Here is a 71,614-nt window from a genome sequence, read left to right on the forward strand (position 1 = left end):
GCATAGAGAAAATTATATTTCTTTGATATGTTGTAATTGCACATGGTATTGAGATTGATGGGGAGAAGGTTAAGGCCATCTGGGATTGGCCACCATCTAAATTTATGATTGAGGTTAGAAGCTTTCATGGCTTGGCTAACTTTTATAGACTTTTTGTTAAGGACTTTAGCATGCTAGTCATGCCATTAATTGAAATTATGAAAAGAGTTTGTTGGTTTTAAATGAGATAGTGAATAGGAAAATGCTTTTAAATTGTTAAAAATAAGATTATGCTTTGCACCTATTTTAGCTTTACCTAACTTTACAAAGGTTTTTGAGATTAGGTGTGATGCATCAAGTATATGTATTGGAGCCCTTTTAAAGCAGGATAAAAGTCTTATTGCATATTTTAGCGAAAAGATCAATAAAGCAACCTTAAACTACCTTACATATGACAAAAAGCTTTATGTATTAGTGAGGAAGTTGGAGACGTAGAAACACTGCCTTTGATATAAGGAATTCATCATTTACTCTAATCATCAGTCTTTGAAACACTTAAAGGAATAAGGTAAGTTGAAAAGGTGACATGCCAAATAGATGGAGTTTATTGAGACCTTTCTGTATGTGATTAAATACAGGTAAGGTAAAAAAAGAAATTATGGTTGATGTGTTGTTGTGAATGTATGTTCTTTTTATCTACTTTGAATGTTAGGATGCTAGGATTTGAATATGTAAATGAATTGTATATGAATTATGGTGATTTTGCTAATGTTTTTAATGCATGTGAGAATTCAACTATTAGTAAATTTTATAGACTTGATAGATATTTGTTATAAAAAAAAATCATTTATGTGTGCCATTGAGTTCTATGCATGAATTACTTGTATGTGAATCATATAAAGGTGGTTTAATAGGGCATTTTGGTGTTGCTAAGACTTGAGATGTGTTGCATGAATATTTTTATTAGCCTAAATTGAAAAAAATATGTGTAACGCATATAATCAATGCATTACAGGTAGATAGTACGACTTCATGGGTCCATAGAGTATAGTTTCGGATAAAGATGTTAAGTTTTTAATTACTTTTGAAAGGTATTATGGGGAAAATTAGGAATTAAATTGTTGTTTTCTACTATATATCATCCCTAAACAGTTGGACAAACTGAAATAGCTAATAGGACCTTAACCACACTTTTTTGTACTATCATACAAAAAAACTTAAAAAGTTAAAAAGATTGTTTGTTATTCATTGAATTTGCTTATAATCATAGAGTGGATTCTATTACTGAGTTTTTACCATTTAATATTGTTTATGGTTTTAACCATTTAACTCCCAACAATTTGATTCCTTTGCATGTTGATGAAAATGTCAGTTTGGATGGTAATCGTAAAGTATAGGTGTTAAAATCACTTTATGAGAGTGTACGATAGCAAATAGAGAAGAGAAATCATGTTTATGCATCTAAAATATGCAAACAAGTTGTTTGTCGACCTAGTAATTTGGTTTGGTTGTATATGTGCAAAGAGATATTTTCGACCCATGATAAATCAAAGTTACAACCATGAAGAGATGGACCATTTCAGATCATTGAGATGATCAACAACAATGCTTACAAAGCTACTTTAAATGTTTTTTTTATTCTTACTTTGTTTGATATATGTGATGATTTGAGGTCGAATCCTTTCAAAAAGAGAAAGGATGATGAAGATCAGCCTAACACCAACGTCAATTACCCACTTGAGGTGCCAATTGAGTCAATCACATGATCTAAGGAAAAGAAGCTAAATGAACTTGTTTAACATGTTTGGGCCAAGATAAACATAAAAAAGCTAAAGGCGTATAAGGAGCAGCCTTTGATTCAATTACTTCAAGTTCAAGAGAGGCCTAATCTATGTGCAATATGGACCTATCATGTTCGGCCACACGACAACCTTGTGTAGGCGTGTTTTCAAATGTTGTAAGGACATAGTCAAGTAATTATTCTCCTACAATAACAATGAAGTTCGATTAGCAATTATCTTTAATTGAGGAGAGTTTTTAGCATTTAAAGAAAGAAGTTTCCTAGTCTACAAAGGAAACAAAGTGGCAGTCAAATCTGATTCCTATACTAGAGAGGATTATTTAATGATAATATTTGATTCTCCTAGTCTAGGAAGGAAAGTTAAGGGGCGGCTACAAAGAAAGGAAATTGTCTTTATTATTGTCCAAGTAAAACAAGGAAACCTAGCACTACAAAGAAAAGGAAGAGGCGACAAGAGTTATTACAAATTTGATCCTCCTAGTATAATTGGGATTCCTAGAGTTGACAACTATTCCTAGAGCTACAATGAAGGTCTTTTCGACCAAAGAAACTACTAAGGCTAGGAAACTAATCTTTTTTATGTTATTTTCTTTGGTACATACAACAACAACTATATCTCTTTATTTTTATTTCAATGTTTACGGGCTTATTACTTTATAATTGTGTTAAATTGTAAAGTGGGTTCAAGCCAGCTCCACTTGTCTTGGGTACACTATAGTTTTAGCTTAGATTAACTCATATAAAACTAAGTTGTAACGTAAGGATCAATTTATGTTTGCTTTGAATAATACCTTGATTTTGTCGCATCTTTGTGTGCTTGTATGGGTGAGAATACTCTCTTTCCTTGGTTTTCTAAATGACTAATTTGAATTATCAAATAACAATTATCTTCGTAATGTTTTTCTTATACTTTTTGTTCGTGAATTGGAATTTTTTGGGTGGAGGTTCATTCCAATAATGTTAGTGTTTTGATTTAAATAATGATCGTATCACACTCTTATCAAATTTGATTTTTTAGCTTTTCAGAACTTATTTTTCTTACATGTGAATTACATGACTACGTAATCATTTGGGTTCACATCCAAATTGATTATAAAGATTCAATCTTAATCTAGGTATTTTTCTTCTTCTTTTGTAATATAAAATTCCAACATTGATTCAATGATAAACACAAGAAGAGAAAAAAAAAGTAAATTTTAATTTGTCCCACTAAATTTTATCATGATTTTAATTATCTCCTTTCATTTCATTCCATAATAGATATGGAATAATTGTAAATTGATTATAAAAATTATTAAAAAAAACTAGTTGAAATCACAAAAATAATAGAAACAAATCAACTTAAAATCGTTTTTAGTAAAACAAATATAATAAAACTTGATATGGTTAATTTCTTCAAACTCTACTAACTTCAATTTTCATTTACTAACAATATCGTCATCTCTTTTTCTTTGCCAATACTATAAGTTAAATGAAAATCTACATTCAAACGAATCTAAATCTCACCATTGATTTATGAGTAAATTATAAATTAACAGTTCCTCTAGTTTTTAAAATAATTAATTAATCCCTTGATTAATGTTCATCATGCTTAATATAATATATATTTTTTAAAAATATATATTCTTGCCTTATCAATCTTTTCATATTACATGTTTATTTTTTTTCTTTTTCCTATTTCTTAAAATAAGAATAAATAAATTGACAAAGACTAAATTAACAGTTCCTCTAGTTTTTAAAATAATTAATTAATTCCTTGATCAATGTTCATCATGCTTAATATAATATATTTTTAAAAATATATATTCTTGTCTTATCAATCTTTTCATATTACATGTTTATTTTTTTTCTGTTTTCTATTTCTTAAAATAAGAATAAATAAATTGACAAAGACTATGAAATTGGAGAAAAAGATCAAATTATAAATAGATTTAAAAATATAGGGATTAATTAACTATTTTTAAAAGTAGAGGGGCTGTTTCGTTTATTTTGTGAAACTAGAGGGACTAATTTATAATTTACTCTTAATTTATTTGCCAAAACCTGCACTACTCTCATCGATCCCCTTCTTCCTTATCACCATATCCCTTGCTTGAAGACATTGACAAATAGTACATTCAGTGTGATTATAGAATTCAAATCTTCTCAAAAACTCACACTTCACATGACGTTAAACTTGAAATATTTTTCATAAAAATTAATTCCAACAAAAAAATTTACATCATTTTTTTAAATATTTAAATATTCTAACAAAAAAAATTGAAAGTTAGTAAAACAGTATTTTTTTTCTTTTACAAAAATTGAGAGTAGAATGAGGTAAATAAAATGTTAGAGAAAAACAGATTGAGCACATGATCTCTTTACTGCCGGGGATAATTTTGAAAGTTGAGAGATTAACAATATTTGGTAGCTTTCAAGTAATACATTACAAAAATAAAACCCAATCTTTCGTTTAATTCGAAGAGTTCGGATTTCTAGGTTATTAAATCTAAATCAAAGGAGTCGGTCTAATTAGACACCTAATAAGTAAGTTATGCCTGTTTGGAATTGTGATTACAATTGCTTTTTAAAGTGTTATTCACTTAGAAATACATCAAAATAATTTTTTTTATTTTTTAAAAATTATTTTTGATATTAGAGCATTAAAATGATCTGAAAACAATAAAAAAAATATTAAATTAAAACAAAGAAGAAAATAAAAAATTTCAAATTATTTTAAAAATACTTTTAAAACATAAAAACAAACAGGATAAAATTCAATAACTCTATAACTTAAAAAAAGTTTAATAACATTGGTTAAAGTCTATATAATTGCACAACAACACAAAACAGAGTTCAAAACGTAAAATTTAGAACTCGTTTCGCATCATGATGTTTTTAGCCTATTTGGAGCTTTTGGGATTCTTGCACCAAAAGCCAATAAAAATAGTTTTGGCAGTATTCTAAAAGATGTTTCAAAGTTTAAAGTCAAAAAGTATCGAATAAAGTTCTTGAATTTTGTTTATATTATAACATGAAAGCATTTTAAAATCATATATTATCAATTTTATCCTTGTACATTACCTTATTTCAGATCTGGGCATGAGAAATTGTTCTGATTAGCTTATTAAGAATTTTTTAAGGAATCAAAAAATCATTCAAATATTTAGTTGATGTTTAATTTGTAAAAATAAAAAAAATCGGTTTTGTTGCTTGAAAATAAGGGACCTAATTTGACATTCAGGCTAAAATAAAGGGGATTTTTTCACTACTCAATTTGGACCTTTTTTTTACGTTTTTCCTTTACAATTGTTTCAATTTCCATTTCAGTCTTTTTTTTTTAGAATTTTTATTTTAATCTAAAATTTTATTTTGTTTATTTTTTAGTTCTCAGATCCGAAAAAAAAAATAAGGGTTGTTAGAAAACAGAAAGATTATGATTGATCAAATTTCAGTAACAAAACAAGTTGTTCTTAGTGCCAACATATTTAATTTGACGAGAAAAGTTTTATAAAGATTTTTTTTACCATTATCTTTCTATAAAATGTAAATTTAGGCGGATAAAGAATTGTTTTTTCCAACTTGATTTGTGTTTTTGGAACAATTTAGGAGTGTTTTAAGTTGAAAGATTGATTTAAAAAAAAAGATTATAAGGGTGTTTATTTGGTGTTTGTAAGTAAATATAGGTTAAAATTAGTTTTTTTAGCCCAAAAAAAAAAACCAACCTAAATTTTAACTATCTTTCTGGCAATTAAAAATTAGGTATTTATATCACATGTTGTTTGATAAAACAATTTTAAGAAAAAAAGAAGGATGGTCATCCGTCCTTATTAAAAAACAAAATAAAAGAAAAAGCTAAACAAGTAGGCCCACAGTGGCCTTTCATTTCATGGGTCACACAATACCCCTTACAGACATGAGCACTTGGCTTTTTATGGAATTAAAAATTTTTTCTTCTTTAATTTAAATTAAATAAAATAAGTTAATTAAAAATATATTTTGAATATTATTTTATTAAATACTTTCAATTTTTTACATATTTCTTGAATAATATTAATAAGATTTTTTTATAATATTATTAAGCTTTTTTTTTTTTTTATAATGTTGAATTATATTTAACCGAATTGATCTTAAACGTCATCATTTTAATATTGAAAAAAAGTTAAGCGGAGTTGTTTTTTTCCTTCAATTTCAATTTAAATTCATTCAAATAAATTAGTTAAAAATATGTTTTAGATATTTATTAAATATCATTTGATTATTACTTAGTTTTCAAATTAATTACGTTATGCCATTCTTTTATAATTTTGGCAAATAGAACGATTATTTTGTTCTTATCTTTGGTTTAATTTGATTGCTTTCTTGTGAATTTCTAATTTTAGTGCTATATAATTAAATAAAATATGAATTAGATTTTTTTTTATTAAACTTGAACAAATTTATGACTTGGATCATAAGTTTCGTAAATTAACTAGGATGATTTATTTCAATCCAAAACATGATTAAAATAAAGTGAAACAATGTTGTCTTGAAATATTTCCTTTCCCTTTTTAAATCAAACCAAGTCTTGAAGTATTTTAATTAAAATTTATTTAAATTAATTAATTAAAAATATATTGGGGGTATTATTTAATAAAGTATAATTCAATTTTTATTTTTTTAGTAAGATTATGATATATTTTTCTAATATTAACAAACTTTTTTTTTTGTATAATCCTTCATGATATTTTTTATTTTTTATTTCATTTAGTTGCTTTTTTTTATGTGTTTATTTTTATTATTATATAATTAAATAAAAAATTTGATTCCAAAAAATAAATTTACTAAACCTGACTGGGTTCATGTTCTGTATATCATTTTTGTCAGGTTAACCTAGATCAATAAAAAATACCATCATCTCAAAATTTAAAAAATAATGGCTTTAAATATTCTTTTAAAATCAAATTAGGTTTTGAACGGGATGACCGAGTAGCAGTTGTACCCGCTAGGTCAAGCATGTCACATCAAACTAACTTTGATATAATTTAATTTAAAATGTAGATCGTGCAATGGGTCACATCATATGACCAAGTTAAATTAATAAAAATAAGGGAAACTCTGCTAGCAAATCATTTTATTTTCAATTGAATTTTAATTCTTATCTTTTCTAAAAAAAATAATTAAATAAAAAAAACCAAATAATAAAGAGCGAGGCGAGACCATGTTGTTTTATCTATTTTATCTTTTTAGTTTCGTGATTTACCCTTTAATTATCATTATTAATTTTTTCAGCATTTATTAACACATATAATTATTGATTAATTTTATTAATTAACGAACACATTAAGTTCTAAATTCGCTATTGATTTTTTTAAAACTTTTTTATGTTAAAATTAACTTCCAATCCTGCTCAGCATGTATTATAACAGATACAGTAAAAAGAAGAAGAAGAAGAATGAACAAGAAAAGCAACAACAATCCTTGGCGCTAGCGCGTACACATAACGTGGAAGAGGCCATCAATTTCCTGTTTGAAATAAAAAAATATTATGGATGAGCTGAACCGTTTCAGAAAAAGCTTTACTGGATTCGACAAGTAATTACTGGAACTGAGTAGAAAAAATAATAATAAAAAAAACTTTAGCCAGTTAAGCTAGCCGTATAAGAGTATTAATTTGAGGATAGGAAAATGGCTTCAAGTCATGGTTATTTCACTCATAATTCGCTGTGGAAAAGAGAATAAAATAAAATTAACCATAGAAGTGAAAAACCAAAAGGTAACATGGGCTTTGAGGAGGGATATTTGAGTGGAAATTAAATTAAATTAAATTAAATAGCAGAAAAGGTCTAAGCCACTAAGCTGATCATCAAGCCACTTAAATGGAAACTGAAAATACCGTTGGATACCATAGATTCAAACTGCTTGTAAGTTAGTTGGATGTTCACATATTCCACTCCCAACAATATCCAACAGTCAACTCCTACCAGCCTTCTTTTCGCTCTCTATAAGATCACCTCCTCGAGAGTTCATTTTGTTTTTATATCCTTAAATCAACGAGGCCCACTTTCCTCTCTCTCTCTAAAAGCCTTGTAGCTGCCTAGCTCCGTGAGACTCATCAAATGAAGAACAACCTCTTTCAGACTGGCCATGGGCGTCGACATGTCTAATCCACCCAATTCTCATATCAAGGACTTCTTTGCCTCTCCTGCTCTTTCTCTTAGTCTTGTAAGCTCTCTTTAACCACCACTCCTCGTTTTATAATCTTTCTCTTAATTTCTTCTCGTGTTAATTGGAGACACGCACATCTTTTTGTTTCTTTTTACATAGCTTGGTTTTCCTTTTCTTTTTTCTGAGGTTTTCCGGCTACCGTCTTCAAATCCCACCAATATTTTTACCCCATCGATTTTGTTGTGCATAAATTTTATTTTCTTTTATGAAGGGGGAGTATTTTCTATTTTGATCGCTCGATGTGGATATATATTAATCTCATGAATCACACGTACATAAAAATGCATGCATGATGTGCATCTAGCTAAGGTCTAAACCCTTGTGACGCACTCTAATGTTTTTATTTATTGTTGAAGGCTGGAATATTCCGCGGCGCAAATGTGAGTCATTCTGCAGCAGCGGGTAGCGTGGAGGTGGAGGAGGGGGATGAAGGGAGTGGAGGAGGAAGAAGAGAAGAAACCGTGGAAATTAGTAGTGAGACCTCAGGGCCTATGAGATCAAGATCAGATGATGATCTTGAAGGTGAAGGAGAGCATGATGAGGATGATGGTGATGGTGATGGTGATGATGATGACAAAAACAAGAAGAAAAAAAGAAAGAAATACCATAGACATACCGCTGAGCAAATCAGAGAAATGGAAGCGTATGTATTTTTCATCTCTCTCATTTACTCCTAGCCTAGACTAGATTAATTTATTTTTGTTTATTAATACATATATGTATCTATATCAATATCCTCATATTGTGAATTTATTTATTTACAACTCCTTTTATACCGTACTATATATATATATATATATAGTACGGTATATATATATTAAGAATACTCTATATGTAGGTTCAATCTTTTGTTAGCTTGGTAGGTAGATACGGGGCTAAAGATATATGTGCATGGTTTGCCAATTAAGGCAACGACTCCTTTACTAATTAAAATAACTTGAATTGCATATCCAACAAATTAAAATTATTAGGTGTATAACTAGTTGTATTTTTCTCTTTCATTTATGAGAAATACTAGTTGTATATCCAATAAATACGAGTTCGCTTTTAAAATCATTTATGGATCTTATCTTATATGATGAGAAAATTAAAGAGCCGAATAATTTCTCTATTCAACACATCTATCAAGAAAAATGTCAGCACGCAGACTCTTTTTGAGTTCATGAATCATTTAATTTTACGTCCGTGAAAAAAAAAGACTGTAAAGCTAAAAGATTACTCAGAAATTCGGTGGGAAAGTTTATTTTCCTTGTTTTACATGTTCAACGATGCTTGTCATCGTCAAAAAAAAACAAAAATACACAAAAAGAATTCCTTAATGTTCAGTTCTTAACAATTGTGAATGTATCTAAGAGTACGTGATAATTATGTCAATGTATAATTAATGTTCAGGCTATTTAAAGAGTCTCCTCATCCAGATGAGAAGCAGAGGCAGCAATTAAGCAAGCAACTAGGCCTTGCTCCTAGGCAAGTCAAGTTTTGGTTCCAAAATCGTCGTACTCAAATCAAGGTACGTGTGTAGGTACTACGTAGAAGTGAGATCGAAAGTCACTTAATGCGGTTAGTTGGTTATCTTGTTGATCTAATAACCATGGCAGTGGTTATGTACAGGCCATACAAGAGCGCCATGAAAATTCTCTGCTGAAAACTGAAATGGATAAACTCCGAGAAGAAAACAAGACCATGAGGGAGACCATCAACAAAGCTTGCTGTCCAAATTGTGGCACCGCTACCACCAGTAGAGGCACTGCCTTAACAACCGAGGAACAGCAATTACGTATCGAAAATGCAAAACTCAAAGCCGAGGTAATTAGCTAGGAAAATCTTATGTAATATATGCAGCACGTAAAAATTAATTATTATAGAAAATTAAACAGCGATCGTCAATTAATATTTATTAATTATTAATATCATACTTAGCTAGAAGAAATTAATTTGATGCATAATCATTCATGCAGGTAGAAAAACTTCGAGTGGTTATAGGAAAATATAGTCCAGGGGCAACAGCCTCATGTTCAGCTGAAAATGATCAAGAGAATAGAAGTTCACTGGATTTTTACACTGGAATTTTCGGACTTGACAAGACAAGAATCACGGAGATCGCTAATCAAGCAATGGAAGAGCTCAAGAAAATGGCTACTGCGGGCGAGCCACTTTGGATTCGAAGTGTTGAGACAGGTCGTGAAATTCTTAATTACGATGAGTACACGAAAGAGTTTGGTTCTGAAAATTCAAGCAATAATGGAAGGCCGAAGAGATCCATTGAGGCTTCAAGAGAGACCAGGGTTGTGTTTGTGGATCTCCCAAGGCTAGTTCAAAGTTTTATGGATGTGGTGAGATATTATAATTATATATATTAGCAATATTCCACACACACACACACACACACACACACATAGTTAATGTTGATAATTAATTATAGATTAATTGGACTCCTTTCACTAATGTAATCATTTTTTTCCCCTTTAATCAGAATCGGTGGAAGGAAATGTTTCCATGCTTGATTTCAAAGGCGGCCACTGTTGATGTTATCTGCAATGGTGAAGGTGCAAATAGAAATGGGGCAGTGCAATTGGTGAGTGCCAGCTCCAATTACCAAGATCTCGTATTAAACTAGCTAATACTTATACTTGAATAAAACTACAGTTTTCTGCATGGGAAATCAGCATCAATTTCAGTGAATACAAAATCCATATATAGTAAAAAAAGTTATAATTTAAAAAAAAAATGAAAAGCAAGGTTGAAAGATGGAGGTGGCCATTTCCCTTCAATTTGGAGCGGGGGAGGAACTTTCCTTGTATATTTATATAGCCCAGCTGTCAGAAAATGAGGCATCTTATTTTACGTGGGACCTTGTGTTTAATGGAGATCTACTCTTCCTCGTATGGTTCAGCTGAAGGTCAAAATCTTTGACTTCACTCTTACTTACAGTTAGAGGTGATGACTTGATAATCGAGAAAATTTCCTAGGTGAAACCAAGACTCGAACACCCAGAAAAAATTAATGCCTAAGACACCTGTTTATTTATTAATTTTGATGAATGAAAAAATCCAAGCATAAAAAACAACTAATTAAGCAGGTTGCTCAGGCCTGTTGTAACATTTAATTACTGAGGATATTACCTTATGAGGAAGCTACGTGGAATATTTTTTTGGTTATATTCAATTCTATTGTGTTAGCTTCTGTGAAATTATAGAATTAGATTTCGTTAACCAGATATAAAACTGTGCCATGCAGATGTTTGCTGAGGTCCAGATGCTTACACCCATGGTGCCTACCAGAGAAGTTTATTTTGTCAGATATTGCAAGCAGCTTAACGCAGAACAATGGGCCATTGTTGATGTTTCTATTGACAAAGTTGAAGACAATATTGATGCTTCACTCGTTAAATGCAGAAAACGCCCCTCTGGTTGCATCATTGAGGATAAATCAAATGGCCATTGTAAGGTACATGCTTTGTATAGACCAAGAATTAAAATTTAATAGAGACAAGCATACATAACAATGCTGTATCGTCTTCTTTTCTTTTTTAACAATTTAACATACAAGTTTGTAACAATCTTGTCAGGTGATCTGGGTAGAACACCTGGAATGCCAGAAAAGCGCAGTTCATACCATGTTCCGGACAGTCGTTCATAGTGGCCTAGCCTTTGGAGCAAGGCATTGGATTGCAACATTGCAACTCCAATGTGAACGGCTTGTTTTCTTCATGGCAACCAACGTTCCCACTAAGGATTCAACTGGTAAGCCAAACTATGTTTCGATATTTTCCAGTGGAATTGTTCGCTATCTTTATAAATAACAATGTTTATGAAAAAACAAACGCAAAAATCTAGGTGTTGCTACACTAGCTGGAAGGAAAAGCATTCTGAAACTGGCACAAAGAATGACATGGAGCTTTTGTCGAGCAATCGGAGCATCAAGCTATCACACATGGAGCAAGGTATCAAGCAAAACAGGAGAAGATATAAGGATTTCGTCTAGGAAAAACTTAAATGAACCTGGTGAACCTGTTGGATTGATCTTGTGTGCAGTTTCTTCTGTATGGTTGCCTGTCCCTCCGCATATTCTGTTTGATTTCTTAAGAGACGAAGCTCGTAGAAATGAGGTACAGCAAAAAATGACATTACTCAGTTAAGATCCTATTAAGATGGGATATTGCTGCTTTGAATTGCGAATTAACAACAAACGAGTACAAGTTTTATCAGGCAACTTGTCTGACATTTTTTTTTTTTTTTTGCATAAAATGTAGTGGGATATCATGTCAAATGGAGGACCTGTACAAGCCACTGCAAACTTAGCCAAAGGACAAGATAGAGGCAATGCAGTAACTATTCTAGTAAGTTGTCTCCATCTCAAATAACAGGAGACCTTACCATTAATCTCATGTGCATTTCTCTATTCATGGTTCTAACAGGCCCTTTTCAATTGCAGAAGATGAAATCTAAAGAAAACAATATGTGGGTACTCCAAGATAGCTGCACGAATGCTTATGAATCCATGGTAATTTATGCTCCAGTGGACACTAATGGAATGCAATCTGTGATTAATGGATGTGATTCAAGCAACCTAGCAATATTACCTTCAGGATTCTCAATTCTTCCTGATGGACACGAATCAAGACCATTAGTGATCACTTCTAGGCAAGAGGAGAAGAGCACCGAAGGGGGATCGTTGCTAACAATAGCATTCCAAATCCTAACGAATACCTCTCCCACAGCCAAACTAACCATGGAATCTGTGGAATCTGTTAACGCACTTATATCATGCACATTGAAAAACATCAAGACAAGCTTGCAATGTGAAGATAGTTGATTACATTAGCTTATAAGTTAGATATACACAAATTAACTGTAAGACTCAGGTTTCAGCTTTCCCCCCTTGTCCAAATTTTATATCTTAAGTAGAGGGAAATTCTTACATCAGTTTGTATGTTATTTGTTTGTGGTTAGAACTTTTAAGTTAAGGGCTTGCAGTTTGGGTAAATCTCATTTATGGCACTTTGTAGAATGAGAAGGGAATGTGATTTATATTTTTTTATAAACTATATGAAATTTTAAGAGTGAAAGTATCATGTATAGATTTAACACTTGCTGATGTATTTTGCAGTTGCTTTCAAACGCTATTTCATTAAATTATTCTATCTTGAGAGCGATTCAAGCAATCGGAGAGCTTCAATTCAGAATGGTTACGTTAGAACTCAAGCTGCTTGTATGGAAGAGGTAGCTCTAGTGAAAAACTAGATCGATCATTTAAAGACATTCTTGCATACCAATATATTTAAAGACGAGCCATTTACGTATGATTCCATAATTTAGGAAACATAGGATAGCAAACATGGATATCACTTCAGCTACTTAATGCTCTGGTATTAACCCATCGTTCAGTACAGCAGCTTACTTCTATAGATGAAATTACTCCTGGGTCATTTCCATTTCTATACAAATCCCAACTTCTTCATCGTGGATCAAACCCCAAATTTACATCACTATGAGCATAGTCATGAATCACCTTCTTCATCTCCCTATCGCATCAAGATCACACATCAAATTTCACAAGATTTAGAATGAAACCCGCAACAAGTCCATGGCCACAAAATTATTCTCTTGCTCATGTGTACCATTCTTGCCATTCCCATTCAGTACTGAATTTTGGTGTTGTTTCGTCCAACTTCCAAGTAATTTGGGTTGAGTCGTTGTTGTTGTTGTCCAACTCTCAATGTCAACACTCTCATCAAACCTCCATTTATATTAAACCCATTTACTTGCAATCAGATTCGTCGCCAAAGCCAAGGCAACATCCAAAATTTTAACACAAGGAATGACCAATCAACAAAAGTCCGTAAGAGAAATCATACGAACCTTATATTGCAAGCATTTTGTTGATCATTGATTCAGATGCTTCTGGATCAATCACGTTACTTTTTTAGATGTACGGCCCTAGATATATTGTTATGAAATTTAATCATATCTAAATATATAACTCTAAGTTCATGAGATTTTATTGAATTCAAATACAAACTACTTCTATGTTGATACTCATGTGGATCCTAAACTAATTTATGATTTTTAATTAATTATTATATTGAAGACATATGCACTTTAAATAAAATAAAGTTTTTTTTTCTTCATGCGTATTCAAACTCATGTGATCGATTTTTTTTTCTTAGTCAAACATGACTCATGGTTGCCTAGTCAACTATGTCTTTAATACTCTAGTTTGGTAAGAATTATCCCAACATGGTAAATTCGAATGTACTTGATTGATTCTAACTCTTTTTCCTTGCAATATTGTGAATAATCATTGTTCTTCTATGATTGACACATGAATGTTTATTTTTAGTGTCATGACGTGCGTGACGTCGAATAACGGGTCTGCCTCCTAGATTGAATGAGGTTTTAGGTTTAATCGTAAAATTATAATTTAAGGGAGTCACCACCTAGTATCATGGTCATTAGAAAACCTATGATATACAAGAGTCTGGGTAAGGGAAGTAGTTGCAAGCAGAAGAAGCATCACCCCTAGTGCACCTCACTTATGGTAAGTTACATTGTTGATTGATTGTTATTCTAAATTGTGTTTCTATTTGTTGGTCTCATCTAAGATTCAAGGCAGATCTCCCTTCGTGAGGAAGCCTCTACCTTAACGGGTTAAATTCTAACCGTTATAGAGTCTAAATCTTAGCATCACCTTTATTTTTTGTTTTGTATCTTTAATACCTGAGAATATACTTTGCATTATAATTTTATATCCTCAAATAATAAAGTCTACAACTAATTTCTAATATTTATTGCTATTAATTTATTTAATTTAATACTAGAAGTATGCATTATGTTGTAAAATTCATATCCCGAATATTAATTAAACAAATTAATTTTTATGGTATTTTGGAAATTTTGACCAAATTCTAATGAAAAATCATAAACTGGTTACAATATTCATTTTTGTATTTTTCAGACATGATAAAAATGTATTTTTTTGTTAGAAAATATGCATGAAAAACCTTTAAAATTTGACCATATACATGAAAACAAAACATATTTTTTTATTTTTGAAATGAGGAATTTTTTTTTTGAATTTTTGAAAGTTTTTGAAATTTCAGAAAAAATCATCTATTTTTAACTTTAGGTCTGTATCTTACAATATATGTCTACAACCTGATATTAGATAAAATTATTGGAAAAACACGCAAGGGACCCAAAAATAACTTTAAAATAGTCTCTGAATTTTTTTAGAATTTTTTTGAACTATTTTAGAGGCTATTTGGCTAAACACTAAAATAAGAACAAATTATAAAGCTAAAGGGGAAAGCAATAAGGCATATTCGCTCTTTGCCTAAAATCAAAGGCATTGAAAATTCCTGAAGGCAGTGTTTAACATTTTTCCTTAAAAAAAATGGGTCGTGCCAAACATGTTCTAAGGTTTGGGTTGGGCTTATTGGGCCCAAACCCACGCATGTGGGTTGGGCTCAGGCCTAGCCCAACTTAATTTTTTTGGGTCGGGAGATGTCTTAACGAGTTTTATATATATATAAACCCACCTAGCCATAATGGGCGGGGCTGGGAAAGAGGCCCAGCCTCCAACCCAAAACTTCTTTTCAGGCAAAGAAAAGAAGGCAAATTACAGTTGTTATATCATATAAAGTTTATGTGAGAGGGTAAGAAAAGAAAAGGTTTGCCTGTGCTAGGAAGGTATTGGTTGATGGTAGTTCAATCGAGAGGTGGTAGCTATTGTTGGAGTCACTGATGGTCCACGATGGAGCTGATAGTGGCACTAGTGACGGTAAAGAAGTTGTAATGGAGGTGCACGGTGGAAGCTGCTAGGAAGGAAGAAAAACAATGGTGGATATTGATTGTTGGTTTTTTTGTTGTTGTTATTTTCTACTGTAAAAGGGTGGCTCATGATGATTTTTGTCTTTTGGGAGAATTAGTGTGGGTTGTTAAGCAAGAGGGGTGGTTACTTTCCTCTCTCTCTCTTTCTATCTCTATCTCTATCTCTCTCTCTCTCTTCTGGTTTATTTTTATTTCTCTCTCTATATTTTCTCCTCTTTTTTTCTGCCTGAAATTCACCCATATTTATAAGGTATGATAAAGAGACATAGGGTCTTTCTTGGACATGAATCCTAGCCATTGATGTACATGGAAATGATCTCATCCATTGGCCATAAGCCAACAACCTAGTACTGTCAAACATAATAGCGAGTCAAGGTTGGCCGGGTCAGGGGTTTTGAACTGGCATTGCAGTGGCTACAAGGCAGCAAACCAGTGGGGAAAAAGTTGGGGTTATAGTATGATATTAGGGCTACTAGAGAGTGTGTTTATTGTCTCATTTAAGGTATGGGTGATGCATTAAATGTCTCGAAAAAGAGCATCTCACTCAACTTTTATGGTTCAAAGGAAGACAATAAACAAAGCCAAAAGACATGTTATCTAGCGCTATTTTTTTAGACCTATCGTTTGAAACAAAAACTCATTATTTTGGTCAAAACATAACTAAAACATATAGTTTCATTTAAATGAAACTAAGCCGTTTTAATGTGTTTGATTTAAATTAGGTTATAAATCTTATCTTTTAATTTTAGCCCTCGATTTTTCATTTCATTCAATTAGGTCTTTAATTGAATTTTGATTTAAAGAATCAATTCAATTTCACCCCTATAAAGTTTCAAAAACACCCCTAATTTAAATGCATTTTCAACTTTGTCCTTGGTTTTGAATATTTTTAATTTTGTCCTTAATTGACCTTCAAAGTTCTAATTTCATCAATTTCACCCCTGTTTTCAACTGAACTGGGTTCCCTAATTCACACACCTTTTACAAAAGGTCATTATTATTGAATTTTTTCAATTTCACCCCTAATTGAATTTCAAACTTTGATTTGCTTGCAATTTTGTCCTTGATTTCACCCAATTGAGTTAGGAAAAATTAAACTTGGTCCTCTAAAATTCTAATATTCTTAATGAAGCCAAATTAAGCTTTCAAACTTAATTTTCACCAATTAAGTCCCTAATATATTAATCTAATCTATTAAAAGTCTAATTAAGTCCTTGTATTTAATTAATTCTTTTAATTTGACCGAAATTAATTCTTAAACTTAATTAAACCTTTAATTGGATCCATGATTAAATCAAATTAAATCCAAATTATTTTCTATACGTAGGGACTTAATATTTTGCTAGTTTTTCTTCAATAACAAGATAAGTAAGTTCACATACAATTTGATCATTTCAAAAAATATACCTATATTTCATATCACAATTACCAACAACACCACTCCTGCGTAAATCTTTCTTAAGTTAGAATTTCATGGTTAACTTGTTTTGATCATCAATGAACTAACAAAGACAAAAATCTATTTGAAAACTAGAGCCTTTGAAATATAAATGGAAACGAAAGCTAGATCAAGAATCTTAGGATTAGCTTTAGCAAGAAATTTTTCCTTGGCTTTTCTACTATTGTAACGAGCAATCTTTGCCTTTTTATATTTCTAACAATTTCATCATGTTATCTGTATTTTATAATTTCTTTTAGTGAAATCCATTTTATCTTAGTGTATTAATTCATAGACAAACAATGCTCTTGATTTACTTTTACAATGTGTGAACAAGTTGCTCATTTAGCTTAAACAATTGGTCATACTAAACTAACAACTCAATTCCTTATTAAAATGGCCTAATTCAAATTAGTACATGATATTTAATACTAAATGAAGAATAATTTTAAGTTGATCTTATATTTTCCTAAAAAATAATGTTCATCTTCGATTTGGTTGATTGTATTTTAAATAACTTAAATTCATGTTGTAATTAGAGAAACACAAAATCAAAATTATGAATGAAATGAAGCCTAAACATCATACTCTAAGCACAAATTGTACTTGCCTGGAGTAGTATCATTCTTATAATCTATAGACTAATCCTTTGATTCTTTTAAGGGTACCAACTTCTAAATACCTCACATTGGGATCATGCTTTTCCAAATATCAATCATTGATTAATTGATATTGCATTTTCCCATCTTTATTTACTAGGTTATATGAACTTTTTTTTAAGAAATTTGGCAACTACGTATGAACCCTCCCAATTTAGGAACTATTTGCCAAATTTTAGATTTTTTTGACCAATTAAAAGTATGGCCTTCCATAATAGATCAACTAATGAGAACTTTTTATTCAAACATGTTATATATTTTTTTAATTTTTTTTATATGCTAATAAATGATCTAGTACATGAAGTCTTACATCATCCAAGTTTTTTAACTCTACTAACATGGTTGACTAGTAATCTAAACTATTCATGTCATACTATGCAGGCCTTTTAAGTGATTTCAACTTGAGCTTGATTCATAGGTAACATGACATCATAACGATATGTTAGAGTGAATGATGAGGTTCTTAAAAAGATAGTGAAGTTTTTATGCCCATAACACTTATGATAAAGCATCAAGCCAAATTTTAGGATTTCCTTGGTCGATTTTTGAATGTTGATAATTAAGTCTTATTGATTGATCTTGTTTGCTCATTGACTTAAGCATAATAAGGATTAATATGGGCTATATTGAATCCATACTCTTGTGTGAATTGCTTCATATCCCTTCTAGTAAATATGACTCTTGGTTAATGAAGATGGTATCTAAGAGTCCAAACCTTTAGATGATCTATTCTTTAAACAACTTTAATCATTATCTCATGATCAATCAATCAATAAGAAATATATAATAAGGTGTAGAATGGACTATCTTGAATCCATACTCCTGTGCAAGTTGCTTCATATCTTTCCTAGTAAATATTTCAAAATTCTATAATAAATATTCATTAGAGAGAGAATATGATAAAGTGAATAGTACAAGTAGGTGATTGTTTAGTGAATAGTTAACAACTAAAAGTTTTTCAATATGCATTTAAACTTTTTTTAAAAAAATATTAGTAGAAACATTTCTCATACTTTACTCATCCACTGACTTTTAAAGCTAATGAATTTATAAGAACTTCAAAGTGGATTGGGCTTTTTGCAATTGTGTTTAGGCTGGTATATGATGAGTTTGAATGTAGGATTTTATCTTTGGTCTTGGTTATCCCTAAAAAAACAAGTTCTGTATCAAAATAAAAGATCATTTGATGCTTAAGTTAGTAAATATGAAAGGAAAAAATAATTACAAAAAGAGATAATATGAGGAGTAGGAGAAAAATGTGTAGAAAGAGTAACAAGTGCAATATGTGTCGTGAATGTCTTGGCTTGGTTTTTTTATTTTTTACTTAGTGACCAAAGTATTTATAGATTTTAGTCATGTTAGCTTACCTCATGAAAAAAGCTATAATGATAGAGAATAATTACTTTCTTGGATATTTGAGTATTTTGTTGTTATACAATGCTTTTCATTAGTGGAAAGGTTAGCCTTAAAAGTGAGACAGGTCAAGTTATAACCATTACTTAGAAAGTAGGCACCCTAAGAGATAAAGGATAACTATTGGCGTTAAATGGTGGTTTTGCAGACAAGGAGTATGAGCATAAAACTCAGACCAAGTATGCTTAAAACAACCATTATAGGTGAGGAGAGCAGGCCATATTGACAAAGAAAATAAGTTCATGGAAATACTCATTGAATGAGTGGGGAAACAATTGTTGCATTGTGGTGTGTGTTAGTGACTTGAGAATAAAAAACAACATATTGAGGTGTGTGCCTAAAAAGAATATTAGATAGCCCGTGTGGAGAGTCAGTACGGGTGAGGAAAAGGAAAAGAGATAAAGAGAAAATGAGAGAGAGGGAAAAGCTAGTTTCTTGGTCTAGCCCCAAGTAGTAGGGATTTTCCAATCAAATAGGTCTTTTCCGCTTGCGCATAGCCCAAATAGTTGGGGCTCTTTTTCTTTATACACCATTATTTGCCCCTCATGTTTTTTAAACAATTATGTTTGAAGATTTAATTAGCATAAGAAAAAGGAAAAAAAATATACATGTCATGTTACATTTTCTTAGCATTTGTTAACATGCGTGTATCAAAGTTCTTGTAATATTTGTTAGCATTTCTGTAAAAGATATAAAAGTTTGACCAGTTTTGTGTTAAATCAAGGAATCCTATAAAGGCATGATGTTAATTTGCACACTTCAATTGTAACAAACTACTAGATGCGAACATTCGCTACATCGCGGGTCCGCATTAATATTTTTTATAAAAAACAATATATAGGTGTCATAAACATGTTTTTTTATATATAAAAAAATCTTAACGACTCGAGTTATAGTTTCAAGTGGTCAAATAAGCTAGTTTATTTTAATCAAAATGAAAAAGACAGCGATAGTAGACCGATAATAAATAAATAAATTAGCAACCATGATAACTAGGGAAAAAACCTTTTCCAATAACAGAAAAATGATGTTGTTCATTTTCTAATCAATTAAATAAGAAAGGATGAAATTGGGTAAAAAAAGGATTAAAAAAACTAGCGCGAGTAAACCCGAATTAGCATGATAAACATATAATCTGGGCAATAAGAGGCAAGCCAGTCCAAGTTAACCCACCAAACACGTGTCCCAGATCATGAGGTTGAGATAACTTGATAGAAAGAAAATATAAGAAAACCACAAAACTTATTTTAAAAAAAATAATGTTAAACAATGAAATCGAAAAAGAAAATAAGCCAAAAAATTATGTCAACCCCGTGAACTTTTCAAACTCGTGACTCAGGTTTTTAGACTAGAAGCATCATACCTAGAAAAATCACAAAGCCTAGTCCTTAACAAATCAAACGCTAAAGGATAAAATTAAAGAAAACAAAAAGCAAACACACAAAAGGATCCAAAAAAAATTGGAATTAAAAAAATTAGGATAAAAATCAAAATAAAAAATAAATTAGATGACAACTATAAGTTTCTGATTGGAGGGTGAAATTAAAAGAACAATAACTTTAACAGAATGACAAAAATAATCAAAAGAATGAGGACTAAATTGAAAAACATGACATACCATAAATTTGGATTGAATGATGAAATTGAAAACCAATAAAAACTTTACAAAATGGCCAAGAAAAACAATAGAAATAAAAAAAAATAATGATCAAATTGAGAAAAAATAATAATGACAATTTGGGATTGAAGGATAAAATTGAAAACAAATAAAACTTTTACAAAAGAGCCAATAATATAAATTAAAAATCAAAAGAATAAGGCAACAAAAAGGACCAAGTTGGAATTTTCAGGGGAGGAGAAAGATAAAAAAAAAAAAAAAACCCTACCGACAACAAACTGCTCCACCACCACCGACACAAGCTACACCAACTAGAAAAGAACGCGATGGCGCTTCCAACTACAATATGGAAGGATATTTTTGGTTGTCGGGAGGTGCTACACGAAGTGCGTGTGCGTCGAACGCTCCAAGTCTCCAACATCTTTTCTATTTAAATAATAATAAATTATTCTTAAAAAACCAAATTACCCTCGATGAACTTAGTAATAACAAAAAAAGAGTGAAAAGATCAAAAGGCCCAGACACGCATGGTTTAATATTTTTGATTGAAAGGGTAAACTTGTTATTTTATTGTATTTAGAAAAAAAAGAAGTAAAGCCTCTAGGTTTCAACTTTAAATTTTTTTTATTTGAAGTGTAATTAAGTAATTTTATTATGCTTAAAAAATTAAAAAAAAAACCCTTTACTCCCGAATTTTTTTTTAATAATTAATAAGCCATATAAAAAAACCAAAATACCTCCTTTACAAAAGTGTTTGATTTTCTTTTAAATTGCAAAATGATAATTATAGTGATAGAAAAAGATGTTTAATGAACAAGTGAATTTATCTCACTAATACTTGTGCCGTAAAGAACAAAAGAATCCAGCTTGGCAGACTATGAGTGTAGGAGGACCAATAGTAATAGAGCTTGCAGTGCCTGCCAATTTAAGTGGAGTATAGTGATCGTAAAATGGATAGGCCTATCCAGCTTCAATCCACTTGGCATGCACAAATGACTCTCCAGATCTCTTAAGATAATACCGATTCTGCCACGTTTCCTGGTTAAGATTCATGCAAAAAGTTCAAAAACCCAACTCTCTTGCAACCTGAAACAGGGAAACCAGTTAGTCGGGAACCAAAATCAAGGCTATGGCATCACTAGCAACCTTTGCTGCAGTGCAACCGGCCACCATCAAAGGCCTTGGTGGTAGCTCCCTCAGTGGAACCAAGCTCCATGTTAAACCATCTCGCCAGGGCTTAAGACCCAAAAGCTTGAGGTACCAAAACTTTCTGGACTAGCTATGAAAAGCCTATATATTCCATTTTATTGTTCTTTTTTCAGCTTTATGGCATAGACTTCGGCAGGCTTCTGAACCATTGCTCTGTTTTCTTAAAAAATAAATAAAAACAGGAGTGGTGCTGTGGTGGCCAAGTATGGTGACAAGAGTGTCTACTTTGATTTGGAGGATTTGGGCAACACTACTGGGCAATGGGACTTGTATGGATCTGATGCACCTTCACCATACAACCCTCTCCAGGTTTGACACCATTTTCTGTCAATTCCAATGGTGAAAAGGCCTTATAAGTAATTCTATCTTCGCTTATTTTGCCCCAAGCTCTCAAATTTTTAATCTATTAGCAGTTCTTTTTTACGTTCTGTTGCACCACTTAATTAAACTAGGGAATGCAAAATGGTCAAAGCAAGGAAATTAAGGGGAAATTAGCTTAAACACCCTATTGTTTGAGCGTGAGGATACTTTTCGCCCTGATTTTTCATAAAATTGCTCTTTGACCACGCTCAAAAGATCTTGCAAGGAATGTAAGTATTTTCACGCTCAAATATATAAGGTGTTTAACGTAATTTATCTGGAAATTATAGTTATTGATTAGTACAAAATAAGTAGAATGGATTATTAGCCTTAAAGAATCAGTAGAATCCGGATTTATGGTTCGGATCTTATGCCATTAGTGCAAAATTATAGTAATTGATTACTCATATACAATTATGAGTATTGTAATGGTCAAAGAGGCAACACACTCAATCTATGTCAAAGAGTAATTTGATATACCAAGTGGAAAGAAGAATCAGCAGGGTACAGATGTTTTGGTGGTTTGTCATGTAAGGGCATGATTATTTAGATAATCAAGGCTTATTGCTCAGTGCCAGATTTTTACAGCAATTGTTTGTGTTGAACGAGTTACCACATTTTTTTTCCCAGAACCAGTGGTGTTAATGTAATCATTAGCCTTAAAGAATCAGTAGAATCCGGTCAACTTGATAGAAATAATCCATTATCATTCACTAGATCCTCAATGCTTGTGGCTTACCTTGCACTCCGCAAGCACCTAGCACATTCACTACTTACAGAAGAAGACAGCTAGAAGTTTATGTTTTCAAATTAAGCCAAGGTTCATAGGTATGTTCCATGGCTATTTTGCATTGTTTTCCATACTTATTTATTGACCATGTGTTGTGCTTTTCTATGGAACTGCAGAGCAAATTCTTTGAGACATTTGCAGCTCCATTCACCAAGAGAGGATTGTTGCTCAAGTTCTTGATATTGGGAGGCGGCTCCACCCTCGCTTATTTTAGTGCTACAGCTTCTGGTGACATTCTACCAATCAAGAAGGGTCCACAACTTCCACCGAAGCTTGGGCCTCGTGGCAAACTCTAAATTAGTTTAGCATCCTGATCTGTCATCCCTTTGTCTGTATGTTTTCATGCTTTCTTTTGACTTTAAAGGTTGGCGAGTTTGTCTAAATCCTACTTAAGATCCTGGGTTATTAATGCATACATATTTGATTCCTCTGTCATTTCGGGGCATTCCATAAGATTTTAATTTTGTTTCCTTTATTAGCATACCATGATATATGCTCGTTATACATGTAGCATGTTAAATTGCTTGCTTCCAGGCATAATTATCGAGGTTCACTCAAGCTTATTGACTCTCAAACACAAATATAATCAGTGGAGAGAACAGTTTAGAGCATGTGGGCAAAATGTCTAGAAAGGAACGGAATGAGAGTAAATCATAGTCACACACATAATTATCGGGTCTGCTCTACTCTGAAGACAATTACCAAGAACGCATTTGGGCGACTAGGAACTACAAATCCATTTCTTGTACAGAATGACAGAACAAAATGTTTGAAATCTCTTGGTTTTTCACTCATGTTCATTCTTCCTATTTACCAAAGGAACGAATGGAATGGAAATATGTCGGAAATTCACAAACCAAAAGGACCCCTTTAATAAAGGGTCTGAAAATACACATTTTAGTGTTGGGCTTTCTCACTCTTTCTTTCTTTCTTTCTCTTCTCTGTTTCTTTTTTCTGTACGTGTTCATTTTTCTCCCTCTATAATGCTATCAATGGCGTGCTGTTGGGCTTCGTGAAGCTCCTAGATTATCAAGATAGGAAGGTTTCCGGTTGGTCGATATGTTAGCAAGTTTCTGTGTACACTTATCGTCATCTTTGAGTAGTTCATCTGATCCAAATGGATCCTTCTTTGCTGTAGTGTCATTTTGTTCCTGACTCCAACCCATAAAATCAGACAGTGTCATTGAAGCGTTTGTATCTTCTGAGTTCTTCTCCATCCCTTCTTTGGGAGAAACCAGTACTTGTGGTGCCTCTTTTAACGTGTTACTCGTGTGTCCTGCGTGAGATGGATTTCGAGCAACATGATCAGCATAGAGCACATCTTCAATTCGAGACATGACTGTCGAGGCCAAGGTTTCTAGAATTCTTGAATAGCTTTCCAAGATAGCGTGCCCTACATCCTTTCAGGACAAGAAAATAACGTTAGCCTTTCGGTTTTATAAACATGACTAGAATGGCAAAATAAGCAGTATGAAGGTACGCATAAGGCTGGTGGTTTTTCTTTACGATGCTTGTTGATTAAGGCGATCATTCAGCTCCAAGTGTAATATGAAATAAAACCCAGATGAAAGGGAACCTATTTTTACCTCATTATATTGAATTTTGCTAACATCTAGTGAAGATTGAGGAAGTCCAGGGAAGCGTTGTTTTAGAAGGAGTAAGATAGTTTCTGCTCTCTCTTCAAAGAGTTCTCTCTTCTCCAAACTGACAGCAGATCCCCAAGCAGATTTACCATCTTTCTGATTCATTTTCCTTCTCCAAATTACTATGGAGGCCTCTATTCTGTTCTTGAGGTCTAGGATTTTATGTTCTGATGACAAGTCCATAGTGGACAGAAATTGATCAGGATCGAAGTACTCAAGTGTAATACTCCTATACGCCGAGTCTCCGAGGCTAGCCCTCCCATTCTGCCAAAGCACCGGAAAGAAATGCGATTAGGGAGTTAGCAAGGCATTTAAAACTCGTATGCAGTATTCTAATAGGAACTGTTGCATTTTCTTCTTACCTTGGGAAGGGATTCAATGTAGTTTTCAGGAATCTCCATTTCTGAAAGAATTTGAGCATTTATAGCCATGGCTGCTTTGAGAACTTGGTTCACAGAGTCCTTTTGGTAATGAAGAAATTTTTTAGCCCTTTCTGATAAACCATCTGGAGGGACTTTGACAGTAGGTAGCCACCATTTATCATCTTTTCTCTTGGTGCCTCCTTTTTCTGACTCAGGGGAATCTCTTGAAACATAATAGAACTCATTTTGGTCTTTGAAGTTATCTAGGGAGTCCTGAATATTGCAAAACCATTTTCGAGGGATGCATTAAATTTGTTGAATCCACATTTAACAATGGTCATATCTAACGCTCAAATAAATTAAGAGAAACAAAAGTCTTATTTTCTTACAAGAAGCATTGCGTCAAGCTTGCGCAAAGCTGGGATGTTCATATGAAGATCATTTCGTTGTCGTGTCACCATTATCTATTCAATCAATAAATGCAAAATTCTTAGCTTGTATTTGAAGAAATGCATTAGAGAGAGACCGTTACCTCCATATTTGATCCATCCTTGGATTTTTGCTGGGAAGGAACAAGTTCGACAACGTGATCGGTTACAGATAAGAGCCAATCAATTTCTCTTATCCACCTTGCTTTTCTTTCTGGTGACATGGGCTCTAGACGTCGTTGTTCGCCAAACACAGAAGCTGCATATAGGATGGAATAAAATGAGAGAAACCTACTAACGAATTAAGAAAGACAAAATCATGGATGGCCAGTTTTTATACAAGAAAAATCTGGAATATTAACCATCTGAATCCAATAGACATATAAGTACCACCATGTTTGTTGGGGAATCTGCAGGAATTCAATGGAGTTGTTTTCCTGCTGGGGTTGGAGACCATGAAAATTAGAAAATTGCAGAGGAAAAATTTAAAAGGTCAACCTACCAGCAAGGTTTGTAATTGCATTTGACAATGCCAGAGCTGAAGAGACACCCTTTCCTCCACCAGACATATCCTCCCCAAGGAGCAATTTAGCGAACCTTTCCTTCATCTGTTCCATTTCTGAATCAAACCTCAGGAGATCATAGCAAAAATCATATTAATTGCCAAAATCGAATAGATGCAAACAAGCACTATCTTTTCATGATTTTCCTTTCACCAAAAAAGAAAAGAAGAGATATTGGATGACATACATTATTAATCAATAAAATGAGATATTTGGACATGAACTTCTTTTATTAAAAAAAAAAAAAAATCTGACTTGCCTGGATTTTTATTATCTTTTCCTGCAGCACCGGCTTCATCCTTGCCTGACCTTGATCTAGGACCCTTTTCATTAACAGGTCTTGGAGGCTGATGGCCTCTAGATGTTATTCTATCATCCATTGAAGAGTATTCTGCCAAACTAGAACTATCATCCGCGCTCAAGCTCTTAACATGCCGACCGCCTGCATTCTCATTCATCCCTTTGAAATGATACAATCTAGACCTATAATTTTCTTGTTCTTGTTCAAGAGCACGAACCATCTTTAATGTTCGTAGGAAATAAAATTACGAAAAGAAAAGAGAAGGTTCTACGCAATGAACAAACATAAGAGATGTTTCACACCTTGTCCGTGGTCGGAGACAAGGGGGGAGATAAGACCAGCCACCAAATGACCCAACAGATTGGTGTTCTTCGAAGAATTTACTATGTTTTGATTGGTGGTAGTTTCTGTTCTGTGCCATGTAGTATGTGTTGGTGGAACGTGGGGTGCATGTTTGGATGGATGAATGAGGTGTCTGTCGTGAGAGCAATGAGCTCAAAAACAAGGCAAAAATCAGTTGATTATGTTCGTTTGTTTGCTTAAGAATTCAAGAATTGGATGGTTGTTTTTTCATTTTGATTGTGTAACGTCAAATCTTGCAAAGATTCCGGAAAGACAGGCATTCATATATTGTCAATCAACATTCTCTCTTCCTTCTCCCGATTCATTTTTTTTTATTTTATAAAAAAAAAAAAAAAAACCATGATCAACGGACTTTTGATCGAGTTTTAACTTCGTTTGTTCCAAATTGAATGAGTGAATCTTTAATTGATTCTCCAACTTTTTTAAAACAATAGAAAAAAGAAAATTCAGCCTGGTCTAGGCCTAGGTTATCTAGGTCAGGGGAATGAATTTACTTGATAGAGATTTCGGCGCCTAAATACTTTTCCATACTAGCTTTGAATCTCTATTTCAACACACCCACTGTCGTGTTCGTCCACCTCATTGCAGCAGCAGCAGCTCATCTACCAGTTGCCCAACCTCGGAATCATGTCCAGTTTTGACCTGGCCAAGTGTAAAAGAGAGTGGTTTTAAGAAATATTAAGTTAATTTATTTTATTATTTATTAATAGTATAATAGTTTTTTCAGTTTGTTTTTTTTAGTTTATGTATAGTTTCTTCTATTGAGGTTAAGTTAATAATTTTTGAGTAATTTATTATGGTATGTAGTATCAATGAAACCATAACCTTCTTTTCTTATTTTCTTTGGATTATTTATACAATATCATTTTTTTTTTAGTGATAGTATAATTTCTTTAGTTTTTGCAATTTGATATTTTGTTTTTTCTTTTTTGTGTTCTATTTTTTCTTTGTTTGTTGATTATAGCTACTGAAAGAGACAATTCACTTCAGTTTGTGAATATGAGGTTGGATGAAAAGAATTATTTGTATTGGAGTTATATGACGAGAAAATTTTTTAAAGGTAAAAAGATATGAAGATATGTTAGTGGAACACTCGTGAAACCTAAAAATATTGATGAGGGTTATGTTGCTTTGATAGATGCTTTGGAAGCAAACAATACAAAGATTATTACTTGGATTAACAATTCTACTAAGCATTCCATACGCACGCAGCTGGTAAAGTATGAGACAGCAAAAGAGGTTTGGGATTATCTGCAAAGGTTATTCACTCAATCAAATTTTGCAAAGCAGTATCAATTGGAGAACGATATATGAGCTCTTCACCAGAAGAATATGAGTATTCAAGAATTTTATTCTATTATGACAGATCTTTGGGATCAATTGACTCTTATGAAATTAGCAGAATTAAAGGTATGTGGTGCCTATATTAATCATAGAGAGCAGTAAAAATTAGTACAGTTTTTAATGGCACTTCACAATTATTTTAAAAGACTTAAAGGTTTAATTTTGCATCGTTCTCCCCTTCCTTTCGTTGACTCAGTTGTCAATGTGTTATTGGCAAAATAAATATGTCTTTAGTCTTATTCTGATAAGAAAATTCTCTCTGGCTCTAATACTTTTGTGCTAGCAGTACCTTCTAAGTCAATCCTCAGTAATCAGAATAAGCCTTACATAAGGGTTACCTTCGATGAGTGCAGTTTCTGTAAATAGAAATGTCATTGAAAGACTCACTACCTAAGTTGAGACAGCAAAATCAAGCCCGGAAACTTGGTAGTCAATCACAAACTAATGCTCATAAACCACCTCATAATTACAAACCACCACACCATAATACTACAGCAGCAGTCTCATCAGGTCCTTTCACCAGTCCTAGTACTCTCCTTACAACCACAAGTTATATTTGCTTCTTCTTTTGTTAGTCAGTTACCTCATAGTTCTTCAAGTATGTCATATTTTGAATGAGTCTTGGATTCTAGTGCTTCACATCATGTCTCTAGATTGTTTATCTTTTGCTTATGTGTTCCTTTTGTTTTCTATTCATGTCATGATTGTTGATGGCATTTTTATGCTCTTAGTAGGTGTTGATTCTGTTATCACACTTCATTTATCTCTCCCTAATATCTATCTTATTCTGAACCTCACATTGAATCTCGCTTTTGTTGGTCAGATATGTGATTCTGGTGATTATTGAGTCATCTTTTCCTCTCTTTTTTTGTTGTGTGCGGGATCTACAGTCTCAGAAGCTGATTGGGACAAGTCATAGGAAGAAGGGACTATATTTTGGATGAGTTACAAGTGTCAGCTGCTGTTAGTGTTGATTTGTCTTCTTTTCATTTAAGTAATTCTTCTTCTAGTTTTTATTTATGACATTCTCGTCAAGATTATGTTTCGTCTTCTCATTTGAGATTTTTTGCATTCGTATGAGCCTTATAAAATTTTAAAACTTGTGATATTTCTGATTATAGTGGATGTAAACTGGTAAAATTTTTTGCTTTACCTTTTAATCAAAGTATTTATGTTTCTTCTTCTTCATTTAATTTGATTCATTCTGATGTGTGGAGACCTTCTCCTATTGCCACAAAAGAAGGGTCTCAATATTATATTTTTTTATTGATGATCATACTCATTATTGTTGGGTTTATTTAATGAAATATCATTTTGAATTCTTTGAGATATATACAACCTTTCGAGCTCTTGTCAAAACATAATATTTTGTTATTATCAAATGTTTTAGGTGTGATTTGGGTGGGGAATACAACTCTAATAAATTTTATAAGTTGCTTGTTTTAGATGGAACTATTCACCAAACCTTGTGTACAGATACTCCTAAGCAAAATAGTGTTGCTGAAAGAAAACATAGGCACATTGTTGAAACTGTTTGTTCTCTCTTATTGTCTGCATTAGTTCCTAGTGTTTTTTGGGGTGAAGCTGTTTTAGTACTGTAGGTTTGATTAATGCAATTTTATCTTCTCATATTTTAGGTTTATCTCCGTTTGAAAAGTTGTATGAGTCTGCCCCTGATTATTCTTTGTTTAGAGTTTTTGGTTGTACTTGTTTCATTATTTTTCCTCATGTAGAACATAGAAAGTTATTCTCTTGATCTGTTATTTGTGCATTTCTTGATTATTGTGAAGGTAAAAAGAAGTATCATTGTTTTGATCCAATAACCCAAAAACTTTATGTGTCTCGTTATGTTGTCTTTCTCGAGCTATACCTTTCTTTTTCATTCCATCCACTACTCATAGCTTGATTAGATCTGATCTTATATTTGTATAAATCCTTTTTTCTAAGAATTTTAATAGTTTATTATCTCAGGTTTTTACTACCTCAAATACCCCTCTTCATGTTCGACCAATTCATACTGACCATTCTACAGGTACTAACACTTTACTCTTCAGCATACCTAAAGCTCCATTCTCCTCTACAGTCCCTCCAGCTCTGTCTGAGATTATAGATCTACCTCTACGTCAATCCATATGCATTTGTAAGTCCACAAAGTTACTAAATTTTGTTTATTCTTGTTATTCTTTATTATTTACTTCCCTTTTAGCTTCTATTCATTGTCTCTCTAAGCCCTCTTCCTATAAAGAGACAATTTTTTATCCTCTTTGGCAGCAAGTTATGGATAAGGAACTTTATACTTTACATAAAACAGATACTTGGGATTTGGTTCCTTTATAATGGATCTATTGAGCGATACAAAACTAGATTCTAAAGGATACTCTCAATAATATGGTATGGATTATGAGGAGACATTTGCTCTTGTTGCAAAAATGACTACTATTTGTACTTTTATTACAGTAGCTTCAATTTGTCAGTGATATACTCTTAACTTGATGTTAAAAATGCCTTCTTGAATGGGTATGTTTGCAAGCTCAAGAAAGTGTTATATGGTCTCAAACAAGCACTCCGTGCTTGGTTTGAAAAATTCTCTATTGTGATCTTTTCCCTTGGTTTTGTTTCTAATAGTCATGATTCTGCTCTTTTTGTTAAGTGCACTGATGCATGTCATATCATTATGTCTTTATATGTTGATGACATGATTATTACTGGTGATGATATTGATGGTATTTCAGTTTTAAAGACAGAGTTAGCTAAACAGTTTAAAATGAAGAATTTAGGTTCTCTACGATACTTCTTGAGTATTGAGATAGCCTACTCACCTAAAAATTATCTTCTTTCTTAGTCAAAATATGTTACAAATATTTTTGAGTGGGTTAGACTTACTGATAATAAGACTGTAGATACTCTCATTGAGTTTAATACAATGTATTCTTCTTCTAATGATTTACTTTTGCCAGATCCTACTTTATATCATACTATTGTTGAGAGCTTAGTATATCTCATTATTACCCATCCATACATTGCATGTGTTGTTCATATTGTTAGTCAGTTTGTTGTTTTTCCTACTTCAGTTCATTGGGGAGTTCTTTGTATTTTGCAATATCTTCGGGGCACAATCTTTCAGAGTCTTTTAATTCCATCCACCTCTTCCTTGAAGCTATATGCATACTTTGATACTGATCATGACAGTGATCCCACAGATCGTAAGTCTGTTACTAGTTTCTGCATCTTTTTGGGTGATTCTTTTATTTCTTGGAAGAATAAAAAATAATCTATTGTTTCTCAATCCTCAACCAAAGCAGAGTATCATGTTATGACATCTTTTACCAAAAAGATTGTTTGGTTACGTTGGTTACTTTCAAATATGAGAGTTTTTTTTTTTCATTTGAATCCTATGTATTGTGACAACCAGAGTTCTATTTAGATTGCTCACAACTTAATTTTTCATGAACAAACTAAACACATTGAGATCGATTGTCATCTTACTCGTCATCGTCTTAAAAATGGTACCATTACTTCTTTGCCTTTTGTTTTTTCTTATTTGCAAATTGCATATTTCTTTACTAAGTTGTATTTTATTTCCTGTTTTTTTTTCTACTTAGAAAACTCTCGATACTTGTAGCTACCACATCATGAGTTTGAGGGGAGATGTTAAGAAATATAAGGTTATATAATCTCTTTATATTTATATTAAGTTAATCTTTGTTGAGTAATTTATTATTTTATACAGTATCACTGAAACCCTAGTCTCCTCTCTTTATTTTCTTTGGATTATTTAACAACCCCTGATGTTTTAACCGATGATGTTCCTGATTTGGCTATTGGGTTGATGTTAGTTGTCTTGAGAAAGCTTTTGTGATCATTAATGGTAAAAGTCATTTTGAAGAGTTAAATTATTAGTATAGTATTTTTAATAGTGTAAATATGATCTAAAGTTAAATACAAGCATAACTGTTTTCTAGTTTTTCTCAAAAACACGTAGGAATAACTTTTGGCCAAGAAAAAAGCTATTTTCATTTTAACACTTCTCCTACACTGAGCAAAATAAAAAACAAAAAAAGCTATTTTGATAATTATTTGATTTTTGCATTTCATTTACCTCCTTTAAGGGTGGTCCATAGAAAAAGGGTGACTACAAGTTGACCACTAAGGTTAGTTTTTTTCATGTTATTATTTTGCTCTTGTTTTTCGTTTTCATTTTATTTAGCAAACATAAAAACAAATAGATAGCAGAAATTTTTCATTTTGATTGTGTAACGTCAAATCTTGCAAAGATTCCAGAAAGACAGGCATTCATATAATGTCAGTCAACATTCTCTCTTCCTTCTCCCAATTCATTTTTTTTTATTTTATAAAAAAAAACATGATCAACGGACTTTTGATCGAATTTTAACTTCGTTTGTTCCAAATTGAATGAGTGAATCTTTAATTGATTCTCCATCTTTTTTAAAACAATATAAAAAAGAAAATTCAGCCTGGTCTAGGCCTAGGTTATCTAGGTCATGAGAAGGAATTTACTTGATAGAGATTTCGGCGCCTAAAAACTTTTCTATACTAGCTTTGAATCTCTATTTCAGCACCCACTGTCGTGTTCGTCCACCTCATTGCAGCAGCAGCTGCTCATCTACCAGTTGCCCAACCTCGAACATGTCCAGTTTCGGTGCAAGTGTAGAAGAGAGAGTGCTTTTAAGAAATATAAAGTGGTTTTATTTTATTATTTATTAATAGTAAAATAGTTTTATTAATTTGTTTTTGTTTTAGCTTATATATATTCTTTTGTTTTATTTAGGTTAAGTTATATTTTTTGAGTAATTTATTATAGTATACAGTATCAATGAAACCTAACCTTCTTTTTTTATTTTCTTTGGATTATTTAACATGATATTAGAGTATGGTTACATGGAACGAGACTTAATCATATTTTATTTGGAGTGATCGTATAATTCCTTCAGTTTCTGCAATTTAATATTTTATTTTCCCTTCTTTTGTGTTTTGTTTTTTCTTTTGTTGTTGATTATGGCTACTAAAAGAAACGATTCACTTCAATCTGTGACTGTGAAGTTGGATGAAAAGAATTATTCGTAGTAGAGTTATATAATGAAAAAAAAAATATGGGTAAAAAGATGTAAAGATATGTTAGTGGAACACCTGTGAAACCTAAGAATATTGATGAGGGTTATGCTGATAGATGCTTTGGAAGCAAACGATACAAAGATTATTACTTGGATTAACAATTCTACTAAGCATTTGATAGGTACGCAGTTGGTAAAGTATGAGATAGCAAAGGAGGTTTGAAATTATCTGCAAAGGTTATTCACTCAATCAAATTTTGTAAAATAGTATCAATTGGAGAACGATATATAAGCTCTTCACTAGAAAAATATGAGTATTCAAGAATTTTATTCTATTATAACAGATCTTTGGAATCAATTGACTCTTACAAAATTAGCAAAATTAAAGGTACATGGTGCTTATATTAATCATAATGAGCAGCAAAAAATGGTATAGTTTTTAATGGCACTTCACAATGATTTTAAAGGACTTCAAGGTTTAATTTTGCATTGCTCTCCACTTTCTTTTGTTGATTATGTTGTCAGTGTGTTATTGGTTAAAGAAATATGTCTTCAGTCTTATTTTAAAAAGGGAATTCTCTCTACCTCTAATCCTTCTATGCTAGCAGTACCTTCTAAGTCATTCCCTAGTAATTAGAATAAGCATTACATAAGGGTTACCTTCGACGAGTGAAGTTTCTGTAAATAGAAAGGTCATTGGAAGGTTTAGTATCCTAAGCTTTGTCGCACGTGTGCGGCATTGCGGCGATCATCCACCCTCTCAGGAAAAATGTAATGGTCTATCTGGCAAATATAGAGAAACAAGGAATTCTTATCTCCTATCAGTAAAATATGGACTGGGAGTCGTCACCTAGTATTCTGGTCACTAAGAACCCTAACTGGTCTCAGAGATCGAGTACGGAGATTGGTTACGTAAAGGGAAGATATTAACACCCCAACTACGCCCTACCTAAGGTAAGCTGTATTGTTTTATTTTTCTGATCAAAATCTAATGTTTTGTTGTGTTTTCTAGTCATTGGTCCTGTCTGTCTAAAATTCAAGAAAAACCCTCCTTAATAAGGGGGTTCTTATCTTAATGGGGGTAAAACCTAACTGTTCTATCGTCCAAAAAAAATTAAATATCTGAAATACGTATTACGTATAATGTCGTACACCAGATACTAAAAGACAAACAAAATAAAATTTTTGTTGTTTTTGAAATTTTGGCTAATGTTCTATTGACTTTAATAAAATGGTTATTAAAGCCAAAATGCATGCTAAAACATTGTTTTTTGGTGTATGAAAAAACACAACATGATTTCTTAGCTTTGAGACACTTGGCCGTATGCACAAAAACATTTTTTCTTTTTTTTTCTTTTTTTAATTTTTGGAAGTTTTGACGCAAACCAGGTATTTTAATATCAGATTTGTATTTTTACGACATAAAATACAGACCGATATTAAGCAAAAAAAAACACCTATGCATGCAGCCTTGTTTTTGTTGAAACCTAAGGGTAATTTCGTATTTAAATTGTTTTAATAAAAGGAAAAGACAAAAAAAATGCCTCAACGCATGTATATTTTCTCCCCTTCAGAGACATAGTTGTATCTTCACTGTTTATTTTTTTTTTTTAAGACAAAAAAAGTCTTCAACCCAAAGGTTTTAAAACCCAAGACGCGTGGCTCTGACAACCAAGCTAGACCCAAGCGTCTGGGTTTAGGATTTGGCTTTTGTCTTTGATCTATACTCAAAAGTCTCTTTATTATCTTTCACTTATCGTTCATGGATTTTATTTTTACTTTCTTATTCAGCAATACAATAAATACCTTGATGGAGTCCCAAAGTATCGACCAACTTCGTATTACGTTTGTGGCAGTTCTAAAGCTTTATTTGATTGCCCTTAGTGAAAGACTGCCAAGCCAAAGTGGCATGCCTGGGTCACTTGGGTATTGTGCCAGACTCATGCGTCTGGGCCTAGCAACCATGCCAGACCCAAGTAACTAGGTCTAGTAACAATGTTAGACCCAAGCGCTTGAGCCTGGCAACCATGCCAGATTCGCACCTAGGTCTGGTAACTATGCCAAACTCATGCATCTGGGTCTAGGACTTGGCTTTTGTCTTTGATCTATACTCAAAAGTCTATTTATTATCTTTGATTTATCGTTTACGGATTTTGTTTTTACTTTCTTATTCAGCAATACAATAAATACCTTAGCGGAGTCCCAAAGTATCGATCAACTTCGTATTACGTTTGTGGCAATTCTAAAGCTTTATTTGATTGCCCTTGGTGAAAGACCACCAAGCCAAAGTGGCGCGTCTAGGTCTGGCAACCATGCTAGACCCAAACGCCTGGGTTTGGCATGGTATTTGAATTGTTTCAATAAATGGAAAAGGCGGAGAAGCCCCTCAACACATGCATATCTTCCCCCCTTCAAAGACATGATTGTATATCCACTGTTTATTTAAAAAAAAAAGACAAAAGAAGCTTTCAACCCAAAGGTTAAAATTTTGTGCCCTAAAGAGCAAATCAGTATCTATAATGTAGCCCAAAAATCCCGAACAGACCATTTTTTCCCCAATCATTCTTTCAATGCCAAATGTATCCCGTGGAAGAAACAATGCTACCCCCAACTCCATACTTAGCAAGTTTATTTGGCAAGAACAATTCCACCATTACACTGTTATAATCCATAATAATCTATGTCTAGATAAATAGTAAAAAGATGAATAGTAGCATACTAAGCTCTTTTAGTATTTATTGTAATATTCAATATGCATTTGTCTATGCTAAACAAAGCATTAGCATGAAAAGTTCATATTTGATGCCTTGAATACATAAACATTTAGACATGGGATTCCAAGTCGAACATATCCTGTTTAAAATGAAATTGATGATTTGGGATTCCAAGTTTACTTTGTGTCTTTTAAATCCCCGAAGACTGAAAGAACTAAAATTTCTATATTTTTTCTACTTGAATATTGGCAGTGCAATCAGTGAGGAAGATCCCTCTTTCACGATAATCCAAGATTGGGGGACTTGGTTATATAGGTTTAAGGAATGGGACTAAGTTTGCATATTCCAAGATCCCCTGGTTGAATCTAAGGTCATTTAGCTTAGTTTACGGCATAAACTTGGGGTTGTGTCATTGTTGGTCTGGGCTTGTGTGAGCCTGTATTAGTTCAGTGTTTCACTTATTTTGACTGTATAATCTGTGTTGATTCTTTTTTCTTGCTCTTAAGCTATAACAGACCAAACAGTAAAATATACTTCGAAGGTCACATATTTCTCTCGTAGCCAGTAGTTTTAAAAACACTCAACTATTTGTTAGGAGGTTTTTTTTTTATAAATGAAAGGAAAACTTACTTGTGAGAATTCATTTTCTTAAATCAATTACTTTATTGTCACTTCAATTACTAGAAGCAAAGTGATATTCCACAGTACGAACATCTTTATAGATCTTGTAAAAATAATAAAGAGAATCCAAGATGGGAGAAGAGAAAGAGAGAACTTTGTTCTTTTAACAAATGAAAAATTCATCTTTTCAAATGGGTTATGTCCCTATTTATATAAGTAGAGGAAACAATTACTTCCTTTAGTAATTCCTCTATGTACTTGAATCATGCTCATTCCTCATGAACGGATTAGGCATAACCCAATAACCAACATCTCTCACTTGCCTATAAAGGATTGAATCTATGTAATACATTATATTTCAAACTTGCACAAGAATTTCATACTTGAGGAACAGACCGTATGACTTGAAGCACATAGTGAAATGAGCTCCAATATATAAACCTAATACAAGTCATACAAGAGATATAAACCTCATAATTAATTATTCCTTAAAATGTAGTAATATACCCCAAACATTTTTAGTTACACATGACTAAATATAATTCAATCCCTCAAGAATTTCATACTTAATCCATCCTTACAATTACAAGTATTCTAAATCATATCAAATTTATTCAAGTGATATGATCTCGGCTAGTGAATACAAGTAACAGGTGTAAAACTAAAATTATTTTTTCTTTCGTACTCATATCAATCAGATCTGAATTAACTCGCTTTCCTAAGAGTATTTCTTTAAGTCGAATCATTACATGACTATAGGATATATTCTTAAAGTAGCAATCATTTATACATCACCTCTTGATACTGTCAAAAGTTACAAAGGTAAGATTTTGAGATCTTAGATAAGATCTCCAAGACTCACATAATAAAGAAGTAGGGATCCATTCTTTATTTCTGTAATGGTCGTTAGCACATGTAGTAGGAAATACATGCTATAGTAGAGCATACTTTTTTCTTTTCTGAAGATAAAGAGTGTATGTCATTGATCTCCTTGTTAGAGGAAATACACCATAAGAGTTTTAATCTTGTTGCCAAAAACATAGACTTCAAATTAGAAATTCTCATTTGCTCATTGTCATTAGTGGCAGATGAATAATTTCATACTCGGCTTCAATCATAATAGACACATGAATGGTAGGAATTCATTCACGTCGATTCTATTATTTAAGAACCTCATCTTGGTCTTAACCAAGGTGACATTTTAATTATTACTTTGAGTTAAAATTGCTCTCATTACACCAAAGTCACTTATTGAGCATTAAAACTCAATTAGTCTCATCTCTACTCACCTTACAAGTGTTAGAGGTGATTGCTCATATGAGTGAGCCAATCTAAGTCTATCGACATACTTTAACAAATTGTATTATACGATACTCAATATAATCCATAAAACAAATAATAAATAAAATGATATTTTAATGGCATTTATTCATTACTCAATCATTGTAAGCCTTCCTATGATCATTAAAACTAGTTATATTACTAATTACATTCTACATAGGCCAATAGATCTCACATGTCTAACAAATCCATCCCTTGCTATTGGTTTTGTGAGTGGATCTGTAACTATAGAATTTGTAGAAATGTGTTTTAGGATAACATCATGTTCAGTAATTGCTTTTCTAATATTATGATATCACATCTTGATGTGTTTGGTGTTTCAATAGTATTTTGGATCTTTGACTACAGCTACTGTAGTAGTGTTATCACAGTAAATATCACTTAGTTTGATGCTGATTTGACAATTTTCAAATGATACAGGAAATTTTTTAACCAAACAACATCTTGTGTTGTTGCGGAACAAGCTACATAATCGACCTCTATGGTAGATAAGGCTATGCATGATTGTTTCTTGCTCCTCCATAGTATTGCAATATCATTAAGCAAGAAAGCATATCCTAAAATTGATTTGGATTGGTCGACATCTCCTCCCCAATCAGCATTGGAGTAACCAAACAATCGTAAGTCTTTCTTTCCTTGGTAACATAGCATGTAATTTGAAGTTCCTTTCAGATATCGTAGAATCCTTTTGATTGTTATCCAGTGTTTATGATAAGGGTTTGATTGATATCAGCTAACCAATCTAATGGCATAAGATATATCGGGATGTGTGCATATCATTGAATACATCAAACTACCAATGACACTGACATAAGGTACTCTGGACATTTTCTCCTTTTTTTTCTAGATTCTTAGGACACATATCACAGCTCAGGCTTAAACTTTTATCAACAGGGGTTTCTATTAGTTTGCTATCTTGCATGTGATAGCACTCTAACATATTTTTTTATGTAAGTCTCTTGAGTTAAACCCAAAAGGTTTTAGCGTGATCTCTTATGATTTTCACATCAAGAATATAGTTGGCCTCACCCATGTTCTTTCATTTTAAAGTTTGATGATAACCACTTTTTAGTAGTATCAATCATCTATTTGTTATTTCCAGCTATTAAGATGTCGTCAACATATAAGGGCAATATTTTAAAACTATTGTTAGAACGTTTTAAATACACACAATAGTCTTCTTCCATCATTGTATAACCATCCTTAAGGATAGCTTGATGAAATTTGACGTTTTATTGTTTAAAATTTTGTTTACAAAATTTTATGCTTACAAATTTTGTGCATATATGGATATTTTAAACTTGTAAATTTTATGCTCATGTTGTTTAGTCTCGAATCCTAAAAGTTGATCCATATAGATCTCCTCATTATTTCTCTATTGAGAAACCCAATTATAACATCCATTTGTATAACTTTAGGTCCATATGTGTAACTATAGCTAAAATGAGACGAACTAAAATAATCCTCACAACAAGTGAGAATGTATCTCCATAATCAATTCTCTCTTTTTAAGTGTAGCCTTTCGCTATTAGTCGAGCCTTATAATGTTCTATTGACCCATCTATCTTACATTTAATTTTAAGAACCCATTTATTTTCAATGGATCTTTGTCCTGATGGTAAATCAACCATGTCCCAAACTTGATTAATTTTCATCGATTCCATTTCTTCTTTCATAGCTTTAATCCATTCTCTTGCTTTAGAACCAGATAGAGCATGACTGGATGTTTTAAGCTCATCATCATCTTGTAGAGCAATCATAACTCTACCCCTTTAATCTCAAATTGATGACGAGGAATTGGTTCACGAATGCTTCTACGAGGTTGACATTGCTCATAATCTTACTTCATGAGAGTAGGAATAGACAAAATATCACTCCCACTATTTCTATGAGGATTAAAAGTTTCTTTTAAGTCCTCAACTGAATGGCTTGTTGCGTCATGATCTAGATTTTCCATTTCATATAATTGAAAATCTTTATCAACCTCACTTGTCGTTGGAAAAACCTTTTTTAAGAATATAACATCACGCTATTCAATCTTTGTCACTCTTCCATCAACTTTTTCACCAATAAATACAAATCCTTTAAAATGTTCAAAATATAGTATAAAGATACACTTCTTCTCCCTAAGACCAACTTTCTCATATTCATGAGAAGTATTGTGAATATAAACTGCACACCTCCATGGATGAAAATAACCTAGATTAGGTTTAATGTCATTTTATAGTTCATACGAGGTAAATGAGATAGATTTAGAGGGTACATGAATAAGTATGTAAGCAACAGTTAACAATGCATCTCCCAAAAAAAAATGGTAAGTTAGCTTGCGTCATCATTGACCTAACATGTCAAATAGGGTTTTATTTCTCCTTTCTGCTACACTATTTTGTTGTGGAGTATAAGGAATAGTTAACTATTTAGTTATACCTCTTTCATCATAATTTTTTTAAAATTATTCAAATAGATATTCACGTCATCGATCAGTTCTTAAAGCTTTGATCTTGGTGCTTAGTTTATTCTCCACCAGATTGGTGTATTGAATGAAGCAATTCAATGCTTCAAACTTATGTGAGATCAAATAAACATTACAAAACCATGTGAAATCATCTATAAATGTGATGAAATAATTTCCTCCATGTCTTGCCCTCACATTCATTGGGCCATAAATTTTTGAATGAATAAGATGTAATGCACTACTAGCTCTTTTAACTTTGCTAAATGGTAATCTAGTTGCTTTTCCAGCAAGGCAATGCTCACAAACGGGCAATTCCTTTTTAGTAAGTGATTTTAAAGACTAAGTCTTTTCAATCTATGTAATCGATCTTGCCTAATGTGTCCTAATCTAGCATGCCAAGTCATGATATTATTATCATTAATAGTGTTGGAATTTTGAACAACATAAATTGAAGCATCATAATTAATAGATACATTAACGGTGTCTAACACCATAAAACCATTTAATATAAAACCAGAACCATAAAAAATATTATCCAAATATATGTTTACACAACAACTAACAAACATAATATTAAAGCCCAATTGGAGTAAAGCAAGAATAGATACAAGATTTCATCAAACTTCTAGAGCATAGAGTACATCATGAAGATAAAGTATGTGACTGCCCCGCAAATCCAGTTTGCAGGTACCGATCTGAAGCATAACAGCGAAAGCATTATTCCCCATGTATATGTATCTACTTCCCTTTGGAATTCGATGAGATTCCACAAAGGTTGTTCGATCCCTTGCTATATGGTCGGTTGCTTTTAAGTCTATAGTCTAGAAAGGAACAGATTCGGCAAGTATTAAACAACTGTCAACGTATAAGTTAGAGGGATGATTGTAGTTAACATTACATTTGGCTCAGTGTAATCACGAGCAAAGTGACCAGGTTTACCACAATTGAAACAATTCATATTCTTGCCTTTCTTACCGCCGCGTTTCTCATGCTTGCGCTTATATCCACTACTATTCGCTTTTATTCCTCTCTTGCCATATTTGGGACCCTTGCCCTTTTTATATTTAGAGTCATATGCTCCATGTATCTTAGTCTCGGATATAAAAGCCTCGTTTACAGGCTTCTCAACGTGAAGTCGATCTTCTTTAAGCTTGACATGACGAGCAATATCATCAAATGTCTTAATGTTGTCATTGTGGGTAAGGTTAACACACATGTGTTCTCAATTGCTGGCCAAAGAGCGGATAACTGCTTAGACTTGTTGTTCATCAGTCATCTCATACCCAGCACCCCTTAATTCACTGATCATGTTAGACATGACTGTAAGATGCAGCCTCATCGTCTAATTTTGGTGCTTTTTGTAACTATCAAATTTGAGGGTTAATTAACGAAGTCTAGTAGTGGAGGTTCCTCCATATTGAATCTTTATTGCATCCCAAACAGATTGGGTTGAACGAGGCCTTTCAAAATGTAGCATTATATCATTTCTCATATTGCTCAACATCATAATGCGACCTATACGATCTTTGTGTTTATAGGTTTGATATGCTTCCATATCAAACCTGTGTTAAGTAGTGTTTCCTTGCTCAAATTCAGCCATTGGTTGTGTGATTGTTTCTAGCATTTCTTGCTCTTTCAAGAGATACTCAATCTTACGATGCCAAACATCATAATTCTTTTCACTTAGTTTGTCTTCATGGCTCAAATCAACAATAATACTCTTAGATACAACCATATTAAGCGCTATTAAAATCAATTATAAATATTAGTATCTAGTATAATTTAAATGACATATATTGCCACTTCATTCTAAATTAAACAAATAATAATCTAACACATATAATAGAAATGAAAAGAATATTAAACACTTAATCAATTTCCATTTATATGGTCCAATTATCATTGGAAATTTAAATGAGTGCAAAATTATAGTTCTTAGTTCAACTAACAACTCTCAATGATCAAGTTGCAGATATTATCATATACATGCATATAATGTAATTAAAACTTAAATTACATAAAATATGCAGTTCAAAATAAACAACCAATTACCTTAAAAAACCGAAATAAAAAAATACAATATAAAGAATAATAAATTTCAGAATTATTTTATATTATAGGTACATAAGTAGGGTCTCCAATTACATCATCTACTTCATCAAAGTCATCTCCTCCAAGTTCATTCTGCTCAAACCATGGAATGAATTTAGTAGCAGCATCTAAACGACATGCGCTTCTTCTAGTGCGTTGTATACCCTTTTCGGTATACTGACGTTCCCTCTCAAACAGCATTTCATCAGCGAGATTGTTGAAATCTAAGGATTCCAGCCTATATTCCAACGATAGTTGCACCGACATCCATTTCTCGGGTAGAGAATTGAGAATGATTAACATTTGATGTTCCATGTAGAATTCGTAAACATCACTCATAATCAGTCTACTCATCCAATGATACATATAATCAATATGCTCTTGAATTTTTTGAACAGGATTAATGTCATAACCCAATAAATAAACAATTTGTTGTTGCCTATCCACTACAACAAACTATTTCAAAAGCACATAAATATTATAATCAATATTTAATTAAGGCATATATCATTTTATTTTTTGTTAAAAGCTAAATTGACATTGCAATTAAACAATTTATATTAACAATGAATAAATTGGCAACACACTTAAGCAATTTATATTAACAATATATTAATTGCCTTATTGTTTTTTAAATTTTATTTTATTCTATTTTTTAACTGTCAAATGACAGTTACACATCTCTCAAATCAAGATGTGTTCTCATGGTTTTTTTTTCAACGGCCAAATGACAGTTACACTTCTGCCAAACCAGATGTGTTGTGACGTTTCTTTTTTCAACTGCCAAATGGCAGTTTCCACTTGACTACTGGGATTATAGTCAATTAGAAATGGAAATGACAGTTTCAATTTTCTATTGTATGGACATTCCATTACCAATTCACATGATTAATTGGTAGTAGTTTTTTTTCTCGATTAACAAATAGCAGTGCAATTGCCATTTATTTTATAGAAGGGTCTTTTCTAATTAATGATAGAAAAGACAAAATCCTAACCAAATTACTTCATTAAAAATTTGTAAATCCAAGACTCATTGGAAGCATTCTTTCGACACATAATTTACATTTAATGTTTATATAGTATCATATGTATTGCATAAAAAATATCAAAACCATGGCTCTAATACCAATGTAGAAATAAAAAGAAAACTTACTTATGAAAATTTGATTTCTTATCCCTGAATCAATTACTTCAATGCCACTTCAATTACTAGAACCAAAGTGATATTTCACAGTACGAACGTCTTCTAAGATCTTGTGAAAACAATGCAGAGAGTCCAAGATGGGAGAGAAGAGAAAGAGAGAACTTTGTTCTTTTAACAAATGAAAAACTCATCTTTTCATATGGGTTATGTCTCTATTTATATAAATAAAGGAAGCAGTTACTTCCTTTAGTAACTTCTCTAAATACTTGGAATTGGTTCATTCCTCATAAACGGACCAGGTCTAACCCAATAACCAACACTTTTGGTGCTATTCCATCAGCAATCTTATGGACTTCATTGACAGAGTTATGGTTCAGTTAGACTATTAAAGCCTTATCTTTGTTTTTACCTTAGGGTTGGATTCCTGGTCTGACATTTAATATTTTAGGAACTCAAGCTTGAGCATGCAGTGTAAAGCATAGTTTGTTTGTTTTATGACCTGTGAAGATGAAATATTGTTTTAGTCTTGCCACATATTGCACTAGTGTGTAAATGGAATCCTTAGAGTGCAAAATAAGGTAGGTTTCACAATTTCCATATTTGCCATCGTTTTGTTTTCTTGAAATTGTGATGTGTGTTTTATTTAGTTCTAGCAAGAGGTTTTCTGCTAGTTGTTTCTCTCCCCTGTCTTGCTAATGTTCCATCTTTGCTTGGAACAGTTGTGGGTTGGGTATGTTGAACAAACGATATTCCATCCGGAATAGGTTGCTCAACGGTAATGTTGATATCTGCTTTCTATTAGAAACGAAAAAAGATAACTGCTGCGATTACTTCATCAGAAATTTATGGAATGTTGTAACTGTTAAATGGGCTTTTCTAGAGTTTGTAGGCAAATCAGGAGGGATCATAGTGATGTGGGATAGCTCTATCTTTGAGGTTAATTCCATAGAATTTGGGGGGCAATGGATCAGCCTATGCGGCAAACATGTTAATTCTTCCTTTAACTGCATGGTAGTTGGGTATATGTTGCATCTTCTGTGCAAGATCGTGCTAAGCTGTGGGAAGACATCACCACTCTGAAGTTTGCCTATGAATTACCAATGGTGGTGATAGGTGATTTCAATGAAAATCTTCATGCTCATGAGAGAAGTAGCGGCTACATTAATCATTTAGGGTCAGCTGCTCCCCGTAATTTCCTGTCTGATTGTGCTCTGATTGAATTCAAACTACAGGGCAGCCGTTTCACTTGGTTTAAAAGGGGTTCCATGAGCTGTATCGACAGGGCCTTTGCATCTCCAGAGTTCCACCTTCAGTTTCCATTCTTATCACTTTGCCACTACCCTAGGGGGATGTCTGATCATTGTCAATTGCTTCTTCAGACACCAAAGGTAGATTGGGGATGGAAGCCTTTCCGCTTCATAAACTGTTGGTTGTCACACCCTTTATTCTTAGCTGATTTTGAGATCTTCTAGTCTGATAGCTGCAAGGAATTTCCAGGTGACTATAGATTGGTAAAGAAACTAGGAACTCTGGGGAAAAGACTGAGACAATGGAACAAATCCACCTTCGGTAATCAAAATTCAAAACTTGCAGACATTCAGAACTCCATCACAACCATCGAAGATTTAAGTGAGGTGCGCCTCCTGCCTGAGACTGAAAAAACAAAGCTCAAGAATCTAAACTCTAAGCTTTGGGAGGTTAGCAGGAAGGTTGAGGATATTAAGAGGCAGAAATCCCGCCAAAATGGATGCAAAATAGGGGATAAAAACACCTGTTTCTTCCACCTTTCAGCAAGTTTGAGGAATGGTCGCAACCACATCAGCAAGATTAAGCAAAACGGCGGATTTTTAGTCTCTCTAAATGACATCAAATAAGGTGCTGTCAACTTCTTCTCAACTCTGTTTGCCAAGCCACAATGCAGAAGAATTGAAATGGGAGGCTCGGGGTTCTCTAAAATTTCAGAAGCAAGATCAGTTTGGTTAGAAAGACTGCCTTCATTGGATGAAGTGAAGCAAGCCGTATGGGATTGTGACTGTTCAAAAGCCCCCCGTCCTGACGAGTTCACCTTCTCCTTCTATAAAAAGGCATGGAATCTTATCAGCTCCGACATCTTTGTGATGGTCAAAGAATTTTTCAGAATATGTAAATTACCAAAGTGGATCGGCTCATCCTTTGTGACTTTGATCCTGAAGACTAAGGGGCCGAACAGATTCTCCCAATTTCGACCAATTATTTTGATTCATGGGCTATATAAAATAATGGCAAAACTCTTATCCACTAGGCTCCAAAGCGTTCTGCCAGATGTGATAAGTGTAAACCAGTCTGCTTTCATTGCCTGGTGGCGTCAGATTCTAGATGGGTTCATGATAGCAAACAAGGTTGTCCATGGTATTCTTAGCAAGAAGGACCATAAGTTTTTTCTAAAGGTAGATTTTCATAAAGCTTTCGACTCGATTTTGTGGGAGCATATCGATTCTACCATGGGCTATATGGGTTTTGGCACTCATTGGAGGAAACTGATTTTTGAATGTTTGTCCACATCTAAATTGGCCATCCTGATTAACGGCTCTCCTAGCAGAGAATTCAGTATGGAGAGGGGTCTCAGGCAAGGGGACCCCCCTCTCCTTTCCTTTTTGACATAGCAGTTCAAGGGCTAACAGTTTTATTCAACAGGGCATCGGATTCGGGTTACTTCAAAGGCTTGCAGACTTTTCCAGGACATCACATAACCCATTTGCAATATGCAGATGACACTCTGATTTTCCTGTCAAATGATTATTCCTCTCTTTTGCATGCCAAGAGGATCCTACACTGGTTTGAGATCATTTCAGGACTGAAAGTTAATTTCTATAAAAGCTCACCTATAGGAATTAATGTGGATAACGAATACACTTCAGGTCTGGCTAACGCAATTTTCTGTCGCAGTGACACCTTCCCAGTCAAATATCTTGGGATGCCTCTTGGTGTTAACACAAATAGGCTCTCCACTTGGAAACCAGTATTATCCACAATCATAGCAAAGTTAAGCATATGGAAAAGGAAGTTTCTGAGCATGGCTGGGAGGATATGTCTTATTAAATCTGTCTTAAACTCTTAACCTCTATACTACATGTCTGTTTTTACTATGCCAAAGGGCATTACAAAAGCTATATCCTCCATCAACCGTTGTTTTCTCTGGAAGGGCACCTCAAATTCACATGGTATTTGTAAGGTTGCTTGGCACAAGGTAATTAAGAGTAAGCCCCTTGAAGGTCTCGGGCTGGGTTCTATTCACAACAAAAATCTGGCTCTGATGTTTAAATGGCTTTGGAACCTTGATAAAGGAGTGGTAGGAGGTTGGCAAGAACTTATCCTACGAAAGTACCGGCCATATTTTGCAAATGGCCTTCCTGTGTTTGCAAGTTCTTTATCTCTAACTTGGCGTGGCATGGTATCTGCAATTTCCTTAAATCACAACATAGCCGCTCCCCTCCAATTTAATGTCAGGTTCAAGGTGGGTGATGGGAGAAACATCAGGTTCTGGTCTGATTCCTGGCTAGGCTATGCAGCCCCTCTCCAGTTCATGTTTCCTAGGCTTTACAACCTCTCCCTGCAGCAATCATTAAGCATTGGAAAAGTTCATAACCCAACTGATAACTCAATCAATCTTTCTTAGAGAAGACCCATTCGATCTCGAGAGCTCTGCATGCGTGAAAGCTTGATAGCAGAAGTGGAACGTGGTCTAGTCTTCTATGATGGTGAAGACAACAACATTCGGAAATCCCACAGCTCCAACGTTTACATAGTCTTCTCAGGGTGCGATATTTTTTATGGTTTTAATGTTTCAGCAAATCTTCACTCCCCTGCTCTACTTTGGAAAGGGTTTACGTCTCCAAAAATAGATGTGTTCATATGGCTTCTTCTAAACGGCAGTATCTGCACAAAAGGTTTCTTAGCTGAGAGGAGAATCATTAATTATAAGGAAGCTCTTTGTCCTTTCTGCTGCAAGGAGATTGAGACTATACATCATCTCTTCCATCTTTGTCCAACATCATGGTCTCTCTGGGGTAAACTCTTTAGTTGGTTTGGGTGTGTAGGCTGTCTGCCAAAAGACCCAAATCATAACCTTTAGGAATGGTCCGGCCTGGTAAAAGGAAAATTTCAACGTCAGGCAATTACCCTTCTCTGTACAGGATTATACTGGTTAATTTGGATAGCGCATAACCATATGATCTTTGACTCCAAAACTCCAGACTGGGATGTGATTTTTGACCTCACCTTTCATCGATTGGCCTTTTGGTTGAAGTTTTCTGTTAAAAATTTCAGCTATATAGACTCCGATCTTTATAGAAATCCTGAATGTATCATTAACTGGACTAACTAGTCGGGGCTATAAATTCCTCGCTCTCTTTATGTTTTTTAATTCCCCTTGTAATCTTCCTTATCTTGCAGGCCTCATCTTCTTAATGGAGACGCCTTATTTATAATATTCTCGATTACTATATATATATATATATATATATATATATATATATAAAATATAAGTGTATAAGTTACCTAGTTCGCGACTCTCATAAGTTTTATGGACGTAATATTTTATCATGTGGGATAGAACCTAGACAAGGCATCTAAAGAATAGAATTATCTATGCCAGTTTCTCTTTATAAGGGAGCTTTAACCTGTTCTATTTTTTTGTATAAATCTTTCTTAATTGATCACAAATAGAATTATTAACCCTATACCTATCAAAATATTAAGGACTTTCTTTCTCTTTTCTTCTCTATGAATGTTTAACTCTTTAAGGTGATCATCCTGGTTATTTGTTGTTAATTTCTTTATAGTCTTGTCGTTTGCCCTGTCTAATGTAATTTCCTCCTGCCACCTAGTTCCTCTTCTTTCCACTAGTTATTCCTACATCTCTTGAGAGATCCTTTCCCAAATTTGCTTGCTTTAAGGTGTCTTTTTCCTACCTCCTACTTTGCTATTTCGAGCTAAGCTGGTTGATGGATTTGCTTTGTACGTTAACGTGCCCAAGGACGAAGAACGCGACCTCACGCTGCCAATTGTACACAATATTAGGGTTCGTAACTTAGTATTATTTTTGTTATTAAATAATTTTTTATATTAAAATATATATTAATAATATTTTTTTATTTTTAAAAATTATTTTTAATATCAATATATCAAAATAATTAGAAAATATTAAAACTATATTAATTTAAAATTAATAAAAAAATAAAATAAATTTAAATTTTTTCAATTTTTTTTTTTAAAACACAGATACAAACAGTTTCTACACAAATGGAACACCATTGTTTTTTTTTACTGTATGGAGCGGCAACAGCAACACACTGACCATACAATAATACAAAAAGGGTCAAAAACCACCTTACACGGAGAAAGGGAGACACAAGGAAAAACACCTATCGATCTATCATCTGAATCAATCAATGGAGTCCATAGGTGTCCTGATGACCTGCCCACCATTTGATCCTTACCTCGTCGAACAACTTGAGAAACGCTTCACTCTTTTCAAATTCCATTCCATTCCTGACAAAGCCCACTTCCTCAATTCCAACAAAGCCTCCATCCGCGCGGTCGTTGGCAACGCCAGTGCAGGCGCAGACGCACAGCTCATCCACCAGTTGCCCAACCTCGAAATCGTGTCCAGTTTCAGTGTTGGAATCGACAAGATTGACCTGGCCAAGTGTAGAGAGAGAGGTATCAGGGTCACTAATACCCCTGATGTTTTGACCGATGATGTTGCTGATTTGGCTATTGGGTTGATGTTGGCTGTCTTGAGGAGGCTTTGTCCGAGTGATCGCTATGTTAGGAGTGGTCAGTGGAAAAGGGGTGATTACAAGTTGACCACTAAGGTTTGTTTATTTTTTTTTTTTCAAGTTATTATTATTCTGCTCTTGTTTTCCGTTTTGATTTTCTTTCTTTTCTTTTATTTTTGTTTTGTTTTGTTTCAGATGAGTGTTTCTGGGATGTTTTAATTATATGAAAACTGAAAAGAGTCTAAATTTTATTGGGAAATAAATGAACTTAACTTGGATAATGGGATTTTTCATGTGTGAGCTGAGAAGTAAAAATCTTATATTAGAGTTAATGAATGTTTAGTTGAAGGGTGTGTGTAAGGGTTAGGTAGATTTATGTGCTTGAATGAGCGGTATATTCTAATCAATACTTGGAATACGTATTGTTTATGATATGATGCTTGTGTACTTCACAATATTAATTGTTCAATCCTGAATATATTTGTAGCTCAACTTGTCTGCGGTAGGCTAGCTGGCTTGTCCAATTTCTACTTAGCAAACATGAAAGAAGTAGACAGCAGAAAGTTTTCAAAAAGTAGGGATAAACTATTGTGATGTATTCACAATTACAGATTGGTTTTTTCTAGTTAGTCTAGAGTAGTTATGCTGCAAGTGTTTGGTCTTATGGGACTGCGGGGCACAGTAAATTCTTGTATGGAAGGTAGGCTTGTGTCATCTTCTTTGGCTGTTCCTCCTTTTCTACAAATAGATTACTATTTCTTACAGGTTTGCGTATTTGTCCTTCTCAATATTGATGAAGTAATAACTACTTTGGGTTACATTTCTCAAGTAAATCCAGATTGCAGTGCTTCACTTGGTACTCTTGGTATGCCTATTGGAACTGTTTTCATAGTAATTCAAATGTAGTGTAATGAATGTCACATAAAAGAATAGCTTGTTTGCTAAACTTTTTTGCAAGGAGAGAAAAACCTATTTTTGATTCATTTGAATTTTAGGTTTATCCAACTTATGAAAAAGCATTTTTCAGTGTTATTAACTGTTTGGTGTCCAACGAATTGAATCATGAGCTCATAGGCTTTGTATTTGGTTGTTTTTTCTAGATCTGGATCTTCTGCATACATAAATGATTTGGGATTCCAAGTTTACTTTGTGTCTTTTAAATCCCCTGGAGACTGAAAGAACTAAAATTTCTATATTTTTTCTGCTTGAAAATTGGCATTGAAAAATATTGGCAGGCTTATATATGTTGTGTGGTCAGTGAGGTAGATTCCTTTTTCACGAAAATATAAGCTAAGGAATGGGGCTAGGTTTGCTTTTTCCAAGATCACCTGGTTGAATGTGAGGTCATTTAGCTTGTTATATGGCACAAACTTTGGGTTGTCATTGCCGATCTTGAGCTTGTGTGAGCCTGTATGAGTTCAGTCTCTCACTTATTTTGACTGTATAATCTGTGTTGATTCTTTTTTCTTGCCCTTAAGCTACAACAGACAAACAGTAAAACCATACTTCAAAGGTCACCTATTTCTCTCGTAACCACTAGCATCAGATTTCTCAATTATTTGTTAGTAGGTTTCTTTTGGTGCTATCCATCAGCAATCTTATGGACTTCACTGACAGAATCATGGTTGAGTTGAGTTCTGTATTGCTTAGTTTTCACTTGTTAGAATAACAAAGCCTGATCTTAGCTTTTTCCGTATAATGGGATTGCTGGTCTGACATTTAATATTCTAGGAACTCAAGCTTGAGCATACAGTGCAAAGCATAGTTTGTTTCCTTTATGACCTGTGAAGCTGAAATAGCTAGCTTACTTCTTCTTTTTTTTGGGTGTATTACCCAAATGGAACCATCTTTTAAGAGAAGAGATTTCCATGTATTTAGTCCTGCCTAGCTCATTCTGTAGTCAAATGATCTTCCTGTTAAGATATCTTATTTGTTTAGTCTTGAATACGTTTCTTCTTTTGGCCACATATTGCACTAGTGTAAATGGAATCCCTGAAGTGCAAAATAAGGTTGGTTTCACAATTTCCATGTTTCTTTGGAGGTTGAATGTGGAAAGATTTCTTTATTAATTTGAAATACCAGGATGTAAATGTGCTCGTTTGCCATCGTTTTGTTTTCCTGAAATTGTGATGTGTGTTTTATTCAGTTCTAGCAAGAGGTCTTCTGTTAGTTGTTTCTCTCCCTTGTCTTGCTAATGTTTCATTTCCCCTGAAGTCCACTTGTAGGCCAGTGAGGAACTTTCATCAGTTATAGCTAGTAGTTGTCTTTTGCTATAAATTATAATACAAGTTTCTTTAGCAATTAACCTCCATTCAGATGTATCAGTCAGCTGGGTACGTGGTGTGACCAGATCATATAAAATTACGGAGTTTCGCTTTATGCCTTATCTGTCTATGTTACTTGACCCTCTTTGATCTCTTTTTCCAGTTTACTGGGAAGTCAGTTGGCATTATTGGGTTGGGCAGGATTGGCCTGGCGATTGCCAAGAGAGCTGAAGCATTTAGTTGCCCAATTAGTTACCACACTAGAGCAGAGAAATCAGATGTAAAATACAAGTACTATCCTAGTGTTGTTGAGTTGGCTGCCAACTGTCAAATTCTCGTTGTTGCATGTGCATTAACTGAAGAAACTCGCCACATTATCAATCGTGAAGTCATCAATGCATTGGGTCCAAAGGGTGTCCTTATCAATATCGGTAGAGGTCCTCATGTTGATGAACCTGAGCTGGTTTCTGCACTAGTTGAAGGCCGGTTAGGCGGTGCTGGGCTCGACGTGTTTCAAGATGAACCTAATGTACCCGAGGAACTCTTTGGGCTTGAAAATGTAGTCCTCTTGCCTCATGTAGGGAGTGGCACCATGGAATCCAGGAAAGAAATGGCTGACCTTGTTGTTGGCAATTTGGAGGCGCACTTCTTAAACAAACCATTGTTAACTCCCGTGCTTTGATTTTGAGGTGGAGATATTTGGATGCAAGTTTGTTTGGTGGCCTCACCTTGCTTCCGGAACTGTCTATTTTGCTTCATTTAGATCATTGTTCCCTGGCCTAAGCAAGGATGAATTGAATATAAGAAAATGTTTTCGTTGTTAAAACTTTGTATGATAATAATAAACAACAATTATCACTGTTGTCATGTTATTACTATTGTCATTATCATTGTTATCATCACTACTATTATTAATGTTTTTGTTATCATCACTATTCTTATTCTTTTTCTCGCTCACATACAATTATTGTTATTATAATTGTTATTATTATCATTATCACCATCATCATTATTAATACTATTATTACCACTACTAATATCATAAATATCATTTTTATTATTATTATTATTATCATCATCATTGTCATTACAATTATCACTACTACCACAACTATCATCATTATAACAAACTACCATTACTACTACTATGACAACCTTTATCATCACTATTAGTATTATTATAAATATCTTTATAATTATCATCGTCATTGTTATTATTGTTACAATCACCTTTATCATCACTATTAGTATTATTATAAATATCTTATATCATTATCATCGTTATTGTTATTATTGTCACCACCATCATCACCATTATTATTACAATTACTATTACTATTAATAGTAGCATCAGTCATTGTCATTATCACCACAACTACTATTATTCATATTATCATCACAAATTTAATTTTATTATCATCATCATCTTTGCTACTATCATTAATAATAATATTATTATCATCATCATCATCATCATTATTATTACTAATTTGGTTATCACCATCGCCATCGTCATCACCATTAATAATATTAGTATTTTCATTATTATTGTATTATTATTATTATTATTATTATTATTATTATTTTTTATTAGCATCATCATCATCATTATTATTGTTATTAATATTACCATCACTTATTCTTCTTGGAAAAATAAAAGCCATGAACTTGATTTGAATGATAGACTTGAAAATTATATATAAAAAAATTGAAATGGCTAAGAGAGACAATAAAAAAATTCAAAAGAAGATAAACCAAATTGGAATCATTATTATCATTGAAAAAAAAATTATAAAGGATAAAATTGAAAGCTATAAGGACAAAAGACAAAAATAAGAAATTAAAAGTATAAGGACCAAATCGAAAAACATTATCTATACAAATTAAAAAAACAAAGGGTAAAATTAAAAAAAAAAACTTTAACAAAAAAAAATGAAAAAAATACAAAAATCAAAACTATAAGAACCAAATTTGAAATACCAATAACAATGAGGATCATAGTATATTTATCAGGTTATGAGAGAGAAATGAAGGAGATAAAAAAGAAAGAATCATTGGCAATAAACCAGTAATATTTGAACATCAAGCGCCACTTCAAATAAAAAAGAAGATAATGAGGAATAACATGAGATAACAAAAGATCATTTTTAAGCCTTTGGAGCCGCCACACGTTCTACCCAAAGTGCGCGGGCAACTCCAACACGTTGGAGTGTGTAGTTTATCCAAATTAAAAATATTATTTTAATTATCAATTATATAATTATCCTTAACCAAACTAGCAATTGACAAAATAATTATGGCTGAAAAACTATAATACCCCTGACTACATGAATTAATTTTTTTGAATCCAAAAATACATGTATAATTTTATTGTGTATAAAAAAATACTGAAATACTTGGAACCTTTTATTTTGTTACACTTGGAGATATATTGAATTGATAAAAATATCATCAAATAAATCTATAATGCCCAATAGGCAAGCGAACTTTCATGAAGGGAAAAAAAATCACCACACACTGTACTAAAGCGATGAATAGAAAAAGAAAAATACATAGAGAGCTACATAGAATCAATCATCAGTTATAGTATATTTGTTATAGGGTTATGGCAGACCTTTTCATTTCAAACTTGAAGGCACAGTTCAGCAAAAAGCCTCTTTCACGCCAGTTATCTGATGGCTATGCCAAAGATAAGCCTTGAATTAGGTGCTCATGTAGATTTCTTTTGATCCTACAGGGCGTCTTCTCTGCATTACTATGTATAAGCTTACTCCATGATTTCCTAGCGTATTGAAAAGTTCACTAAAGCTAGTATTGGTTGTTAGCTACGAATTTTGACGAGGTTACTAGCCAACCGCTGGTTATTCACTAACTAGACTAGCTCATGAACAGTCGTAGCTCATCAAATGATAGCTCAAAACCATAGAAGACAAGGCAAAAACGAGAATCAGCAATGAAAAACACCAAGATAACTAGCTGCCATATTTACATAAAAAGATCATTTCAACCGCCCCTCGAAAGCATTACAAGGCTAAATACCCCCATGTGACCTCTTCTTTTGTTCCTTTTCGATCCTCCTATTCTATACATGGTGCCACTTTTTCCTCCCACTTGCACCTCTGGAACTTTCTAGACAATCAAATGCAGAGACTTGATCTAATCAGGGAGAAGAAGCTCCTTTGAAGATTAGGAAATTGAGTGTCTCCAATGTAAAGTAGATGAAAGTCCCTTTAGAATGAGTGAAAAAACAACCAAAATTTGATCCCACCACACATTGCCATCCACCTCCATATCTCAGGTCAAACTCCTGCCAATCATACCACACAAGAATCAGCTAAAATTAAGAGTATTTTCTAGCACGTAATAACACAGATAAGGGGGGATAATTTTTCCTCACACAGAAGGGAAGGGGAAAAGAAAAACACCGTGCATCTCTGCCTCAAGAGGCATACAAAACCATGTTACCATACTTGGTCGTGAAAGATCTACTAAAAAGAAAAGTAAAGGGAAGGAAGTGCTTTTTTCATGTGTGTATGCGTGTGATGGAGAGGGAGAGGGAGAATGATGGTACCTTTTTGATGTGGGAAGCAACGGATTTGCAATCCAGGACATCATAGAGGTCCAAGGCCTGAGAAGCAGAAGCCATGGCTTGGATTTGCATCTTCAAAGGCATGTCTGTGTCTTCTATTAGTGCTTTTCCTTCCAACATATTTCTCACTCAAAGAAAAGAAAACTCAGTTGAGATACGCAGTAGTGTCTAGCATCCAGACAGCTGGTTCTTATCTAAAGAGCTAAAACCCCAGTACTAGTAATTAAAAAGGATTTCTCTCGAACCTCACAGTCGTGTGGGAGAACTCCAGTCTTTCAAGGACAGCCCGAAGACCTCTTCATTTTCCAAGTGTAAAGTTGAATAAGCACAAACTCCAACATTTTAAGGACCTTTTCAAAAAATAAAAAGCAGCGCTCTCTCTCTCTCTCTCTTACCTGTCTCATAGCATTAGGATAAAGATGGTAAGGATAAAGCTCGTGAGGCTCGAATCAAGGCAAGGATGACTTGCTTTCAATCAAATATAATTCATTAATAGTTCAATTTCGTGTACGTTTGATACTGAGGTTAAATATGTTATTTTATTAAAATTTAATTTTTAAAATAAATTATTTTTTAGTATTTTTAGCTGATGTTAAAAATAATTTTTTAAAAATAAAAAATATATTATTTTAATATTTTTCTAGTAAAAAATACTTTGAAAAATAATTTATATCACATTCTCAAATACCATCAACTAACCCGGATTTACATATTCCATGATTTCCTGTATCAAATAAAATCAGGAATATATATTTTTTTTTTAATTTTAAGATTAATTTGTTTTACCTAAAAAATTTTCATTCCTATATTAAAATATATTTTTTAAAATTGATAAAAAATTATATTTTTTATTGTTTGTTTTAAACTAAAAAATATGTATTTTCTATAAACAAATACTCATAAATAATAAAAAGTGGAAGATGAAGACAAAAATTAGACTTGTGCTTATCTTTTTACCCTACATTGATGGGGGCACAGCCAAGACAAGATGAATGCTGTGATTTTTTTAAATCTCTCAATCAACCAAAGATCTTTTGGAATTTCATTATTGACATTTAAGAATTAATATTTTAGTTTTAGAAATCTATTGTTTATCTTCCTCAGAGGATACCAGTCAAGACAAGATAAAGGCTGCGATGTCTTGAAATCTCTCCAATCAACCAAAGATCTTTTGGAATTTCACTATTGCCATTTAAGAATTAATATTTTAGTTTTAGGAATCTCTTGATTATCTTCCTCAGAAGATACCAGTCAAGACAAGATAAAGGCTGCGATTTTTTAAAATCTCTTCAATCAATCAACCGAAGATCTTTTGGAATTTTATTATTATTGACATTTAAATATTAATATTTTAATTTTAAAAATCGTATAATTATATTAATGAGGTGTTGATTTAGTAGTTAAGATATTGATATATTTTTATAAGAGTGAGAATACAAGTTCAATCCCGAGAAAACGTATTTATTAAAAGAGAGAGCCATGAATTCTAAATAGAATTAGTCTTATCCTTTAAAAGGATATAAAAATACCCGGAAAAAATTAAAAAACTCTTAGCTATCTTCTTTGATATATATATATATATGAAATTTTTCAAAAGAACCTTATATATCCTTACATAGAAAATGGTTAGTAAAGACTATTCCCGTGACCTATGCTACCTATACTACATTGCGGGCTAAAGAAAAAATCATATTATTAAAAAATATATTAAAAAGCTACAAGTGTTTTAAAAAAAAATAAGAAAAAGTTGTGATTGTACATAAATCTAACTAGGTTAAATAAACTTGTTTTACCTAATAAAATAACAAATAAAAAAAATTAAGAACATCAAATATATCAGACTAAGAAAAAAAAGGGTGATCATGATTGAAAATAAAAACATTTATTAAATGAAAAAAAATAAATGAAGATACATAATAAAAAAACTTGAAGGATGTTGAAAAAACATTCACTTTGGATTGTAATGGTGAGATTGTCTTTTTAATCTTCATTAAAAAGCCAATGAATTGGCCTCAAAGGGTAAAAGAATCTTTTGATGAGGTTTATTTGTTATTCAAAAATTGTTCAGCTATAACTTAACTTTTTTGTAATTTTTCCACAATTAAATTACCTATTTGTCTTTGAAAGAAAAAAAAAATTGGGTCTAATGGTCTTTTTGAAATTTTCATTTATAATGCACCGTGTAATTACTCTATTACCATTGGAACAAAAACATCTTAGGCTTGACTTTAAGGGCATATTCATAATTTAACGTTGTTGTTTTTTTAAATAATAATGTGGTCCCATGAGTGATTTGATGTTTTAATTAATAAAAAAATTAAAAGAAAAAGAAAAGTTGCTGGCTTATTTTTCGATCATGCCTACGAGTGAGCCACCTGAGTCTTCGGATGATAAGTGTGATGGATCACGACAAAGAAAAACAAGCTTTCTTGATGCCTTACATTTCCTCACAACGGGGACTACTCTGTTCGGCAGTGCGTGTGACATGAATATTTTTTATTTATCAGCAGTTGGCTTTCTTATCTTTTCTCTCTCTTTCTTGGTTTTCGTGTTTGGCCTTACAACATTTCATAACATTCCTTCAATTTGTTTTTTCTTAGTATTTGATCCTTGTTCTTTTAATTTTTTTTATTTTTATCTGAATCGATTTATAGAATTGAATTTATTTTTTTTAGTTTCATCTTTCAACAAAAAAATTTTGTTTCAGATTTGGTTCGTATTCATTTGATTAATATTTATTTTATTTGGGATAGTTTTTAAAACTTTTTTTTTATGATTTCATCCTTCTTTATTGGATTTACATATCGGATTTTATCTTCATTCTTTTTATTGTTACTCTTTTTACGTTGGCAAGTTTTTTAAATTGATATATTTTTTTTTTCAATTTCATCTTTCAACATTAAACTAATTATTGATTGACCTTAGATTTAGGATTTAACAGGTTCATTTCTTCTTCTTCTTTTTTTTTCATTTTTAAACTCAGGTTTTTTTAGTTTCATCCTTTATCATTTGATTTAATTGGATATTAGACTCTGCAATTTTTTCTTTTTTTGCTTTATATAGGTTTTTTCATTGATTTTGAAAATGACTTGGATTGTCGTAGGTCTTTTTATTTGTTGTTCTTTATTATTTTTTAAATTAAATTAAATTAATTGCTCAATATTTGTTTTAAAAAATATAGTAATGTTTTTACAATCTTTTAAAGGTTGTAAAAAATATTATCTCGCGGGGGAAAAAATTCATGTGTTTGTTTTTTCATTTATTAAGCTCATTTTTTTTCCAGTTTCTTCCTTCAGCATGTGCTTTATTTGGAAGTTGGTCTCCATATTGTTTTTTGCTTTCTATATGATTTTTCATTACTTTTGAAAATAAACTTGGTTATCTCTAGTCTTTTTATTTTTTGTTCATTGGAAAAAAAGTGATCATATTACTAAATTAACCCCGACTTATTGGATCTAGTCAAGTCAATAACCCGAGTTTAAAATTTTCCTTTCTTTTTTAAAAACACTAGTATCACCTAAGCATCTTTTTTTTTTATGTAGAAACAATTTGGTATGGGCCGCGACATAGCGTGGACCACCGATCTAGTCTTGTTCGAGTATTTTTTTTTAGATTTTTTTGTTTAATTGAATGCTTTTTATTATTATTATTATTGTAGGCCTTTAATATCTGGTTAATTAGAATTCAACTTTCTAATTTGTTTCGATTTGGATTCCTTAGGGTTGTCATAATCTCATACCTTAGATTACGAGTTTTACGGATTAACCATAATTGGCCCGGGTTGATCCATTTTTTTGTTATCTTAATATATATATATATATATATATTAAAATTGTCGCCTAGTATGTCACCGCCTCAATATTTTAAAAGTGTTTCTTCCATTATACATCATTATTTTTCCTAACATCTTTACATTTTTTTAAGGTTATAAAGAATTATATGACTCACTGCATAACATGGATCAAAAAACTATTCGAAAATTGAGCGCGATATAAAAAAAATTGAGCTACATCATTTTATTTTATTTTGAAAAAATATTTTTTTTCTCTAGGTTATTGTGAAAAGCTTTCTAACATCGCAGTGGATAGCCATTTTCCTCCACCTTAGACCACCACACTCATCGCTAGAAGTATGTGGAACGGTCTAACACATGCCAGAAAATTTTATTTTTAAAATATTTTTTAATCTTATTAAAATATAAAATTGCTCCTGACTTGACTTGACTTAACTTGACTATCACAAACAAACCATAAGAAAAAGAAGAATCAAGACTTTGTTCCAAGTTTAAAAAATTCTAATTTTAATGGCAATAAAGTAAAGTAACTGTGCATTTTAAAATGGAAAAGATGAATCAAACCCTAAATCTCAATGAGATTTATTTTGATTTAAAGGGTATTCTAGTCATTATATTGTGCCAACAAAAAGTAAAAAGACATTATTATCCCTAATTAATATGATAATAACTAATTGATCTTTTAGAAATTAATGGATCTAATTGGTTAATGGCCCGAGTTTCAGAATTTATTTTCTTCTTTAAAAACACTAGTATCATCTAAGCATCCTTTTTTATGTTAGAAATAACTTTGGTTTGTGTTGTGACATAGCGCAGACCATCGATCTAAGGCTTGTTCGAGTCAATTTTTTGAGACTTTTTGTTTAAATGATTTTTTTTTTCATTTTAGGCCTTCAATATCTAGTTAGTTAAAATTGAGCTTCCTAATTTATTTCTATTTGGATTCCATGGGGTTATAACGATCTTTTGCCTCAAATTACAAGTTTTCTGGGTTAACTATGATTGGCTTGGGTTGATTCAGTTTGTCGTCATCCTAATATATATAGATATATATCATCAAGTGTATCACCACCTCAATATTTTAAAAGTGTTCCGTCCATTATTATTTCCTAACATCTTTATATTTTTTATGATTATAAAAAATGATCTGACTCACGGCGTAACTTGGGTAAAAAAAACTAGTTTCAATCTAATGGAGTGCGATACGAATAAAATTGAGCTATATCGTTATTCCTTTTTGAAAACAATTTCTCTAGGTTATCATGAAGGGGATGCCATTTGATTTCTAACACCACCATTGATGGCCATTTTCCACCACCACACACATCATTAGAAGTGTATGGAATGACCTAACACACGCTGACAAATTTTCTTTTAAAAATATTTTTTAATCTTATTAATATATGAAATTGCTCCTGACTTGACTTGAATATCATTGAAAAACCATGAGAAAAAGAAGAATCAATCCTTGGTTCCAAGTTTAAAAAATTCTAATTCTAATGGCAATAGAGTATAGTCATTATGTATTTTAAAATGAAAAGATGAATCAACCCCTAAATCTCAATTAGATTTATTTTGATTTAAAGATATTCTAGTCATTACACTATGTAAATAAAAAGTAAAAGTACTTTGTTGTCCCTAATTAATATGATAATAACTAATTGGTCTTTTGGAAATTATATTATCGCTCCTAATAGCTAGGTTAATTGGAGTGTGTCTTTTGACAGTAGGTTAATTGGTATTTTAGGAAGGGTAAAATCATAAATTCATTGTTCTCATCCACAGTGAAATGTGTCTACGTGTATAATGAATTCACTACACCTAATTAGTTTTTTTATTTAATAAAAAAGAGTTAAATAAAATTATTGGAGTGTGTTTTGTCAAAGAACCATTTTAATCTAAGAATTATTAGGTGAAGTCTCAAGATATTGTTTATATTATTCTCTAACACATACCTCAAGTGAAAGCTCTTTAGACTTGAAACTTGAACAAGCTCATACTACATTATGCTATTAATTAATTAGAAGAAAGAATAGGGATGTGAGACACGAACCTGTGACTATTTAGTTAGCAAAACTCTGATACCATATCAAAGATTCATTATTTTTTTGTTTATTATCATGTCAACTCAGGGGCAATTTGGTATTTGGCTAAATATAAAAAATATATATGAAATAGGTATAAGCGCGTAGGGCGCACTTACCCGCATGTGGTAGTTGTTAGTGCACTTTGAGCGACGCGTGTGGCGCCTCTCAATGTTAAAAAATTCTCTTCCACCATGTCATTGAAAACACCTTCGCATTCTCTTTCTATTGGCATTGCACGTGTTGGTGGTGGTGGGGTGATTTGTTGCTGGTGGACTTTTTTTTCCTCTTCTCCCCTAAAAATTACAGTTTGACCCTCTTTGGTGTTGATATTTCAACTTCAGTCCTTATTATCTTGATTTCTAATTTTTTTTTTGGCTATTTTGTAAAAGTATTTTTGGTTTTCAATTTCATCCTTCAATCCAAATTTATGATATTATTTTTACCAATTTGATCCTCATTGTTCTGATTTCTAAGTTTTTATCTTGGCCTTTTTTGTAGAAGTTTTATCCCAGTGGATCCAAATTTGTTGGAATTCTTCTTGGGCTTAGAACCTTGTTGAGTTCTAATTTGCTAGAGTCTTGCTGTACTCTTTCTTTTTTAAAACCTTGCTGGGTTTTTAATTGTTGGAGCCTTGCTGGGCTCAGAACTTTGTTGGGTCTTTTTTACTAAAGTCTTGTTGTACTCTTTCTTTATCAAAACCTTGCTGGTTTTTTAATCGTTAGGAGCCTTGTTGGATTCTTTTGCTGGAGTCTTGTTAAACTTATTATTTGTTATAACCTTGTTGGGTTTTAGGACTTTGTTGTATTTTTTCTTTAATGAAACCTTGCTGGGCTTTGAAAATCAAATCGAGCCTTACTAGGCTCAGAACCTTACTGGGTTCCTGTTTGTCAGAGTCTTGTTAGACTTCATTGAGTATTATTTCTTGTGCAATTCCTGTGCAAAAATTTGTATAATGCTTTTAAATGTTATTTTTTTTTATTGGTGGAAAGGTTTGCTACTACTGATCTAGCCTCTTGGGTATTTGGCTTAAATCTTCAGCCCACTCAGCTCTTAGCTATATGCTTGATTGCCTATTTGTCACATCATTCCTCTCGGGTTTTGGCTATGTAATCAATTTTGCTTGATTTTCTCTTTATTGTAAAGCCTGAATCTTTAGGAAATAAATGAAGATCTGCTCAGTTAACCATTATTTGAGAAGTGACAAACTTTCTTAGCCATGATGTTGCCCTCTTGTCTATTGATGCACCTCAATTTATGGTATTCTTGCACCATTGCCTACTCTTTTATTTGAGGGAGAAGTGGTGTTCAACTACTATTTCTTATCAAATCATATGTTGCCAATACCCATTTCAATTTACCCCCCGACTGATGTGGTTGTGTGCATCATTTATCAAAATACACTCATGTGATAACATTTTCTAGGCATCATAACTAACATTCAAATGGAAAAATAGACTTTTTTATTTATGGAAGATGCCTTCCAAGTGTATCATTACTCTCAACTGTTGATGAAGTTTATCAAATTATAGACTATCTTTGAACAACATTGCCCTCGGTTGACCTAGGCATTTGTCATTACCAGACGTTATTCATAGCTTTGATGGATTTTGTTGAATCATCATTTGATTATATGCTTCTTTACCCCCCAGCTGATCTGGATGTTGTCTACTATCCCTCTTAGGGTTCACTGCATTGCGCCTTGGCTGCTCTACTTTTAAAAAACAACGCATAAGAAGTGTCAAAGGGATCAATCACTTATTAACTGAAAAAAATAGGGGACCAAACTAATTTTTTGTGAAGAAATTTGAAGTTTCCATCTATTTTCTCCATGTTTTTCACTTTGGTCTTCTATGTTTTGATTTCACCCTCTCTTAAAAAAAAAAAAGATGTGTTTGACTATTTTGGGCTTAGAAGGACTCGATTGTGCCTAAAAAAAAGTTTAAAGGTCAAATTAAAAATTTAGAAAAAATTGAATATTCCAAGCCATATTGATTTGTGAGAGAATGAACGATGCAACTTTAGCTATAAAATCACCAGAAAGCATAGGTTTTTTTTTTAATCATTAATAATGTGTTGTTATGAAGGAATATGAGTGGTTAGCCCACTATAAGACAACAAATTATTATGATTCTCGTAAGGAAGTGCCTTCACCACCAGGTATCTTAAAACTGCATACACTATCTACACAATATAAGGTTGTATTTGGTTACTATCATGAGACAAAAAGGATAGAGATAGTGAAAAAAAAAATGTATTTGGTTGAAGAGATAGAAATATAAAAATACATTTGTTTCTAGAACAATTTTAGAGTGAATTTTTATACTTCCAAAATATGAGGTATAGAGAGGACAAGTCTCAAGAGACAATATTTATTATTTTTATTTCTAAAATATCATTGTAAAAAACTCTCAATCTCAAATTTGTCCAACAAAGACATGTAAGGATAAAAATAGTTATTATCACAAATTTAAAATCCAACTCGGGGGTCGATCTAGGGCAAAGCCCAGGTCACTAGTCGAGGTTCAGGTCACATGTCGAGTTGACTTGAGTCAGCGTAAAAATAAAAGTGATTATTATTGTAATTTTAAAATCCAACTTAAGGGTCAACCTGGGGTAAGACCCGAGTCAAGTGTTAGGAGGGTAAACCCGAGTTGAACCAAGTCACCATTAAATAAAATGGTTATTATCATAGTTTTAACACTTGATTCGGGGTCAACCCGAGTTGAACTGGGTCAATTTAAGGATAAAAATTGTTATTATCATGGTTTTAAAATCCGATTCGGGAGTCGACCAGAGTTAGGCTCAAGTCACAGGTTTGGAGGGTCGACATAGGTTGACCCGAGTCAGGTATGGAAAAAAATTGTTATTATCATAGTTCTAAAACCCAACACCAGATTCAACTTGAGACAAGGTTCAGGTCAAAAGTCAAGAGGGTCAGCCCGACTAACCCTAAGAAAATTAAGAATAATCAAAACAACCTTATTTTGACCAAAATAATTATAAAAAAAGTTAACAAATTTTTGATCGGGTCAGGTCAAGTCAATCATTTCTTTATTTTTTCTTAAGCTTGGACTAGTCTAGGCTTCAGGTCAACATGTCAAGTCAATTATGGTTTTATAACTATGGTTATTATAATATTATTAATTTCAACACTCAATATAAACTAAAGTAAAAATAATAATATCTAATTATTTTTTAATTATGTAAGTTTGATAAAAATACATATTAAGAGTAAAATAAATTTTTTTATATTTTATTGTTTTGTCCACAATTATCAAAACATGATATAAAGACAATTACTTTGTCTTGTACATTATTACGAAACATAATTTTATCTTTGTTTTTATTTTTATCTTGTCTCTTCTATTTTTATTGTTTTTTTTTTATTTTTATCATGAGACAATAACTAAAAGTCACCTAGGTGTCTTGATTTTAAGGTAAATATTTTTTTTTTCTTCAAAATAACACCTAGTATGGTTTGTTCCGTCCATGATAATTATAATTCAACCGTTTGTCCAAGTCCTTTGTTATTCCTAAAGAACTTTAAGTAATTACTTAAGAAAACAGTCAAGGGACTAAAAGTATTAACAATATGTTTGAAACCAATTTATATGTGAAATTGGATTCAATGAATGTATTATAATTCTTATATTTTGAATAAAATATTAAATCATAGAATTTAATTTGATTATACTGCTTGGAACACTTGTGGAAATGAATTGAATTAGCAATCTTGATTATTTTATTATTAATTAAAAAACAATTTCTTTTTATTATAAAAAAACGTTTCTTTTTGTTAAATTTGAAATATATACATTGCTTGAATTTACAGTGGAAAAAGGAGGAAGATAGATATTTGCTAACAAATAGATTCCCATTAATATAAGGAAAGTACGATACCATACAAGTTTAAACCATAGATGTTTATATAATGGAATAATGGATACAAAATTTAATTCTCAGAAACTAGGATGCAAGAAGCAAGACAAACAAGCTCCACCTTTTTATACCATTCCTAGTAAAGAACGTTATTATATTTATGATGTTGGTGTGGCTAAGAGGACATTTGCTAGTGCAGTTTCATTGCAAAAACGATACCGGATTTGCAGAGGCTGCCAAATAAATGAAGTCTGGTATAAAAGTGTGGTCTCCCATAGCAAATACTTTGATCAAGGATTTTTTTGTGAGTGCTTGTGTGCAGAAGTATGATGATGATGATGATGATGATTGTAACTTTAAGGAGTCTAACTCAATTGATCAGGTTTTAAATTTATTTTTTAAAAATCATCAGTTCGAGTCCTACAAATTTTAGGGTTATTGGAGGTTTATATAATCGTTAACTTCAGGGATCGTGAGATTAGTTGAGGTGCGCGCAAATTAGCCTAAACATCTACGTTAATAAAAATTAATAATAATAATAACTGTATGAGAACATCACATATAAAAGTTAGGTCACTTTCTCCCTTCCTGTATTCTTGGACCAAAGTTTTTTTTTTTTGTCGAAGAAGAAAGAGTTGTAAAAATAGAGACCTAAGTTAGGGTTTTCAGAAGGAAATAAAAAGGGAATTCCTTGAGCAAAGTAGAGGGTTTTTTATTGATTTGTTTATTTTTTATTTTTTATAAATTGAATTTCATTTGAAATTCAAATCAATATCAACAAAAGAATTTCAAATACATAGATTAAATTAACCTTATTAATTGAATTTAATTTCAAGGATTCCAAATTAACTTGAAGTCAGGGGCCTTTACTCTGTAACTATTATTCTTGAGGATTGTAACTAGAAATATTTGTTGCTTCATTAGCCGTTTGCATTCCCAAGAGTCAATGGGACTGTGGCAAGCTTGCAGGCTATTTGAGATTCAGTCACATGAGAAATTCTTGGACTTGTGATCTTTATTTTTCTTGGACTTGTGATCTAATCTAAGGTGGATTATTTCAATTATAAGTCATGGAAGTTCAAGCACCAAATATTTTCTTTAGATTATCTTTCAATTCAATGCTATACAGCTGGATATGAAAATGAATCTAGTTCCTTTACGGTTTACCTTATATTTTGTTGTGTTTGACTCGGTTAAAATATGGTTTTTGCTTACGTTACAATTTGGTCTTAAAATAGAAAGAAAAATCTTTGAAGAATATTTTTTTTCATAGTAAAAAATCATCCTCCAATATTGAATTTATTAATTATTAAGTTTCATCAACTATAGTAATAAATAGTAACATGTCAAGTTCTTTTTCATTTAAATCCTCAAATGTTTTTATTTTATTTTATTTTATTAATTTTAAACTTTGTTTGTTTTTAATTTCATCATCTAACATTAAGTTTGTTGGATATTGAGTTTTATAATTTATTTCAACTTACTTTATATGGAGTTATCTCGATTTCACTATCTATGTCATGAGTTTTGTGGGTTAGTCATGTTAATCCAAGTTATTTTTTATATTTTTAATTAATTTTTATCTCAACCTAATCTTTCAACATTAGATTGATTGAGATTTGAGCTACGTAATTGTCTTTTGATTTTTTTTATGAGGTTATCACAGTCTCATAACCCGGTACGTAAGTTTTGTGGGTTAGCTAAGTTGAATCAGATTTTTGTTCTTTTCTTAGTTGATTTTTTTTTTATTTTATCCTTCAATATTGGATTGATTATGAATTATATTTTATATTTTATTTTTATTTTCTTTCTATGAAGTTATCCTCGTCTCTTAACCTAGGTGTGACAAATTAACTCAGATTAACTTCGATCATTTTTTTATTCTTTTTTTAATTTAGTCTTTCAATATTGGGTTAATTGGGGGTTGAGTTTCATAAATTTTCTTATTTGATTTCTATGAAATTATCACGGTTTTATAACTTGTGTCGAGTTTTTGTTCTCTTTTTAATTTTTTTTTCAATTTCATCATTAGATATTGACGTGTTTGGGAATTAAGTTTCATAATTTGTTTTAGTTTGTATTCTATAGTTTATCCTTATTTTATGACCCGGGTCACGAATTTGGGTGATTGGCTAGGGTTGACTCGGGGGGGTTTTGAATTCTTTTTTTAATTTCATTCTTCAACACTAGTTGATTGATAATTAAGCTTCATAATTTATTTATATTTATATGGGGTTATATCAATCTCATGATCCAAGTTTGACATGGTTAACTCAAGTAGGAGTGATCATTTTTGGTTTGGTATGGTTTTTACCTAAAAAAATTACAAAACCAAATTAAAAACAAAACTGAAACCAATTCAAAAAGACTAGTTTTGGTTCGGTTATTTTAGAGCAAAAATTGAAACCCAACCGATTGGCTCGGTTTTTTCGGTTTGGCTCGGTTATTAATTTTAGTTCGATTCGGTTTTTTGGTTTCAAGCTTATGAAACAGAAATCGAACCGGTCGGTTTTTTTAAATATTCTAATCGGTTTTTTTTCACGCTTCGGTTTTTTCGGTTATTTTTTTTTTCTGATTTCTCAGTTTAATTGATTTTTCAGTTTTTTTTCTCACCCCTAAACTCAGGTTGACTTGGTTTTATTTTCAATTTCATCATTTGATTTTGGATTGATTGAGAACTGAGTTTAATAAATAAGAAAATATTTTTTTTATATAGAGTTATCAGGGTCTCATGAATTGGGTATCAGATTTGGCAGATAAACTCGACTTGATACTAATTGATATAATATATTGTCATTTTAATATTTAAAAATAGATATCGTCTTGAATTATTTTTAATCAAACTATATTTTTATTGATCGTGCAGGTTATTTTTAAACTTGTAAAGTCGACTATGTCATATCAGATCATTCTCTATATAATTTAATTTTTTTTGTTAAAAAACATATTAACAATATATTAATATTTTTTTTACACCTAAATTTTTTTTGATCCGAACTATAGTATAGCACGAATAATTATTTAGTTAAAAATCTGTAATAATGTTTATATATGTGGCATGTAATCTGCCAACACTCTGAATAGTTGGAACAAGAAACAAATAATAAAGGAATTTAATTAGGTGCTTGGTCAAGAGTCAAGACCACAATTTAAAAAAATAAAAAACAATATTGAAATCTGGACCACCAAATTTTGCATAATAATATGGTAAGCCTGCCGACACATTCCCGAACCTAAGGTTATGTCTTAGGCTCCTATCCAAGCCTAGTTTGACATGCACAGCCTCCACATTGGTTGTTGATAAGGAAATTACCTATAAGGCTATAACGTTGTTTCACGCAGTGGGACAAAGACAGGTAGATAACAGAGAGAACTGAAAGAGAACAAAACTTGTGGCTTTTGTCACTCTAGCTATAAAGTATAAACAGCTGTTGTGCCTTTAAAATCTGTGTGTCAAAGACACTGTTAATTTTACAATGCTTTCCGCAAAATCTGAATCTGATATTGCTAGTTTAGCTCCATCATCACCTTCAAGGTCTCCAAAACGTCCTGTGTATTATGTACAAAGCCCTTCAAGGGACTCGCATGATGGAGACAAGTTATCTTCAATGCAACCGAGTCCAATGGAATCACCTTCACACCCTTCTTCTGGTCGCCACTCAAGGAACTCGTCGGCTAGTAGGTTTTCAGGGATATTTAGGTCCTCTTCAGGGAAGAAAAGTAGTAGCAGGAAAGGAAATGATGATAAAGAATGGAATGATAAAGGGTGGCCTGAATGTAATGTGATCATGGAAGAAGGGAACTATGATGATGAGGATAAAGCGTTTACCAGGAGGTCTCAGGCCTTGATTGCTCTGTTAAGTTTTGTGTTTTTGTTTACCGTTTTTTGCTTGATCATATGGGGTGCTAGCAGGCCTTACAAAGCAGAGATTATGGTCAAGGTATGCCAACTTTTAGTTTCACATTCTCTTTTATATTTGGTCTGCTCAATATAGTCATTAGAATAAACATTTTGGTGACGAAAATTGAACCATGAGAGCGTATTAGGATGGAAATCATGGTAAATTAATGCTGCTGTACCTCTTCTGAAACTGTTATGCAAGCATATATTTCACCAGGTTGAATCAATGTCAAGATAAATATTTCACTTTGCAGGAATTGGAGTGTTTAAAGCTAAAGGGGACAGATAAAAAACATAAAACATGGGATTGTAGTACTAGTACAGTTCATAAGCAAAGTAAAGTTGGAAATTGGAACAGATGCCATAAAGTAAATTTGATCTCTCTTTAACTCTCTGCTTAACATTTTCATTTCTTATTATACAATTTGACTCTCTATTTTTTGGAAGCATCATTGATTTGCTTATAGACCTTATACATATAGCTTTCCACTTGGTCGTATTTTCATCCATAATTACTCTTCTAGAATCTGTGGAGATGTATAAGAAGTTGGAAAGTAGCAGCCAATGGTTGATTCTCTGGAAATGGTTAATAGTAGAACGAATGTACTTGAAGCCCTTTCTATTTGTCAAGAGACCCAAATCCATGTTCCATAGCATTGGATCTACTATCTTCTATGTCAAGCATTGTTTTTATCACTCAAGTTACAGTATATTTTTGCTCCCTTTTCTCAACAATGAGATGTTATTATGCATGATTACTACCTGAAGATATTTGTCCTTGTTGCATGGTTAGATACCACCCAGTTCCATGCGGTTTTCTTCTTATCGAACCCCGCGAACCTGTGATTTTTCAATCTAAAGTGCACAGTTTATTTTTGCTCTAGTTCATGTCATTGCCTCTTTTTTTTCACATTGTTATTCTGTCTGGACAATGAAAGATGTTCATGTGCAAGGCCATCTTTCTGAATAACTAGGATTTGGAACTCCGCGCAAATAAACCTGAGAAGTTGAATCAACCAGCTGAATTCTGTGATCTAAAAGATCATCCGAAGTTATTGTGCCACCCTAATTGAATTTATAATCTTCACCTGGGGCTGGATTTGATGAGAATCATCACCCAGCTTTCAAATAGCCATTTGGCTGTATCAGGTTCTGACGCAGCGCATGATTTGGGTGGTTCCTCCAATGAAAGAGAATCATTGCATTTGAAGCCTCATTAACATTGTTATGAACCTCGGATTGTCACAAACATATCTTTAATGCATTATAAATTAAGCCGTTTAGCACGTCATGACTCGCAAGCTAATCATATGTAGTTCTTAAGTTAACATTTGAAATTGATTTCTAATGGCAAATGTGTTTCTTGCAGAGCATGGCAGTCAATAACTTTTATGTTGGGGAAGGTTCCGACTCCTCTGGTGTTCCTACGAAGATGCTTACATTGAATGGCTCATTGAGAATGAGTGTTTACAACCCTGCTACATTATTTGGCATTCATGTCAGCTCCACACCGATCAATCTTGTATACTCAGAGATCCCTATCGCAACTGGTCAGGTACAATCCTTTCCATTACCATGTAATAATATTTAAACCAATGTCATTAAGAGTTCGTTGGATTCTCATGATTAGACCCTTCAAATCCAAGAAGCAAAGGCCCTCGGTTTTCTAATGCTTATTTGGTACTTTGAGTTTAGAAATTATGCCGTGCGTTGCAAGTTTGAAGTAATTAATTGCATTATGTCTCTTTGACTCTTACTGGTAATGAACGAGTAATGATTCTTCACTGATTTCCCGTTAATGCTGCAGTTGAAGAAATACTATCAGCCTAGAAAGAGTCGCAGAACTGTATCAATGTTCGTTGAAGGAAATAAGGTTCCCCTGTATGGAGCTGGATCAAGTCTGACAGTTGCGCAAACTGGTATTGTAATTCCATTGACACTGAAATTTGAAATCCTGTCACGAGGCAATGTGGTAGGAAAGCTGGTCAGGACAAAGCATCGAAGACAAATCTCCTGCCCCTTGGTCATTGATTCTAGCAGCCCTAAACCTATTAAGTTCAAGAAAAATACTTGCACCTATGATTGAGATCCTTCTGGTTGCTGTAAAATATGACCGATATTGCCTTCATGGCATCAATCTATATGAATACAGCATCTTGAGTTGCTGTGCTTCCATGAATTTCATTTTAATGAAGAGAGAAATCAATTCACATGAAATTTTCTTTTTTCAATTTCGGCTTGCTGATCACTTATGTAAGATTATGGAAATAAATGTATATTTGTATGAATGTATGCATGCTGTACGTAAGACTTGAAAGTGATAAATATATGAAAAGATTGCATGCATATCACTTATGTAGGTATTGAATGTAAATGTTTACATTAACTAGACGTAAGCTTGCATGAAAATAAAGACAAATTAAAGAATGTTGATGATTATATTAGTTATTTATAGAAATTACTAAAAATTGGTTTAACTAATTTACCTAAAATGCACAAACATAAAAATGCACAATAACTTCATAAATTTAAATATTAAAATTACAATTTTATAACAAAGTATACATAAGAGATAAATATAGAATATTTTTAACATAATGTTAAGTATTACTTGT

The 71,614-nt window shown here is 32.5% G+C and overlaps 6 protein-coding genes across 6 annotated transcripts; 4 read left to right on the plus strand and 2 right to left on the minus strand.

Moving 5' to 3' along the window:
• Positions 1-7,768: 7,768 nt before the first annotated feature.
• On the plus strand, positions 7,769-13,034 carry LOC7483533 (homeobox-leucine zipper protein GLABRA 2). Its single transcript, XM_002304171.4, has 11 exons — positions 7,769-7,963; positions 8,323-8,609; positions 9,359-9,476; positions 9,578-9,772; positions 9,925-10,299; positions 10,440-10,541; positions 11,204-11,413; positions 11,535-11,709; positions 11,803-12,074; positions 12,219-12,305; positions 12,401-13,034. The coding sequence occupies exons 1-11, from the start codon at positions 7,886-7,888 to the stop codon at positions 12,779-12,781; spliced, it is 2,280 nt and encodes a 759-aa protein (XP_002304207.3). The 5' UTR covers positions 7,769-7,885; the 3' UTR covers positions 12,782-13,034.
• An 8,835-nt stretch (positions 13,035-21,869) lies between these two features.
• Positions 21,870-23,720, plus strand: LOC7478401 (photosystem I reaction center subunit VI, chloroplastic). The gene is made up of 3 exons (XM_002304170.4): positions 21,870-22,183; positions 22,318-22,444; positions 23,402-23,720. Exons 1-3 carry the CDS (start codon positions 22,056-22,058, stop codon positions 23,579-23,581), a joined length of 435 nt encoding a protein of 144 aa, XP_002304206.1. The 5' UTR covers positions 21,870-22,055; the 3' UTR covers positions 23,582-23,720.
• Positions 23,721-23,945: 225 nt separating this feature from the next.
• On the minus strand, positions 23,946-27,099 carry LOC7478400 (rop guanine nucleotide exchange factor 12). Its single transcript, XM_002303255.4, has 7 exons — positions 26,541-27,099; positions 26,221-26,337; positions 25,823-25,977; positions 25,680-25,754; positions 25,291-25,563; positions 24,872-25,192; positions 23,946-24,685 (listed from the first exon to the last, which is right to left on the minus strand). Exons 1-7 carry the CDS (start codon positions 26,800-26,802, stop codon positions 24,275-24,277), a joined length of 1,614 nt encoding a protein of 537 aa, XP_002303291.3. The 5' UTR covers positions 26,803-27,099; the 3' UTR covers positions 23,946-24,274.
• Positions 27,100-49,041: 21,942 nt separating this feature from the next.
• Positions 49,042-52,685, plus strand: LOC7478399 (glyoxylate/hydroxypyruvate/pyruvate reductase 2KGR). The gene is made up of 2 exons (XM_002304169.4): positions 49,042-49,582; positions 51,914-52,685. Exons 1-2 carry the CDS (start codon positions 49,157-49,159, stop codon positions 52,430-52,432), a joined length of 945 nt encoding a protein of 314 aa, XP_002304205.4. The 5' UTR covers positions 49,042-49,156; the 3' UTR covers positions 52,433-52,685.
• Positions 52,686-54,704: 2,019 nt separating this feature from the next.
• LOC7483531 (dynein light chain 1, cytoplasmic) lies at positions 54,705-55,698 on the minus strand. The gene is made up of 2 exons (XM_002303253.4): positions 55,322-55,698; positions 54,705-55,057 (listed from the first exon to the last, which is right to left on the minus strand). Exons 1-2 carry the CDS (start codon positions 55,457-55,459, stop codon positions 54,911-54,913), a joined length of 285 nt encoding a protein of 94 aa, XP_002303289.1. The 5' UTR covers positions 55,460-55,698; the 3' UTR covers positions 54,705-54,910.
• Positions 55,699-68,465: 12,767 nt separating this feature from the next.
• On the plus strand, positions 68,466-71,216 carry LOC7478398 (uncharacterized). Its single transcript, XM_002304168.4, has 3 exons — positions 68,466-69,039; positions 70,369-70,554; positions 70,807-71,216. Exons 1-3 carry the CDS (start codon positions 68,575-68,577, stop codon positions 71,083-71,085), a joined length of 930 nt encoding a protein of 309 aa, XP_002304204.1. The 5' UTR covers positions 68,466-68,574; the 3' UTR covers positions 71,086-71,216.
• The last annotated feature ends 398 nt before the right edge of the window (positions 71,217-71,614 follow it).

The sequence above is a fragment of the Populus trichocarpa genome, chromosome 3, assembly GCF_000002775.5.
Source record: "Populus trichocarpa isolate Nisqually-1 chromosome 3, P.trichocarpa_v4.1, whole genome shotgun sequence".
Lineage (NCBI taxonomy): Eukaryota > Viridiplantae > Streptophyta > Magnoliopsida > Malpighiales > Salicaceae > Populus > Populus trichocarpa.

What these genes read in the sequence shown, in the direction of transcription:
- LOC7483533 (XM_002304171.4), top strand. Translation starts at nt 7,886, where the DNA reads ATGGGCGTCGACATGTCTAATCCACCCAATTCTCATATCAAGGACTTC. An exon ending in AATCAAATGGCCATTGTAAG is followed by an intron (nt 11,414 to 11,534) that starts GTACATGCTTTG and finishes CAATCTTGTCAG; the next exon opens with GTGATCTGGGTAGAACACCT. An exon ending in TCCCACTAAGGATTCAACTG is followed by an intron (nt 11,710 to 11,802) that starts GTAAGCCAAACT and finishes GCAAAAATCTAG; the next exon opens with GTGTTGCTACACTAGCTGGA.
- LOC7478401 (XM_002304170.4), top strand. Translation starts at nt 22,056, where the DNA reads ATGGCATCACTAGCAACCTTTGCTGCAGTGCAACCGGCCACCATCAAA. An exon ending in TTAAGACCCAAAAGCTTGAG is followed by an intron (nt 22,184 to 22,317) that starts GTACCAAAACTT and finishes AAATAAAAACAG; the next exon opens with GAGTGGTGCTGTGGTGGCCA. An exon ending in CACCATACAACCCTCTCCAG is followed by an intron (nt 22,445 to 23,401) that starts GTTTGACACCAT and finishes ATGGAACTGCAG; the next exon opens with AGCAAATTCTTTGAGACATT.
- LOC7478400 (XM_002303255.4), bottom strand. Translation starts at nt 26,802, where the DNA reads ATGGTTCGTGCTCTTGAACAAGAACAAGAAAATTATAGGTCTAGATTG. An exon ending in AGGATGGATCAAATATGGAG is followed by an intron (nt 25,755 to 25,822) that starts GTAACGGTCTCT and finishes TTGATTGAATAG; the next exon opens with ATAATGGTGACACGACAACG. An exon ending in ACATTGAATCCCTTCCCAAG is followed by an intron (nt 25,193 to 25,290) that starts GTAAGAAGAAAA and finishes GTGCTTTGGCAG; the next exon opens with AATGGGAGGGCTAGCCTCGG.
- LOC7478399 (XM_002304169.4), top strand. Translation starts at nt 49,157, where the DNA reads ATGGAGTCCATAGGTGTCCTGATGACCTGCCCACCATTTGATCCTTAC. An exon ending in ATTACAAGTTGACCACTAAG is followed by an intron (nt 49,583 to 51,913) that starts GTTTGTTTATTT and finishes CTCTTTTTCCAG; the next exon opens with TTTACTGGGAAGTCAGTTGG.
- LOC7483531 (XM_002303253.4), bottom strand. Translation starts at nt 55,459, where the DNA reads ATGTTGGAAGGAAAAGCACTAATAGAAGACACAGACATGCCTTTGAAG. An exon ending in TTGCTTCCCACATCAAAAAG is followed by an intron (nt 55,058 to 55,321) that starts GTACCATCATTC and finishes TATGATTGGCAG; the next exon opens with GAGTTTGACCTGAGATATGG.
- LOC7478398 (XM_002304168.4), top strand. Translation starts at nt 68,575, where the DNA reads ATGCTTTCCGCAAAATCTGAATCTGATATTGCTAGTTTAGCTCCATCA. An exon ending in AAGCAGAGATTATGGTCAAG is followed by an intron (nt 69,040 to 70,368) that starts GTATGCCAACTT and finishes TGTTTCTTGCAG; the next exon opens with AGCATGGCAGTCAATAACTT. An exon ending in TCCCTATCGCAACTGGTCAG is followed by an intron (nt 70,555 to 70,806) that starts GTACAATCCTTT and finishes TTAATGCTGCAG; the next exon opens with TTGAAGAAATACTATCAGCC.